Here is a 63,606-nt window from a genome sequence, read left to right on the forward strand (position 1 = left end):
TGAATTGAACTGAACTGAATTGAAGATATTTTCTTTCCATATCTACTCAATACTAAATGGTAACTAGTTACTTTAATTACTTCCTTGTTTATATCTATTCTTTTTATTGTTTATGGAATCTTATTATTTATATTTTAGATTACTTGGTTTTATTATCCAAGTCCATCATGATTTTCATGTCTCTTTATTTTATTTTATTTTTTGTATGACATTCTAGGACCTGCAACTGGGCCTTAATGATCATTCATTCTTTGTATGAAAGTCATGTTTTTTCAAATTGAAAACTTTTAGTGCCATAATTTAATATCATAAATTAGTTTGATTATCTTTCTCTTGTAGGGATTCTGTTTTACTTGGAGCTGTTTGTTGGGCTTTTTCTTTTCCTCTGGTTCTGTGTTTCCTATGGTTCTGGGTTCCATAAAATTAGTAACTTTTATTTGTTTTCCCTTGGCTTTACTGACTTTTAAGATTTGATACCAAGCTTTTGAGTACTTTGTGTGTGTGAAGTCACTCAGTTGTGTCCAACTCTTTGTGACCCCATGGACTGTAGCCTACGAGGCTCCCCCATCCATGGGATTTTCCAGGCAAGAGTACTGAAGTGGTTTGCCATGTCCTTCTCCAGAGGATCTTCCCCACCCAGGGATCAAACCTGGGTCTCCCATATTTTAGGCAGATGCTTTACCGTCTGAGCCACCAGGAAGTCACTTTGAGTACTTTGAGTGGCATCAAATCTATGTGTGATGGAATGCACAGGTGTTTCTTTTACTGAGTGCCAGTGGAATGTCAGAAAACAAGGTCTTCATTTTATACCCCATAAAAGAAGAAACCTGGTCCATTGTCTTCTGAGATGCAAAGTCTGAGGCTTTCCATGATTTAGGATTATAGAAGACCTTTCCTGCATTCTTATTTAGTTTCCACACTAACCCTCAGAGGCCAAAAAGATAAGCAAGTCCTCCCAGGACCACATAAGAAAGTTGGCACCATCTTTTTTCTACAGAGTCTAATAAATCTCAAGAGACTGAATCCTTCCTAGGCACCAGAGAGACCTGAATCTAAGCCTTTTATTTGTGAATCTTCAGGCTCTTAATGAGGTCAGTGGTACACAAATCTTTTCTTGATTGGCACCATAAGAGTTTGGAGTACATACCATCAATCCACTGCCTGGTTGCTAGCCCCAACAGTAGCTCCTTACATGGGCTTAGGTATTTGCCAGTAGGAAATGGGAAAAAAAGGCAGAATGAAAGTACATTTGAGCTGATTGAAATGCTAATTAAAACCAGTCTGAAATGAACAGTTATAGATGCATCATCCCTTTACCTTGATTTTTCTCTTAAAACTCCAATAAAATATAGAAAGTAGTTAAAGAAGGCATATAGATTCATAATAACAAAGAAAGGAAACCACAGAAATGGCCTTTGGGAAGGTAGGTAACAGATACAAAAGCTATTACTAACTTTGTAGGCACTTAGAAACTGAAGCAAAGTCAGTAGTGAGGAAACAAAAGTGAGCTGACTCTTGCGTAAGAACCCCAAAGGCTCCTGGTATTTTATCTTTCCAAGTGGAGGTATGGGTGAGTCTGAAAACTGAAAAAAATGCCCGAAAGTTGATATAAGATATGCATATTCCCTCCTATGTATTTTTCTCTCCACTTTGTAAAATGGTTACCCTCTCTTACCCATTATAACAGAAGAATGCCCAGGGAGGAGTACTGGAAGATTCATTCAACTCCAGAATAGTCAACTGGCTCAAGAAGGGGGAAAAAATTTCAAATATCAAAAATTGGGTTTCTCAGTGAATTGCTCCAGTTCATGAATGCTACTTCAGTTCATCACTTCATGGCAAATAAATGGGGAAACAATGGAATCAGTGACAGACTTTATTTCTTGGGCTCCAAAATTACCACAGATGGGGACTATAGCCATGAAATTAAAAGATGCTTGCTCCTTCGAAGAAAAGCTATGACCACCTAGACAGCATATTAAAAAGCAGAGACATTACTTTGCCGACAAAGGCCCAACTAGTCAAAGGTATGGTTTTTCTAGTTGTCATGTATGGATATGAGAGTTGGACTATAAAGAAAGCTGAGCACCTAAGATTTGATGCCCTTGAACTGTGGTGTTGCGGAAGACTCTTGCTGACAGGAGATCCAACCAGTCAATCCTAAGGAAATCAGTCCTGAATATTCACTGGAAGAACTGATGTTGAAACTCCAATACTTTGGCCACCTGATGTGAAGAGCTGACTCACTGGAAAAGACCCTGATGCTGGGAAAAATTGAAGGCAGGAGGAGAAGGGAATGACAGAGGATGAGATGGTTGGATGGTATCACTGACTCAATGGGCATGAGTTTGAGCAAGCTCCAGGAGTTGGTGATGTACAGGGAAGTATGGCATGCTGAAGTCCATGGGGTCACAAAGAGTCACACATGACTGAGCAACTGAACTGAATTGACTGATGAATGCTACCATTTAGCAAGCCCATCTCACCTACACAAGCTCTCATTAAATCAGTTTAGTACCACACACTTAACTGAGTAGAGACAACCAAGGATCATTTGGTATTTGAGGAAAGCAGCCAATATGAGGCTGAAGAAACAGAAAACACAGACAATAAGAATTTAGGGAAAGCATAAATAATGCAATGAGAACAGTTCAAAAACTCTGTAAATAAACAGACTCTCTTATATGACTGTGTTAGTCATTCAGTCACGTCCGACTCTGCATTCCCATGGACTCGCCAGGCTCCTCTGTCCATGGAATTCTCCAGGCAAAAATACAGGAGTGGGTTGCCACTTCCTTCTCCAGGGGATCTTCCTGACCTAGGGATCAAATCCAAGTCTCCTTCATTTCACACAGATTCTTTACCATTTGAGTCACCAGGGAAGACCTTATAAGGCATGGAGGTATATAAATGTAGAAAACAATTTTGTCAGTTTCTTATACAGTAAACATAAGCCATCCAAACCAGGCTTCTACTCTTTATTATCCTTCAAAAATTTCTAAAAATAGGTCTCTACAAAGACTTGTATATCTATCAGCTTTATTCATACTAGCTCCAAACTGGAAGCAACTGAAATGTTCATCTACAGATGAGTGAGTTTACATGGTATGGTGTAGTCACACTCTGGAATATTGTTCAGCCATGGAAAGAAATTCACTGCCAACGCATAGAACACAGATGAATCTCAAAAACATTGTGTTTACTGAATGAAGCCAGTCATAGAAGAAGTCACAGTCAATCATTGCATATTATTTGAAACTATTTATATAAAAACTCTTCCCTGGTGGCTCAGATGGTAAAGAATTTGCCTGCAATGTGGGAGACCAGGTTCAATCCCCAGGGTTGGGAAGATCCCCTGGAGAAAGAAATAGCAATCCACTCCAGTATTCCTGCCTGGAGAATTCCATGGATAGAGGACCCTGGCAGGCTAGAGTCTGTGGAGTCGCAAAGAGTCAGACACAACTGAGCAACTACACTGCTACTACTACATAAAACCTCTAGACTTAACAGAATAGTCTAGAATGACAAAAAGTAAAAGCTGGGGCTAAAACTAAGATAGGTGGTGAGGATAAGATGGAGGCACACAAGTTGTCTTCTTGTGGTGACAGAAATACTGTAAATCTTAATTTTAGTTGGTTGTATGGGTATATATTTTTTAAGTCCAGTCAACCATATGCTTAAGTGAGCATATTATTTTGTATTTAAATTATAACGTTGACTTGAAAGTACAATTTTTAAAACCATCAGAGAATTAAGATACAATTTTTCATCCACATATAAGAATAGAATGCCATAGAAACAGCCTTTAGAAAACAATAGCAGAAGTTCATTGAAAATAAAATAATATCAGAAACATTTTTAATGGAAAAAGATAATTTAAGAAAATTATCCATGAAATATAATAAAGGATAAAATGATGAAAAATGGGAGGAAAAAAGTCAATGAGGTTTAATATTATAAAAGTTGGAAAGATTCAGAAAAGTACACGAATACTCTCTGGGGATGGATGGAGAAAGTAATTAAAAAGAGCTGATTCTCCATAATTAAAGGTCATGAGTTTATCATCTTTGGTTTGTCTTCCTTATTTTCTCAAAAAATTTCTGTCTTTTATTTTATTTTTTGTTGAAGTATAGTTGATTTACAATGCTGTGTCAGTTTCTGGTTATACATAAATATGTTTATATACATATATATGTGTGTGTGTGTATATATATATATATATACACATGTGTATATATGCATGTATATAGATATTAAGATACTTTTCCATTATAAGTTATTACAAGATATTGAGTAGAATTCCCTGTGCTATACAGTGGTTCTTGTTGGTTATCTATTTTATATATAGTAGTGTACATATGTCAATCTTAAGTTCCAAATTTATTCTTTCCTCAGTTTCCCCTTTGGTAGCCATAAGTTTGTTTTCCATGGCTGTGAGTCTGTTTCTGTTTTGTAACTAAGTTCCTTTTGTACCATTTTTCAGATTCCATATATAGGTAATATCACATGGTATATGTCTTTGTCTGACTTACTTCACTTAGTATTATAATCTCTAGGTCCATCCATTTTGCTGCAAATGGCAATATTTTATTCTTTTTATGGCTTAGTAGTATTTCATTTTATATATATATATATATATATATATATACCATATTTTCTTTATTTATCTTTCAGTAGACATTTAGGTTGCTAATATGTCTTGACTATTGTAAATATTGCTATGAACATTGGGGTTACACATATCTTTTCAAATTATGGTTTTCTCCAGATATATGTCCAGGAGTGGGATTGCTGGATCATATGGTAGCCCTATTTTTAGTTTTTAAGGAGCTGCCATACCATTTTCCATAGTGGCTGCATCAGTTTACATTTCCACCCACAGTTAGTAGAGTTCCCTTTCTTCCACAACCTCTACAGAAAATATCTTTTATTTTCAAAGGAAATCTTTGTTTTTTCTGCTGCAACATCTCCCACTAGGTCCTTCTTACTTTTCTCCCAGCTCCAGTAGGTCTCACCTTTCATAGCTCTGCTCTCAGTCACCTCAGCTGTGCCCCTGATGCTCCCTGCTCCAGTTTCAGCTTCACCACCCAGCTCCAAGTCAGGAGTTTCATGGCTATCTTTTTCAGGAAAGATAAACAGTGGCAATGTTTTTAGAAAATCATTCTTTTCTCTATAATCTTTTTTGCCTTCTAATTATCCAGGTAGTCCTGTGTTTGTGGCTTGATTCTGATTCTGATGATAGATTTTTCCAATAGACAAACATGAAGTAACCTTTTATAAAAATAAAATTGAAACAGTTTCAGTTCAGTTCAGTCACTCAGTTGTGTCCGACTCTTTGTGACCCCATGGATTGCAGCATGCCAGGCTTCCCTGTCAACCACCAACTCCTAGAGCGTACTCAAACTCGTGTCCATCGAGTCAGTCATGCCATCCAAGCATCTCATCCTCTGTTTACTTAGATATATAGAAAAGGATAAAATTGTTACATAAGGAAATACACATTAGAAAATATGTAGCAGAACATAAGGGCTTCCCAGGTGGCACTAATAGTAAAATACCCACCTGCCAATGCAGGAGACATAAAAGAAGTGGGTTCGATCCCTGGGTTGGGAAGATCCCTTGAAGGAGGGCATGTCAACCCTCTCCAGTTATCTTGCCTGGAAAATCCCACGAACAGAGGATCCTGGCACGCTACAGTCCATAGGGTCTCAAAGAGTCAGACACGACTGAAGCAACTTAGCACAGCACTGCAGAACATAAATTGCATCTCCAATTTTATAGATACCACCATAGTGGTCTATGGTGTTTGTTGTATGATGAAGATGTAGTATTTTTCCCAAATACATGCAGTTCTTTCATCAGATGTTATAGAGACAGAGAAAATGACTCTTTGGAGGGAAACAAGTCCCTAACACATGATTCACTAACCTGATGCCTCTAATCAGAGATTTTCACACAAAGGGCTTTTACTTCATTATTTAAATATAAAATATCTCATAGCAATAAAGAAATTTCAGTGAATATGACTATCATGTTTTGAAAAAATATCTTCCTACTGCTTCATTGTTATTAACTGTCTGGGAATTAAATTGCTGGATAAAGAAGACTGCAATTCTATTATGCTGAGATAAGGAACCTTCAGTCTTATTCTTTCTCAGAAAGAAATAAATGTTTAATGCATAATCACTGACTGGGTGTTCCATGATCCTATGAAACTCATAGCGATATACTTATTTCTTATCTTATAGCAATTAAATAAAAATATTGGATAGCTATGCTCACACTATTGCTGTCTTTTTCTTCCTCTAATAGCCTGTATGTAAAATCATCCTAAAATGTCTAAAAAATGTAAGAAATGTTATTTTGGTGGCAACAGCAATCTGAATTTTCAGAGGTTTAGACCACAGTCTTTTTTCACATACTATGATGAACTTTGTTGTTGTCGTTGTTTATTCATTAAACCAAGTCTGACTCTTATGCGACCCCATGGACTATAGACCAGCAGGCTCTTCTGTCCTTGGGATTTCCCAGGGAATAACAGTGGAGTGGGTTGCCATTTCCTTCTCCAGGGGATTTTTCCAATGCAGAGATCAAACCTATGTCTCCTAAGTCTCCTGCATTGGCAGACTGATTCTCTACCATTGAGCCATCAGGAAGCCGCAGTGATGATGTTTCAAACTAAATAAGATAGACATAACTAGGCTCTGGCATAGTGACTGATCTATGGACTAGTTCTCCAGAATTTAAATCTCAGAATGGACTAACAGCCTTGAATTGAAGACAGGAGAACCCACCAGTATAGCTGATAACCCCTTCTCTGGTCTTTTTGATCCTCAAGGAAACTCTTACCTGTTCTCTTGAGACTGTGGCTTTCCTGGGGTTTCTTTGTCTTAGGATTTGAAAATTTGAGAGTTGCATAGGTCACTTCTTCAGACATTATTGAACAAAGCACAGTTCAGTCAACCGATGTGCTGTGCTATCACCTTGATCTCACAGAAGCCACTCTTAGATGGCCTGTGCATGCAGGGACTGAGCTGACTGATCTATCTTTGTAAAGACCAAACAAAAGAAGTATCAGAAAACAGAACTGTTCCCCTGAGAATTTCATAACTGCACTATTCTCACCTCTGTACATCCCTCTTATCTCACTTTTTCTAACTTCCTCCACTAAAACACCAAATTGAAGAAATGACTAAGAGAAAAATGTGGGTTTTAAATATAAACAATCTTTCATTTTTCAACTAGAGGGGAAAACATCTGTATCTCCAGACTCAACACTACCCTATGGAAATACAAATAAACATGTATTTATTTCTGCATGTATAATCAGTTCTTAGAAAGCATGTGCCTGTGAGAACTCTGTTAGAATTGCATGGAGTGCATAACCCATTGCTGACTCCCTGAAAACCACAGGTGAGTTAATTCTAATCAAAAATTTTCATTCCATTTTTACGTGATTTTTTGTGGATTGCAGATTCCTGAGAATTTAAAAGCAAAATATTAATGGATCAAAACAAAAATCAAGAAGAAAAGGATTACAATGAACTACACTAAATATTGTACCCCACCCTCCTTTTTATTTACTGTCAAGAAAGATTGGAGCATTGTGCAATGAACAGAAGATACCTACCACAGAATTTAAAAGAAGAAAGAAAAAAAGAACTGTAAGGAGTAAATTTAGAAAAGTGTTCTGAAAATTGACTCAAGGAAAAAGGAAATTGCTTTAACCTATAGAGTTTGAAACTTTTTTAAAAACAGGAGTTGGGGTGGAGACAGGGATGGGGAGGGAATATGTAGGTAGCATGAGCTTTAGTGTTTTATTTAATATTAAGTAAATTGGGAAGTCTCTAGGTCTCATTTTTCTCATTTATTAGAAACTCAACATTCAGAAAACTAAGATCATGGCATCTGGTCTCATCATTTCATGGCAAATAGATGGGGAAACAGTGGAAACAGTGGCTGACTTTATTTTTCTGGGCTCTAAAATCACTGCAGATGATGATTGCAGCCATGAAAGTAAAAGACACTTGTTCCTTGGAAGAAAAGTTATGACCAACTTACACAGCATATTCAAAAGCAGAGATATTACTTTGCCAACAAAGGTCTGTCTAGTCAAGGCTATGGTTTTTCCAGTGGTCATGTATGGATGTGAGAGTTGGACTATGAAGAAAGCTGAGCACTGCAGAATTGACGCTTTTGAACTGTGGTATTGGAGAAGACTCTTGAGAGTCCCTTGGACTGCAAGGAGATCCAACCAGTCCATCCTAAAGGAGATCAGTCCTGGGTGTTCATTGGAAGGACTGATGTTGAAGCTGAAACTCCAATACTTTGGCCACCTGATGTGAAGAGCTGACTCATTTGAAAAGACCCTGATCCTGGAAAATATTGAGGGCAGGAGGAGAAGGGGACGACAGAGGATGAGATGGTTGAATGGCATCACTGACTCAATGGACATGGGTTTGGGTGAACTCTGGAGTTGGTGATGGACAGGGAGGTCTGGCATGCTGTGGTTCATGGGGTCGCAAAGAGTTGGACACGACTTAGTGACTGAACTGAATTGAACAGATGAACCTAAAGTTTTTAACTGTTTTTCTAAATGCATATGATGTTCTTATTCTACCTCTCCTTCCAAGAGTGAATATAATGCTTCTCTGAGATCTTAAAACATACATTTGCTTTGAGCCAGTAGTCTCATTGTTTAGATGATGCAGAGATTAGACAATGATCTATGCACTTGCATGCTCATCATTTTGTCAGTTTATACATGTGAGAAATGATTAATGAGTTAAATATTGAACAAAGGAAAAGTTGACATTCTTGACCATTTAGATAATGAGATCAGAAGCCAAGTTGATGTTTTGTACCTCTCTTAACAGAAAACATGTTTAAGGAGTATGATGTCTGGGGTAGATAAAAACACTATAAAGGTAGAAGTTAAGGAATATTTCATGTGTTGTTGAGAAAGACAATATTTGCACATGTACATATATATGTAAGTGTATATATGAAAACCATGTTCTGATATGTAAACCTTGACATAAAAGGAAATCCCTAAAACTCTTACCCTGAAGCCCAGAATTTTCACTGGCTTGAATTCATTCTGGAGCAATAGGTGTTTTCACCATCCTCCTAAATGTACATTCTCAAGTATAGTCAAAGCTGTGGTTTTTTCAGTAGTCATGTATGGATGTGACAGTTGGACCATAAAAAGGCTGAGTGCTGAAGAATTAATGCTTTCAAACTGTGATGTTGGAGAAGGCTCTTGAGAGTCCCTTGGACAGCAAGGACATAAAACCAGTCAATCCTAAAGGAAATCAACCCTGAATATTCACTGGAAGGACTGATGCTGAAGCTGAAACTCCAATACTTTGGCCACCTGATCCAAAGACCCAACTCATTGGAAAAGATCCTGATGCTGGGAAAGATTGAGGGCAAGTGAAAAAGGGGGTGAAAGAGGATGAGATGGTTGGATGGCATCATTGATTCAATGGACATGAGTTTGAGCAAACTCCAGGAGATAGTGAAAGATAGAGAAGCCTGGTGTGCTGCAATCCATGGGGTCTCAAAGAGTCAGATACGACTGAGAAACTGAATAAGAACAAAGCCTACTACCTGAGAAAAACTCATTCACTATTTTAATTGACTGAAAACTTGAATAGTAGTTGATTTCCTAAATTTTCAAAGGATCAAATCTCTTCTACCAGATAAAGATATTCATCCTACTCTAATCATATCATAATAAACTTTCTCTACATAAATACAAATGCAATGTATTTAATTTTATAAGTGGGTTCTGCCGATTCCCAGGTCACTCGGCAGTAAAAAAATCCGCCTGCCAAGTAGAAGACGTGAATTTGATCCCTGGATTGGGAAGACCTCCTGGAGGAGAAAATGCCAACCCACTTCAGTAAGCTTGCCTGGGAATTCCCATGGACAGAGCAGCTACTGTCCATAGGGTTACAAAGAGTCAGGCACAACTTAGAGACTAAACAAGATCTGCCTATGTAACTTTGAAAAATGTAATAAATAGTTTTCCCTGGGCATTCAGAAACATTTGTTTATTCATCCATTTATTCTTTCCTTTATTCAACAGACTGAGTACCCACTGTATGGTAAGCAATATTCCAGACCATCTGATAGAAGCATTTATTTTCATAAGGTAGTTTACATTCTATGCTTCATGTATTTACTTGTAAATATATAGCTTATATTGATATTTTTTACAGTATCAATGGATAAGCAATATAATATAAGGTAGTGAAAAATACTAGAATAGAAATAAAGTAGGGTAGAAGAAAGTGTGACAGAGAAAGGAGAGGAGGCTTATCCCAAATAGAAGATGTATGGAAGACTTCTCTATGGGGTTGTCATTTAAAACAACCAGAGAATAGCAATGACAAAAATATTATCCTATGAAAACATGCTAATTTAATACTGTAATACCTACTAACTTTTTCAGTTTCTGAAATCTAAAAGTCAGAAGTTACTTACTCTTCAATTTCAAAGGTTTCAGTTCCTTTTAAATTTCCCCTTTCTTTTCAATTTCTTCATAATATGTTCCTCATTTTCAACTTCTGACTCCCTTGACAAATTTGACAATGAGAAGTATGTCAAATATTTGGTTTTCATCTCTCCTGAATAAGAATAACTTCATGTTCTCAGTTTCTGATCCACTGATCCAGTCCCAGAAATTTGATGCACATTGACTTCTGGGTGTGTTTCACGACCAAAAATTCTTTATCCTGATAGCCTGAATCAGATCTCCTTCATCACCAGATATACCCACAATGACTGATTCACAAACACAGTACTATCTGAAAAATAACAAGTCAGCAAAAGAAAGCAGTGACTAAAACCTGACAAATGGAATCTGGCTAACAGTGCACAATCCTCCCAGGGGCAGTAACATGTTTCAGACTGATAATTGCAACAGTTTTTACAAAATGCTAGTACAAAATGAGCTCAGAGAACTAGGAACCCTGAGAAGGAGGACAGTGAGAGAACAGGACACACCACAGAATATGCAATAAAGACAATCCAAAAATATGGAGATTATGATATTTTAAAAAATAAGGAAAGAAGAATGGGAACTAGACAATCAAGAGCAAAAGCAAATACAGGAATACCTTTTTCAAATGTGGGGCAAACACACATTTAGCATGACTGAACAATTAGTGAGACATAGTAATAGTATTCAATCTGAAATTTATGCTAAGAATGTTGTCTTTTGAATTGCTTAGTGGATAAATTTTTTATCACATTATTATTGCATAATGATTAATTTCAGTGAAGTGACTGCAAATCTTTCCCTGCATCTCAGTGAACTCCGGGAGTTGGTGATGGACAGGGAGGCCTGGCGTGCTGCGATTCATGGGGTCGCAAAGAGTCAGACATAACTGAGCGACTGAACTGAACTGAACTGAATGTGATAAATAAATGCATTTTAAAAATTCACTCTTAAAATCAACCAGTGGTAAAATCATGAAATAATTATGGCTATGGTGCATAGGCATGCTATTCATAATATTGAAATATTAGCAGGATAAAAGGAAAGGATCAAATTACAGAGATTAAGAGACAGGGGGAGGGAAGACAGAAGAAATAGGAGGAAGTGAACTATAAGGAACTACTGTATAACGTAGAGAACTCTGCTCAATGTTATTGGCAGCCTGGATGGGAGAGAAGTTTGGAGGCAAATGGATACATGTATATGTATGGCTGAGTCCCTTTGTGGACCACCTGAAACCATCACAACATTGTTATTTGGCTACACTCTAGTACAAAATTAAATGTTGTATTTTTTTTTAAGAGATACATGGCTGTGACAATAAGAAATAAAGGTTTGTATGAGGGGGTTTCCCTGGTGGCTCAGCTGGTAAAGAATCTGCCTGCAAGGCAGGAGACCCAGGTTCAATCCCTGGGTGGGGAAGATCTCCTAGAGAAGGAAATGGCTACCCACTTTAGTATTCTTGCCTGCAGAATTCCACGGACAGAGGAGCTTGGTGGGCTACAATCCATGGGGTCACAAATAGTCGGACACAACTGAGTGACTTTCACTCACATGAGGGGGTCAGGGAAAAGAATTGAGAGAGTGAATTCTTGAAAAAAAAGAATTCATTTATCAAAACAAAAGCTAGTAGACAACTTCTAAAGTTATAAATCTATATAGCATAAGACAAATATTAAAGATACAATCACCATAAAAAATATAGACAAATTATTAAACAATTGCCATTGAGGAGCAAAATAGTCTTTTGAGGGGAGATGTTTTTATTGGCTAATCAGCTGTTCTGGTCTATTTTGTTTTAAACATATTCCTTTGAAAAAATGAAAATAATAGCAATTGTGTATATTCACATCTATTGAGCAAGTTTGTCTCCATTTCATAATTTGCCTTCATTCTGACCTTGTCCCAGTAGATTTCATTGCTGTAGATTCTGCCCTCAACTTAAAATCCACTGATTAGCATATTAAACTTTCTGCAGTAATATATAGATAGAAATGAATTTTATATTTGTTTTATTCCTATATATATCAATTTAATCTCTAAGAATTAAACTTTGCAATTAAAATAATTAGTAGATATTTATAAAAACAATATAAATGTATTCATTTCAGTTCAGTTGCTCAGCTATGTCCAACTCTTTGCAACCCCATGGACTGCAGCATGCCAGGCCTCCCTGTCCATCACTAACTCCCGGAGTTTTACTCAAACTCATGTCCACTGAGTCGGTGATGCCATCCAACAATCTCATCCTCTGTTGTCCCCTTCTCCTCCTGCCCTCAATCTTTCCCATCATCAGGGTCTTTTCAGATGAGTCAATTCTTCACATCAGGTGGCCAGAGTATTGAAGTTTCAGCTTCAACATCAGTCCTTCTAATGTATACTCAGGACTGATTTCCTTTAGGATGGACTGGTTGGATCTCCTTGCAGTCCAAGGGACTCTCAAGAGTCTTCTCCAACACCACAGTTCAAAAGCATCAATTCTTCAGCACTCAGCTTTCTTTATAGTCCAACTCTCACATCCATACATGACTACTGGAAAAACCATAGCTTTGACATGACAGACCATTGTTGGCAATGTCTCTGCTTTTGAATATGCTGTCTAAGTTGGTCATAACTTTTCTTCCAAGGAACAAGTGTCTTTTAATTTCATGGCTGCAATCACCATCTTCAGTGATTTTGGAGCCCCCCAAAAATAAAGTCTGCCACTGTTTCCACTGTTTCCTCATCTATTTGCCATGAAGTGATGGGACCAGATGCCATGATCTTAGTTATCTGATTGTTGAGTTTTAAGCCAACTTTTTCACTTTCCTCTTTCACTTCATCAATAAGCTCTTTAGTTCTTCTTCCCTTTCTGCTATAAGGGTGGTGTCATCTGCATAAACTGAGGTTGATATTTCTCCTGGCAATATTGATTCCAGCTTGTGCTTCCTTCACCCCAGGGTTTCTCATGATGTACTCTGTATATAAGTTAAATAAGCAGGGTGACAATATACAGCCTTGACATACTTCTTTCCCGATTTGGAAATCGGAATAAATGTATTACTCATTTCAATAACATTTGAACACAAACATAATATTGTTTAGAAATGTTTTCTTTAAAGACACTAGTACATTCTATAATTTGTTCAGGTATGTTTACATAATACTGAGACAATTTTAAGCAGTTTATATTATTATTTGTAGATATATAAACTAAGAAAATTCTTGTTCATAAAACTAAAAAGATGAAATAAAAAGATTCATTCTAACAATGCCATTCAACTATTTGGATTTCTTCTGCATTACCTTCTAAGGTTACATAATTATTTAATGGCAAATATCACTTAATTACCCAATACGTTGATTAAATCTCCCAATTTTGGTGAAAGAATTAAAAACCATGAGAATTGCAAAAATAGTTTGCTTCCTACTTTTGTTTATAAAATAACATATCAGATACTAGATTCATTTGTAATTGTATCAGAAGCTAACTTAGAAAAGTACCCTATAATATATGACTTACTCTGTGGGAACATTGTGTTAAAAATTAACTTCTTAAAAACCATTATAATTGTAGTATAGTTAGCCCTCAGTATCCTCACCTTCAACATCCAAAAATTCAACCAAATAAGATAAAATACATTCAGAAAAAAAAAAAAAAATTCCAGGAAGTTCCAAAAAGGAACACAAATTTGCTGCATTAGCAACTGTTTACCTAACATTTACTTTGTACCAAGGATTATATGTAATCTAGAGATGAATTGGGCTTCCCTTATAGCTCATTTGGTAAAGAATCTGCCTGCAATGCAGGAGACCTGGGTTCAATTGCTGGGTAGGGAAGATCCCTGGAGAAGGAAATGGCAACCCCCTTCAGTATTCCTGCCTGGAGAATCCCGTGGACAGAGGAGCCTGGCAGGCTACAGTCCATGGGGTCGCAAGAGCTGGACATGACTTACCAACTAAAGAGAGAGAGAGAGAGAGAGAGAGAGAGCCATTTTCTCAAGTTTGGGGGGAAAGTACTGCTGCTGGTGCTGCTGCTAAGTCACTTCAGTCGTGTCCGACTCTGTGTGAACCCATAGACGGCAGCCCACCAGCCTCCCCCATCCCTGGGATTCTCCAGGAAAGAACACTGGAGTGGGGTGCCATTTCCTTCTCCAATGCATGAAAGTGAAAAGTGAAAGTGAAGTTGCTCAGTCATATCCGACTCTTAGCGACCCCATGGACTGCAGCCTACCAGGCTCCTCAATCCATGGGATTTTCCAGGCAAGAGTACTGGAGTTGGGGTGCCATTGCCTTCTCCGGGGAAAGTACTATATACTATATAAAGTTAAAAATTTATCTCTATGACAACTCTAACATATTTTTTCACTTAGAGACTACTTCTTTAACCCAATATACACATAATATATTTAAATATCAAAACCCTATTAATTTCACTGTACTCCATGAATGTGTTTTTAAAACAAAATGTTTTTATTGTATTAAGTATGTCTGTGTCAATAAAGGATAGGCACATGGTGCAATGAATTTATAAAAATATTTTTCATAATCCTGTTGGCAAAATCAGTAACCATTATCAAATCATCCAATCTGACTTACTCAGTGTCAAAAAATACCTTATTCTTAGTCATGTTAACAGCTAATACACATTTTTAAGATGCATTAAAACCACTAAAAATATATTATGAGCTACATTTATTACATCAAAACACTTAAATCACATTTAAAATAATGTAGACCTAATAAAATTAATTTATACACTTTTGTGTTATAAAGGCAAGGTAATCAATCAATATGCTATTCTCATTGCTTCTTATTTTAATCATGCAAGGCATAATGTCGATAAGATTCCAAGATATAAATGAAGTAAAGTGAAAGTCACTCAATCGTGTCCGACTCTTTGTGACCCCACGGACTATACAGTCCATAGAATTCTCCAGTCCAGAATATTGGAGTGGGTAGCCTTTCCCTTCTCCAGGGGATCTTCCCAACCCCAGGTCTCCTGCGTTGCAGGCAGATTCTTTACCAACTGAGCTCTCAGGGAAGCCCAAATATAAATGAGGTACAGTATAAAACAAAAGGCACTGCATTTTATCAAATAGTTGTGTGCATGTTTATATATATATATGTGTATACACATGCACGAATCAAGTTCATGGTCAAATTTTCCAACATATATAACGAAATAGCCAAAAAAATGTATATATTGTCCTATTGTAATCTACTTTATTAAACAACCAGCATATAATATCTCTATTAATGGAAGTTAAAAATTATTAAATACTTTATAAAATAAAATGAGGCTTGGCTATGATTGGAAAAGATAGATTATGATAGAATTTGACTCATATTTTACACAGACAAGTTATTTTTAAAAATCAAATGAAAGTTTAACCTTGAGTTTTATTAATTGACTTTAAAAATTGGCAAATGTGGAAAAAGCTTCAGTCAACAGAAAGAGAATCATTTATTACTTACCTACTAAGTTTTGGATATTCAGAGGTGATTTTCCAACTTACAACATATCCTTGAGAGAGGAATTCAGAGTAGTTAAAACATCTTGTTAACATTGATGTAGTAAAACTAAACATTTTAATGCTTAATTTTAGCTCTACTCTCTTGGAACTTTTCCTTGAGGAAATAGTGTAATTAAACACAATTTGGCATTATTCCTAACTCACCATCACGTGTCTCATTTCAGAATAGCCCACAAGTGTCAAGAGATTTCATAAATAAACAAAACTTCACTTTGCCATTTGGGCAAAAGCAAAAGTCATTCCTTGGTTACTTTCCATGTAGCAATATGTACTTTATCTTGGGGGGAAAATATGGGGCAAACAATTGCAAAAAATTGCAAAAAAAAAAATTGGCAAACAATTCCCACCAAAACACAGTATCTCAAAACTTGGGACATTCTTTCCCAAGTGAAAATGTATTAATTCACAACATGGGTATAGGATAAATTAATAAATTATTCCCCATGAATAGACCCTTTCTCTTCGACTGTCTCAAAGTACTACAGAAGTATTGTAGAAATAGAATTTGAAAGTGTCTCAGAGAACAGAATCTCCTTACATATAGTTGATTTTTACATTGGCCAGATCATTGGCTTTCTGATCCAACTTATCCCCTGCATCCTGTTCTCATTCTAGTATTTGACATATGAGAACTATTTCAACAAAATAGTTTGTTAAAGAGGCAATTCAATCAATTGCCATGCTTCATTTGAAATGAAGCACATTAATTTGACAGTATATAGTATACCTGAGCACATCTATCAACTAATTTGGCCTGATTGACATTCTATAGCACCGATGATGAATAGGCAAATGTATTGAAACATAATGAAAAACATATTGAAAAAGACAAGTTGGAAAACTTAATCTCTACCTGACTTAAAAAAACTAGCATATGTAAGACAGTGTGATGTTTTTGTCAAATAAATAATTCAGTGAAAAATACTGAAGTCCAAAATAGATTGTTATGTATGTGGTCGACTGATTATTTTCACTAAGATACGAAGGTGATTCAGTGAAGACAGCATGTTAATTTCTAAAGCTGGCTATCACTATGGGAAAAAAATGAATTTTTATCCATGCTTTGCACCATAGAAAATAGCTAACAACAACAACAAAAAAAAAAAACAGCCCCACAACAAAATCTCACAATAGGCCACAGACTTAAAGGTAAAATCTGAAATGATGAAACTTCAAAAACAACATCAAGGAGAAATCTTTACAATTTGGGGGCAAAAAATATTTTCTAGCTACAACAACAAAGTGAATTGAAAGTGTGGTTGTTCAGTCATGTCTGACTCTTTGTGAGTCCATGAACTGTAGCCCACCCGGCTCCTCTGTCCTTGGAATTCTCTAGGCAAGAATACTGGAGTGGATTGCCATTCCCTTCTCCAGGGGATCTTCCCAACCCAGGGGTCAAACACAGGTCTCCTGCAATGCAGGCAGATTCTTTACCATCTGAGCCACCAGGGAAGCCCATAACAGCAAAAACATGATCCAAAAATAACAAAATAAATAAAAAGCTAGACAATGAAAATGAAGAACTTCCACAAATCAAACACTAGGAAAAAAATATTTGCCATTCACGTAATTGATATAACATGTCTGATATTCAGACTATATCTCTCAACAGGAACTCTCAACACTAAAAATAAAGTATTACAAAATAGGCCAAAGATTGACACTGACACTATCAGAGAAGTTATACAAATGTCAAATAAGCACAAGAAAAGATAGCCAGCAAGGGACACCCCTACATAACTATTAGAATGTAAAAAAAAAAAAAAGAAAAGAAAGAAACAGAAAGACGTATATCAGTCTTGCTGAAGATACCAAACAAACAAAACTCTTTTTCCCCCAATTTTATTAGGATATAATTGACACATGGCATTGTGGAAGCTTAAGGTATACAGTATAATGATTTGACTCACATATATTATGAAATGATTAGTGCAGTAAATTTAGTTATCCATCATATCATATAGATACGAAAAAAGGAAAACAATTGCTTGTGAGGAGAACTCTTGGAATTTGCTCCATTAACAACTTTCAATTGTACCACATAGCAGTATTAACTATAGTCATTGTGTTGTACATTAGATCCTCAGGACAATAACTATATGGTATAACTGGAAGTTTTTACTTTCTGACCACCTCATTCTATATCCTCTCTTCTTGGACTCTTGATCTGGGCTTGTGGATGTATACCTATCCTGGTATCAAGTCAAAACTATTTTTATTATTGTGGCTTTAGAGTAAGTCTTGTTATTGAAGACTGTAATTTCTGCAAATATTCTTCTTTTTTAATATTATGTTGGCTATTCTAAATCTTATGCATTTCTGTATTAATCTTACTATTAGCACATCACTTTTTAAAAATCCCTCTGAAAAATTCAGGGATTGTATTGAATCTAGAGGCAAATTTAGGAAAGTTGACATCCCCCAAATATGAACTTTTCTAATCCAAGTATGTAGTTATCTCTCCACTTATTGAGGTTTTCTTTAATTTTGTCAGCAACCCCTACAGTCTTGATTTCCAGGGAAGCAGATTCTGAAGTCAAGATTAGTATGATGGAGGTTTATCAGGGACATCCTTGGTGTGTCCACTTGTGGAAAAAAACAGAAGAAAGCAGAATTGGAGAGAGGGAAGTTGGAGCTCTGAGGCTGGAATAGAGCTTCTGAGTTTTCCCCGGTTAGGCCAAGGCATCAAGGCCTTCACATCTCCACATCGCAGAAACGAGCTGTTCTGGGAAGGGAATATAACCTTGACTGAGTTCATTCCCTTCAACAGAGGCAAGGGCTCACACTTGATAGCTGGATGCTGATAGCTCTCCCAGCAGCTAGGAGAATAAGCCCTTCAGTCCTGAAGAGAAATCTGTACATCATGTCATAGGGTCCAGTACAATTTAACTTTCTTCAGCCTAGATGTATTTCTTCATGGAAATGAACCAAGTTGAGGTTAAAGGTATGTCTCTTCTCTTGGAATAAATTGTAAGTGGAAGGTGTGTGGCATTAATTCTAGCTCCCGACCCTGCAGCTGAGCTCAGAGTCACAACTGACACTCATTGTCTCTCTCTCTCCTATTTTTAAAGAAAAATTTTCAACTATTTATTTTATATTGGAGTATAGCTGATTAACAATGTTATGATAGTTTCAGGTGAACAGCAAAGGGACTTGGCTACTCTTCTCACTCTCCACACATCTGCTGATCTTAGTCACCTTCGCCTACCAGGGGTTTGAACCCATCATACCATTCTCAAGCTGAGACTGCAGAATTTGCCTTTATACCATCAAAATAGAGGATGGATTATAAATATGTCCTCAAATGGCATAACTGGATGCCAAATGTCTTTCTTTCTGTTCCCCTATGGTGTAAAAACAGCCCCGTCTTCTGTTGGACAGAGTAAATAGCTCATCCCGATTCATCTAAAGAGATGTTGTGCTCCTTGGTGGAAGCTTTTGTTCTTTACAGACAAGATTTTCTTAAACCCAGAGTTACTCTGACAGAAGGCATGCATCTCCCAAGTTAGTTACTGGAAATGATGGTAAGAAGGGTCACTCCTGCCTCTCCCTTTGGTTTCCAGACCCATGTATTCTATCTGTTGAAGACACAGTACCATATAAAGGTTATTGGTTTAAAGGATACATTACAACTTGGAAGATGGCATCATGTTGTAATATTAACTCTTGAGATGGATCTCCAACTGTGCTTTCAATGGACCTTTAGCCTTCCATTGCTCTGTCTGACTTGAAGCTGTGTGTTGATTCTGTTTTTATGTAACTAGTGGATCCCATGGTCAATCCTCCATTCCCTTATCTGAATGCTAGAGAGCATCAGACATGATGTTATGTAAGGTCCTATTCCAGTTTGTGGATATTGGTTCTGGATGAACCCTATGGACAGGACAAGAATTCCATACCCAAATATGGATCTATTCCTGTCAAAGCTCTTTCCATTGTGGAATGGGTATATATTAGCTAATTTGGCAGCAAACAGCTTGTAGTTTTCTTTGAGGCATGACAGTGGAGTCCTGGCCCTTGCTATGCTGTTATTACCAGTTTCTGGATTTACAGATCTTTAGAAGGAGATGTAACTTTAGGTGAGGTATTAGGATCACACTGCATATAATATTTACATGTAAAGATTTTCCACATTTTAATCTTTATTATTACTATGTTTTTAGATGCTATTATTAATGGTATTGCTTTTGTAAATTTTATTTTGCACTACTTATTGCTAATATATAGAAATATGATTGATGTGCATACACTGAGAATATACTATATATAATTTATCACTGAGCTTGTTAAATTAATAGTTTATAAATTATATTGGTTTATGTAAATAATTAAGTGATCTACAAATAAAATCTTATTTCTGTTATTTTTTTTATATTTTTAATCTCTTTCTTGCTTTATTTCACCTTCAGGACCTCCAATAGACAGTAGAGGTTGTTGAATAAAATAACTGATAAAGATAATTTCTATATTCTTCCAGGGTTCAAAAGAAAAACTTTCACTCTTTTACTAGAAATATGTTATGTTTAGGGGTTTCTGCTGCTGCTTTTGTTAGTTTTTTTTTTTTTTCTCTTTTTAATGTTAACATTCTTTATCAGATTAGAGATATCTTCTGCTTCTAGTTTTCTAAGAGATTTGGTGTTGAACTTTATCTAACATTTTTTCTATATCTATTTAAATGGCACTGTATTCTCTCTTTTATTTTTTTTCCCCCAAAGTAAGTAAATCAACCTGTCTTGTCCTAATTGGTCATGATGGTATTATCTTCTTTATATATTCCAAGATTTCATTTTCTTTGATTTCTGTAAAGTTTATATTTACCTTATTTCTGGAGAAGCAAGAAAAATTCGCTTCTGTTTTCTGTGTGTGCTCAGTCGTGTCTGACTTTTTGTGACCCCATGGACTACAGCCCACCAGGCTCCTCTGTCCACTGGAATTATCCAGGCAAGAATACTGGCATGGGTTGCCATTTCCTCCATCAGTTTTCTGTATTCTCACCCAAAATACTGTATTTATGTTCAGCAGTATCTGGATTGAGTGAATGAAACATAAAGTATAACTATGACGTTAGGCTCCATTTACTCAGCAAATGAAGAGAAAGAAGAAAGTTTGAAAATGTAAATTGTTAGGAGGGAGGCAGAAATGTAGTCGTACTGTATCTTTATTCTATTGGTGTGGTCAACAAGATGTATGGTCCCCAAAGTGTCCTTTAAGTGCAGGATAATGCTTGGGACAAAATAATTGCACTAACTACTTTCTTCCATCCAATACTTCACTCATTAGTATACTCTCAATCTTCACTGATTGGGCAAGCTTCTCACATATAATACTTTTAGTTTCAGTGCACTTAGTATAATAAACGGTTGTATAATGTATCCATCCACAATACATCTTATCATTTATGACGCTTGTATTTCTTGTAAACCTGAAAGAGAAAATAAAGAATTACACTTGGCGAGTCAAACATTTGAAACACAGTCCCAGAAAAACATCACTTATCCAACATATCACTGCTCCTATGGTCTGTGTTGTCTAAAATTAATTTTAATTATTATTTAGAATGGCAAGTGTCCAAGTTACTTATTTTTATGGACAGATGTGCAGTGTCACAATATGCCTGATTTCTCTCAGGCTTTTCTAGTTTCTCACAGCTGGAGTATTTGTTGTCCTTTTCTTCCAGATCTAGCACCTCCCTTCCACAGCACCTAGTATGAATAAAGTAATGCAATTCCATTAGATTCTTCAGGAAAACTGGACAAGTAATAAATTTTGAGGCTATCCTCCTCAAATATTTTTCATAATCACCAAAATCAGAAATTAACCTCATCTGTGATACTTTAAGCTCAGCATCATCTCCAAGTGACATTTCCCTCAGCCATTTTCCAGAAATTTTACAATGAAGCCCTGAATGATTGCCAGCTCCCAACATAAGATGACTGGTGAGAGACTAGAGATCAAAGATAAACTTATAAACTGAATATATTATCTTTGGGGAAAAAATCTCGCATCACCTCTTGGATTAGTAACTAATGATCATTAATAAGTAAGTTCCTCAAATAACTTTAATTTTCTATTTGAAGTAGCATAACACAGATTATACTAATCCTAGCTCATTTCCAGGAACAAATCCAAAATAACATCAAAGATTAAAAAAAAGGAATTACATATAGTGTACATACATGATACATGTAAAAGTGTATTATATACATATACTAGGATATATTTCTATTTCTATATTTTTTTGTGTGATTTGAAATAGCTACTGCGTTTTCCATCCCATTATAGTTTACTTTCCCATTAGCAATAATTATAAATAAACACAAGGAAACTCTAGCTTTTGAAACAAGATTACATCTATACTGTCCCTTTATGCTCACACTACCTTTACTTCTAGAATTTCACTCCAAATGAGACCTTTAGAATATACATCTTTCTCTCCTTTGTGCAGATCCTATCCCCTGTTCAGAGGAGGGCATGGCAACCCACTCCAGTATTCTTGCCTGAAGAATTCCCATGAATGGAGGAGCCTGGCGGGCTAGAGTCCATAGGATCATAAAGAGTTGGACAGGACTAAGCAACTAAGCATATCCCCTGTTCTGTGCTATCATTGCAGACTGACAAAGATGGAGCTGCAGTATCTTTATGACCCATATTCCTACCATACTATTTCTATCTGATGGAAAAAAACAAGCAGGACACAACAAAACAATAATCAAAACACAACCAAAGATTCTATTTGCTGCCTTGCCCAACGTCATGTATATGGAGGAATCTCGGGGTTTAGATTCAGAATGGCAGCACCCCAGCACATATGTATTGAGTTCACTTCAGCTTCATGTGTCCTCAACAAACAAATCTGTATAAATTTGTGAGATTGTAAGGGCATCCAGTGGGCTTCCCCGATGGTTCAGTGATAAAGAATCTACCTGCAATGCAGGCAACCTGGGTTCAATCCCTGAGTTGGGAAGATCCCTCGGAGTAGTGCATGGGAACCCACTCTAGTATCCTTGCCTGGGAAATCCAGGAGCCTGGTAGACTACAGTCCATGGGGTCTCAAAGAGTCAGACACAACTTAGCGACTAAACAACATCTAGCAGTTTGAGGCTGTTGTTTCTTTCTTTAGTTGAATCCTGCCTGCTTCCTAAATTTAAGGAATTATAAAACACAAATGAATTTTGGCATTCTTTTTATATACGCCTTGACCCCACCCCATTATAAGCAGAACAAATACAACATATGAGTCTACTTATACTGGCATATTTATAACCAATTTCTTAGTATGTTGTGCAACAAAATATTTTTTTATATCATGCCTATGTTCATTTTATTCTCTTTACCAGAAATGCTCTTCTAGTCAATCTCTAAATTTTTTATTCAAAAATGTCCACTTCAAATTTCAGTTATAACATAAATTTCAAAGATAAAATCATTTTTTGTTATTCTGTGTATTCTTACTGAAGCATTTACACATTTTATTCTTTTCATCTGTTGAATTAATTTGTCTCTGCATCCAATCAATGGTTAAGTAACAAAAGGAAGAATCAATCTTTCACTTGTTTTAGAATCCTAGCATTGCACAATTTTAAATACATTTTCAAGCCCAGTGAATTGTGTTGGCTTCTATAGTTTTCTTAGGTAAAAGCATTATTCACAGAAATCCTCCCTTATTTGGCTGGTAGTTGTCAAGATATTGGGAAAACATTTGCAATAATTTTCTCATTATTAAACACATCATAGAAGTCTGATGGAAAGGGTTCCTTGAGGATACAATTTCAGTAGAAGCTACAGTGCCCCTGAGAAAATTCACCTTTACTGAAACCAGCTATTAAAATTCAACAATAATAAAGACTTACCAGTGGAGGAGGATAACTGTATCCAAGTTCCTGTATCTTGGGTTATCTTTCCTGGGAGATAATCCCAACCAAAAGTTACTTAACATCAGAGATTTTATAAATTCCTATAAGAAACGGAGGTGGCTTGTTAAAATCATTGTCTCCCTTTTCTGTAAATTACCTCACAGTGTAATTTCTTACAAATTACTATGTCAAGGTGACATCTTTGACACTTTTCTACTATTTTCTATGCCATTAAAAAAAATTGAGAGGGAAGGCGCCAAGATGGCGGAGGAGTAGGACGGGGAAAACACTTTCTCCCCCACAACTTCATCAAAAGAGCATTTAAACGTCGAGTAAATTCCACAAAACAACTTCTGAATGCCAGCAGAGGACATCAGGCACCCAGAAAAGCAACCCAACTCCTCGAAAGGAGGTAGGAAAAAATATTAAAGACAATAAAAGAGACAAAAGAGGGAGGGACGGAGTTCCGTCCCGGGAAGGGAGTCTTAAAAAGAGAGAAGTTTCCAAACACCAGGAAACCTTCTCACTGCCGAACCCGTGCCGAGCTTTGGAAGCACAGAGGACAACGTAACAGGGAGAAAAAATAAATAAACAATTAAAACTCGCAGATTGCGAGCCCTACGGTAACTCCCCCAGCGGAGAAGCAGCGCAGACACCTGCATCCGCCATTAGCAAGCGGGGGCTGGGCAGGGAGGCGCGGCGCGGGCTGCATCGCTGAGAGTAAGAATCTGGCCTGAATACCCTGAGCACTATCTGAGCGAAATAATTTGGGCTAGCAAACCAGACTGTGGGATATCTACCATGCGAAAAGCCAGCCCTAACCTAAGACACCGCCAGCCCGCGCACGGAACAAAGGACTAAACAGAGGTAGCCGGCTGCAAACCTTCCCCCTCCGGTGACAGGCAGCCAGAGCCGGAAGGGGGCAATCGCAGCCCCAGAGAGACATTATCTATAAAACTGGCTTCTTTGCTAACTAAAACTTATTGGGGGTCTGGACGGTCAACATCTGCCTGAGAAGGTGCGCCGGTTTTACACCCAGATAACCAAGTGGCGGGGAGGCGATAAGTCGCAGCATTGGCGCTCGCCAAACACCTCATCACCTGAGCTGCTCGGACCTGGGAAGAGCACAAAACGCAGCCCCAACTGAGTCTGTGCCTCTGAGGACTACCCGAGTGCCTGAACCTGAGCGGCCTGGACCTGGGAGGTGCATGCAACCCAGGGCCAGCCTCGGATTGTTCCCGGCGGAACAACCTAGAGCCCGAGCAGTGTGGGCAGGGAGGCTACACGCGCCGTGAGTGGGGGCAGACCCAGTGTGGCTGAGGCACTGCGAGCGCACGCCAGTGTCATTTGTTTGCAGCATCCCTCCCTCCCTCCCCATAGCGCGACTGAACAAAGAGAAGAAATACAGCTCCACCCACCAGAACACCGACACAAGCTTCCCTAACCAGGAAACCTTGACAAGCCACCTCTACATACCCACACACAGCGAGGACACGCCACAATAAAGAGAACTCCACAAACTGCCAGAATACAGAAAGGACTCCCAAACTCAGCAATTTAAACAAGATGAAGAGACAGAGGAATACCCAGCAGATAAAGGAACAGGATAAATGCCCACCAAACCAAACAAAAGAGGAAGAGATAGGGAATCTACCTGATAAAGAATTCCAAATAATGATAGTGAAATTGATCCAAAATCTTGAAATTAAAATGGAATCACAGATAAATAGCCTGGAGACAAGGATTGAGAAGATGCAAGAAAGGTTTAACAAGGACCTAGAAGAAATAAAAAAGAGTCAATATATAATGAATAATGCAATAAATGAAATTAAAAACACTCTGGAGGCAACAAATAGTAGAATAACAGAGGCAGAAGATAGGATTAGTGAATTAGAAGATAGAATGGTAGAAATAAATGAATCAGAGAGGATAAAAGAAAAACGAATTAAAAGAAATGAGGACAATCTCAGAGACCTCCAGGACAATATTAAACGCTACAACATTCGAATCATAGGGGTTCCAGAAGAAGAAGACAAAAAGAAAGACCATGAGAAAATACTTGAGGAGATAATAGTTGAAAACTTCCCTAAAATGGGAAAGGAAATAATCACCCAAGTCCAAGAAACCCAGAGAGTCCCAAACAGGATAAACCCAAGGAGAAACACCCCAAGACACATATTAATCAAATTAACAAAGATCAAACACAAAGAACAAATATTAAAAGCAGCAAGGGAAAAACAACAAATAACACACAAGGGAATTCCCATAAGGATAACAGCTGATCTTTCAATAGATACTCTTCAAGCCAGGAGGGAATGGCAAGACATACTTAAAATGATGAAAGAAAATAACCTACAGCCCAGATTATTGTATCCAGCAAGGATCTCATTCAAGTATGAAGGAGAAATCAAAAGCTTTTCAGACAAGCAAAAGCTGAGAGAATTCTGCACCACCAAACCAGCTCTCCAACAAATACTAAAGGATATTCTCTAGACAGGAAACACAAAAATGGTGTATAAACTCGAACCCAAAACAATAAAGTAAATGGCAACGGGATCATACTTATCAGTAATTACCTTAAACGTAAATGGGTTGAATGCCCCAACCAAAAGACAAAGACTGGCTGAATGGATACAAAAACAAGACCCCTACATATGTTGTCTACAAGAGACCCACCTCAAAACAGGGGACACATACAGACTGAAAGTGAAGGGCTGGAAAAAGATTTTCCATGCAAATTGGGACCAAAAGAAAGCAGGAGTCACAATACTCGTATCAGATAAATTAGACTTTAAAACAAAGGCTGTGAAAAGAGACAAAGAAGGTCACTACATAATGATCAAAGGATCAATCCAAGAAGAAGATATAACAATTATAAATATATATCCACCCAACATGGGAGCACCGCAGTATGTAAGACAAATCCTAACAAGTATGAAAGGAGAAATTAACAATAACACAATAATAGTGGGAGACTTTAATACCCCACTCACACTTATGGATAGATCAACTAAACAGAAAATTAACAAGGAAAAAAAAAAAAAAACATGTATCTATAAAGTTCACTAAAGCAAAGCACAGTAAAATGAGGTATGGCAATAAAAGGCGTTAAATTTATCAAATAAAAAAAAAAATAAAGTGCTGAAAAATTAAAGCTGTCAATTCTGTAATAGATATTCATTGAAAGTATCTTTTGAAATGGGGGTGAAAACACCTTCAGAGAAATGAAAGCTAAGGAAGCATGCACGAGCTATAAAAAATGATAAAGTCCTTTATGAATGATGATAATATCAAAACAAAACTTGGAAATACAGGAAGGAGTAAAGAGCACTACGAACAGTCAATACATGGATAAACATTAGAAACTATTCTCTTTTCTTAATTTCTTCATGGTAAACTACCAACATTATATTGTGAAATTTTTCAGAAAAAAAAAAAAAAAAAAGAATATGGTATGACATAGTTCTGTCTTAGATATTATGCAAGTGGGATGAATACTGAAAATAACTAAAGTACCTCATGGTACATATTTTCACTTATAAATTGATTTCACTTAAAAATAAATAAATAAATGCTTTTGTTCACCCACGTAAAAAAAAAAAAAAAAAATTGAGACAGAGTGCCCCTTACTGAGAGATGTCTTTCAACATTTATATCTCAGTTACTGTATGGGGACAAAGAGATGGTTCATCGTCAAAAAACCCAAGTTAAGAGAAACATGAGTATGAGAAAAATGTAATAAGGTCAGAGAAGAATGGTTATAGACTAGAATTCAAACCCAGTTCAGAGATATGTAGCCAAAGTAATAGTTTTTTTTTTTTCTTTTCTTATATGCCAGTCATTTGGTAAGCAAATAACTATGAATGGATCATTTGAAAATAATAAGACTAGGCAGAAACTAGATTGACTTCCCCCCTTTAATAAAGAAGAAAAAGAATTCTGACAGTAAGGAAGCTGAGACTTTTGAAAAAAATATATTTTTGTTTTAAAATAAATATGGGATTACTATCTGAAAAACCACAAATGCCAATGAATGAGTAAACTCTAGAGAGTTGTTGTTGTTGTTATTGTTTATTTGCTAAGTAATGCCCTACACTTTTGCGACTCCACGGACTATAGCCCACCAGGTTCCTCTGTCCATGGAGTTCTCCAGGCAAGAATGAATACTGGAGTGGATTGCCATTTCCTACTCTAGGGGATCTTTTCCACTCAGGGGTCAAACCCACATCTACATTGGCAGGTGGAGTCTTTACTGCTGAGCCACCAGGGGAAGTCCAAAATGTGTGTGTGTGTGTGTGTGTGTGTGTGTGTGTTAGTCGCTCAGTTGTGTCCAGCTCTTTGAGACCCCATGAACTATAGCCCACCAGACTCCTCTTTCCATGGGATTCTTTATATTCTCCAAAATATAGAGATATAATTTAAATATTAGAAAAAAATAAGATAAATAAATAACTAAATCTTTCAGAGAATTCCCTTTTCCTGGGACCCAGGAACTCAGTGCAATATATCTGCTTGGCACTTGCCTTTGCCATCTCTCTTTTATTTACTTATTTGGCCCTGATGTGCCACACAACTTGTGGAATCTTAGTTCCCCAACCAAGGATTGAACCTGGGACCATAGCAGTGAAGGAGCCAAGTCTTTAAACTACTGGACCTCCAGGGGATTCCCGTTTGCCACCTAATTTTAATTCTTTTGTTCAGTTGCTCAGTCACATCTGACTCTTTGTGATCCCATGGACTGCAGCATGCCAGGCCTTCCTGTCCTTTGCTATCTCCCAGAGTTTGTTTAAACTCATGTCTATCAAGTAGGTGATGCCATCCAACCATCTCATCCTGTCTTTCCCTTCTTCTCCTGCCTTCAATCTTTCCCAGCATCAGGGTCTTTTCTAATGAGTTGGCTCTTTGCATCAGGTGGCCAAAGTATTGGAGCTTCCACCTCAGCATCAATCCTTCCAATGAATATTCAGGGTTGGTTTCCTTGAGGTTTGACTTGTTGGATCACCTTGCAGTCCAAGTGACTCTCAAGTCTTCAACACCACAGTTCGAAAGCATCATTATTCTAGCATATGTAGCCTTTTCCTCTTAGTTAAAAAAATGCAAAATGCAAAAGGGTGGAAACGGTGAACCTCCTTCTGTGTGATTTTACAGAATTGGTAAAACTCAGAAATAATTACAAATCTTCTGTTTTTAGATAAATGCTCAAACCTATGTCCTGAGAATTGATTCTAAAGTTCTAGTTTGGAAATATTCACAGACCTAAAAATTCTGGGGACTCCACATCTACCATCTGCCCATCAGCCTCTGAGAATCCACTGATGCTAAGGTGCTAAGCTAAAGTTTCACATGGCCTGTCTTGACTCGGTATCGTGATATGAGTATACTAAGTTCCGTTCACCTCATACCCCAACTAAAATAAGCCAGATTCATGTCTGGACTAATACAAATCTTCCCCAACATGTCTTCCCCCTCTATTCTATGTTGGGGAAAGTGACTTCTTCCCTTACAGGCAGAGATCCATGTGATCTTACCAACACACTTTTGCTTTTAATCGTCAACAGGCTGGCATTGTAGCCAGAACAAATCTCATCACTCTTTTGCCACGTTTCCTGACGTTGGTAGGCATGTAGAAGGTAGCATTTGTCATCATGCCACATCCACTCCTCTGGACAAGGTTTACATTTGTGCTCTGGAAGAAGAGCATACTTTCGTTTGGTTGTGTAGATATCTTCATAATTCTTATTATTCCCATTGTCCTCTCAGTTTAAAAAAATAAAGCATATTTACTTGTCTTTCTTCTTCTAACACCAAAAGTGAAGAAAATAAATCTTGTATTCCAGGCTCCCATATACAACCACAATGTGTCCGAAACATAATTTGAACACATTTGAAATTAAACACTTGGATTTCAGTCTATTTTCCAGTCTCAGGAGCCCTGATAAGCAACTAATTAATCTTCTTCTTTCACTTTGTCATTTTGTGTATTTCTACATGGCAATAAAGGCCAATCACAAGACATACTGCCTTTTCCAACTAGAGCATTTCCAGCTCTTTGACTTTTTGAATATTCGGGAGACTTCTTAAGATGACAATATGTTTTAGTTATAATAACTATAGAAACTGCTAGAGATATTAAAAGACTAATGCCTCCCAATTCCAAAGGTAAGACTAAACTTGAATTTTTTTTTTCTATTAACTCTTATCAAACATTGAGTGACATTTAGGAACAAGGTCATCTATAAAAAGGTGATATATCTTCTATTGCTCTTCTTTTTAAAAAACATAAAGAGGTGATCTGATTTCCCTGGTGGTCCAATGTTTAAGAATCCAACTTCAAATGCTGGAGACATGGGTTCAATTCCTGATCCTGGAAGATTCCATATGCCATGGAGCAGCTAAGCCCGTGCACCAACTACTGAAGCCCAGGCTCCACAATAAGAAGCCACTGCAGTGAGAAGCCTATGCACCACAACTAGAGTCTAGCCCCTGTTTGTCACAACTAGAGAAAGACTGCACACAGCAGCAAAGACTCAGTGTAGCCAAAAATCATATAGTGCTCAGATGTGCCTTATGCATGTTCAGCTGTGTCTGACTTTTTGCAACCCCATGGACTGTAGCCTGCCAGGCTCTTCTGTCCATGGGATTTTCCCCACAAGAATGCTGGAGTGGGTTGCCATTTTCTCTTCAGGGGATCTTCTCTACCCAGGGATGGAATTCACACTTCCTGCATTGCAGGTGGATTCTTTGCCACTGAACCCCACAGGAAAATAAATTAAAGAGGTGATCTATCCTTTCCTCTCTATATTCTATTGACTTCCATGCCCAAAATAGTAGTGGTAAACGTCAGAATATAGAAACTGCAGACCATCTTATTCAGTAAGTATCATCTCCTGATAATTTGGGAATTATAGTTATTTTTCTGTTTTTCTTCTAACTGCACAGAAACATCAATGGGTCTTCAATCACCCACATTTAATTCTTTCTTCCAAATAATAGTTTCCTGGGAAAGGCTGCTAGCTTTTGGTGAAGTGATCAAGTGACTCCAAGGTTTAGTTCATTGTCTAATAAATAATTCAGAAAGAAATAATGGATTACCTTTGTTTTTTGTATATAACTCACGACATAATTTGGTGGCTATTTCTTCAAGTTTGATAGAAAGGTTCCTGATTTTCTGGGAACTATTTGTGTTCTGCATGAGTTGTAGAGACAGATTTCTTTGAAGTTCTTCTTTGAAATTTTGTAGCTTATTCAATTTTTCCATGCCTGTCTTCAAAGTTTTTAAATCTGATATGTGAATGTCACATTTGAAGAAAAGAGAAATGATAAAAACAAAACAAACAAACAAACAAAAAAAAACTGCAGTCTCTCAGTACAACCATCATCTCCTTTCCGCTGAATTAAGAACATTAAATGTCTAGGGAAGCAGTTATTTCACAGAAGTAAGGGAAAGAGACTGAATACATATGACCCTATTTAGAGGACAAGAATAGAGGCGCAGATATAGAGAACAGACTTGTGGGCACACCTGGGGAAGGAAAGGGTGGGATGAATTGAGAGAGTAGCATTGAAACATATACATTCCCATATGTAAAATAAACAGGTATTTACATATAAGTGCTATATATAACATGGGGAACTCAACCGATGCTCTGTGCTAACCTAGAGGGGAGGGATGAGGCATTGGAAGGGAGGTTCAAGACGGAGGGGATATATGCATACATATAGCTGATTCACCCTGTTGTATAGCAGAAACCAACATAATATTGTAAAACAAGTATCCTCCAATTAAAAATAAAATTTTACATTTAAAAAATTTTTAATTGTAAAATTTTAGAAAGAGAGTAAGTACCATGTTGTAACTGCCTAGTTTTAAGTCCCTTTGTGGACATATCACCTATTCCAAGGCTTCGATTTAAAGAGCAAAACTCACTTCTAAGTGTTTTCCCTGGCAGTAAAAACATAGGGAATACATACATATGGCTCCAAAGACTCCCAGGCCAATCAGCAGCAGAAGGCACAGAAGAGTCAGAGCCAAGGCTCCTTGACGCCATACGTGGGAAGGAACAGGTGGGTCTGTGGGAAGCAAAATTAGTAAAGACACTTAGAACGGTGTACATTTTAATTCGGTTCATGTGTTCATTTATGTTGTCTTTATTTCTTTCCTCATAGGTCTGTGGTAAAGGAATGTGTTTTGCTAGAAACTCAAAGGCATTTAAAAATAACTTTTTAAAGGCCAAGTAAGTCAAGAAGAAGTCAAAAAACATTTTGTTAATTGTTTTGCATGCAAACTGGTTTTCAAAGCAGAAGCTTGGGATTGATAGGCTGATTCGAGAAACAAAAGCAAAAATGGGGATGAAAAACCAGTGAGAAGGTACTGACCTAAAGGGGAAAGAAAGGGCTTCCCAGGTGGCCAAATGGTAAAAACTCTGCCTGCCGAGCAGGAGATGCGTGAGGAGTCATGATTCAATCCCTGGGTTGAGACAATCCCCTGGAGAAGGAAATGGCAGCCCACTCCAGTATACTTGCCTGGGAAATACCATGGTCAGAGGAGCCTGGTGGCTACAGTCCACGGGGTCAAAAAAGAGTCAGACATGACTGAGTGACTAAACAACAACAAGGGGGAAAGGAAATCCAAAAAAGGACCATATGTATATGTATTTCTGATTCACTTTGCTTTACACCTGAAACTAACAGTGGAAGCAATTTCACTCCAATAAAAATAAATAGTAAATCTATGAAAAAGAGAAAGAAAAAGAAGTGAGAAGACCAATTAATCTGAAAAAGATATATCTTGTCTGTACAAAACTGGGGAAACTGAGCAGCAAGCGGCTAACAGCAAGGTCAATTTAAGCATTCCTTCCTCGAGTTGACAAATGTGGGGTATCAGAGAAAATAATTTCCTTTGTCTATGTTTTCCCCAGAAAATACTGAGAGTTTGGCTGTGGAACATACATGAGAAAGTGTCCCTGTAATGTCCTGGGTGTTCTCCCATCAGCCAGTTCTTAGGTCAGACTGAATAGTTTCCTCAGAATTTTTTCATGCTTTGAGCAGCAAACTTTGATTGAATATTTCTTTTTTGTTGAACTGTGAACATTTGTTGAAAAGATCATTTCCCTATTAAAAAAAAAACTCAAGAAATTATAAACTTTATATTATAAATTAATTGCTATTAAATTACTATGTGATTTCAATAATCATTACTTGTATAAATGGATACTAGATATTTCTTGAAAATATAATTCAGAGATAACATAACCTTACTATACTTCCTATACTGTACCTATGTCCTTCATATCACAGTTGGTGATACCATGATACTGTGAAATAGAGAGAGAATTGAAAATGAAATGTGAAACAATGTTTTTAGACCTTGGACAATAGTTAACAGTGAAAGGATTACATAGTCAAGATCATTTCTAAGGTCAGAAACATGACTTCAAGTGCTATTATTTTTACATGCATTTTCTAATTTATTTATATATTCAGTTAATCAATAGTTATTGAATATATCTGTACACTGGACAGTAGTCTGGATACTAACAATACAAAAGTGAGCAAGACATACCAGCCCCTGCTTTCACAGGAGACAAATTTTAATTATGAGAGGGCTGAGAGATATCTCTAACTGTTAAATGGTATGCATAGGTTTGAAACTGAGCTATATTATAAAGAGCATTTAGTTCAGAACTTATGGCCACTGGGAACGAAAAATCAGTGCAAAGAAATTGCAGATAGCAAGGACACCTAATTCAAAGACTCTAATTTGGAGAAAAGTTTTACCTGTTTGAAAAAAAACAGAAAAGATTCAGAGTGGCTAAAGAATTGTGGCCAAGGTGAGAAATGATGTTCAGTTCAGTTCAGTTGCCCAGTCGTGTCCGACTCTTTGTGACCCCATGAATCGCAGCATGCCAGGCTTCCCTGTCCATCACCAACTCCCGGAGTTCACTCAAACTCATGTCCATTGAGTCGGTGATGCTATCCAGCCATCTCATCCTCTGTCGTCCCCTTCTCCTCCTACCCCCAATCCCTCCCAGCATCAGAGTCTTTTCCAATGAGTCAACTCTTCGCATGAGATGGCCAAAGTACTGGAGTTTCAGCTGTAGCATCATTCCTTCCAAAGAACACCCAGGACTGATCTCCTTTAGATTGGACTGGTTGGATCTCCTTGCAGTCCAAGGGACTCTCAAGAGTCTTCTCCAACACCACAGTTCAAAAGCATCAGTTCTTCAGCACTCAGCTTTCTTCACAGTCCAACTCTCACATCCATACATGACCATTGGAAAAACCATAGCCTTGACTAGACGGACCTTTGTTGGCAAAGTAATGTCTCTGCTTTTGAATATACTGTCTAGGTTGGTCATAACTTTCCTTCCAAGGAGTAAGCATCTTTTAATTTCATGGCTGCAGTCACCATCTGCAGTGATTTTGGAGCCCCCCAAAATAAAGCCTGACACTGTTTCCAAGAGAAATGATATTAGAAGTGGTCAAAGGAGAAGTCAGGAGACAGATTAGAGCAGAGATGTGACTGTCACAATGGGTCAGGGATGAGGTCATCCATGACTGAAACAAGGATAATCCGCATGGAACACTGAGAGCAGAAACCTAGTAGAGTTAGATGAGAAGAGAGAGAGGGATAACTAGGAGTCTGTGACCAAAGACAATGGGTTCAACAAGTTGAGTTGTGGAAGGAGATGAAGAAATGGAGGGAAAATGGAGAGACTTAAGTGGTCAAGTGAGGATTATTTTTTGTTAAAATAGGGGTAGTATATGGCAACCCACTCCAGTACTCTTGTCTGGACAATCCCATGGACAGAGGAGCCAGGTGGGCTACAGTTCAGGGGTTGCAAAGAGTTGGAGACAGCTTAGTGACTAAACTACCATGGCCACCAAAAAGTATGTCGCTGTACCAGAAAGGGGTAATGAACTAAAGGAAGGAGAGAGAATAATAAAGCAAGAGAGAAAGTTGAAAATTGTTGAAGAAATGTGTTTGAGAAGGATACTTGGATTGAAATTTAGAACCAAATGAAAAGATTTGGTTTTTGATGAGTGAAACAGGATATTGTAAATATCATCTAGAAGTGAAACAGAGAGTATGAGTCAAAATAAAGCAGAATAGAAATTTTTGTAGTAGAAAGAAAAGGGATAGAATGAAATAGAAGCAAAGCTTGTCAAATGAAATGGACATCCCCAGTGGGTTAGCGATAAAGAATCTGCTTGCAATGCAGGAGACACAGGAGATATGGGTTCAACTCCTGGGTCAGGAAGATTCCCTGGAGAAGGAAATGGCAACCCACTCCACTCTTCTTACCTGGGAAAATCCCATGAACAGAGGAGCCTGGTGGGTTACAGCCCATAGAGTTGCACAGAGGCTACAAAGTTGGACAATACTGAACACACATATAAATATATTGGCAAATGAGAGTAAGCTGGGTTTGAGAGTTTGTGCGTTTTTATGTGGCAATGTTCAGCTGCTCAGATGGGGCACAAAGTGGGTAGATATTTAAGAACTGGAATTTTTCAAGGAAAAAGCACAGGGAGGGAGCATATGAGACTAAGGGATAGATGTTAAATAATACAAAGTTTATATTATACAGTATAAACTTTAAGCTGAATAATGAGAAAATTAGACAAAATTGAGAAAGCCAACAAGACATGGATTCAAGATTTTTTTGGAGTCAAAGAATTTCTGAAGTGGAAATTTAGAATAAGGACAATTAGTAGGACAGAAAATGAGATAGAATGTGATGAGATATGTTAAGAGCAATTATGGTATATTAAGTTCATGATATGTTCCATTCCTCTCAAACCATATAAAAGGAGAAATACCAACAAGGAAGTTGGCAGAAAGTATTGTAAAATCCTTAACTTCCTGTCCTTAAAAAAAAAAAAGTTTGTATTAGAGGAAAAGGCCACAGAATTAAGGTGTTATCCCTTCTCAGGATTTACAATGCTAATGATAAATGGACCCAAGATTCAACAATGAAAATGCTGTTCACAATAAAGTTAGAACTTCAAAGAATGCTACATTTTGGGGAGAGGGAGAACACTTAAAGACTATATGAGAATTTTTCTATTGGTTCTGTCTCCTAATTTCACTGCTTCTACCAACTTTTCATGTTATCCATATCTATTGTTTAATTTATGCACACTGATTTTAAGTTTGCATATTCTGGGACAGATTTCATCCAAAAGACAAAAAGCCAGGAGGTAGAAGCTACATACAATTGGAGAAATACATAATTGTGAATAAGATGGAAATTACAGTATAGGAAGTAAACACAAGTAGTCCATTTATCTCATAAATAAATTAGGATTAAAAAATATCAAACTTCCTGGCACAGGATGGATTTGAATGTGTCTCTTCTGATATTTCTTTATCTCTTTTCTTCCTTTAATACTTGATGTATCCTTTCATTTAATTTAACCCCTTCTATTATTTTACTAAATTGGGAAAAGATCTCCAAAAGAAGTAGAAACAATTTTAGAGATTAATATAGGCTCAGTTTGGTAAAAAAAAAAAAATTCAAATGAAATCCTCTAAAGTTCCTCTCTGTCTCTCTCTCTGTCTCTCTGGTATCTTGTGCCCCAAACACACAAACATACACACTAGCATTTATTTAGAAAAAGAAGGTACAAAGCCTTGACTTTCTTGGACAGCACATGTTCATTGTTCCATAGTTTCCTTTCATGGGGGAAAAATGTTTCACAATCCAGTCATATGAAAATATTATCCTATCATAATTATCTTGATTATGATATGAAAAAAAAAAAAAAACCCAGAAAATTTGTAAAAGATTAAGTGTCCAGTACCTTGATCATTGCCTTAAAAAAACTTTACAGTCATTTTGTATGGACATTTTTGGTAGTTTGGATAAAATTAAGATGCTTAATTAAAAATTCAAATAGAGAAATCATTGCCAATTCACTAACATCCAAGCGGAACCTACTCTTAACGCTTCTGCCACTTTGTACACCCTGACCACCTTACAACACATCTATAGCTCAAAATCTTACCTTCTTTCTCAAATTTGTCAAACTTCTGGATATTTTCTGTCTGACTGGAGTCCTGGAATTTTAGATCTGCATAAGTAACTTCTTCAGACATTGATGTTATGCAAAGAAAGCCCAACAAACTGGGAAAAAGGAGAGGACAAAGTAATAGAGTTGGATAATAAACAGCTGTGATTTCGATCTCTGTTTATAAGCCAAAGTTTAAACATATCTTTAAACTTCTGTTTTTTAAATCCACAGTACCAGTCACTCACAGCTCCGGAAATGAGCTGCTATACGTGACCTCAGAGAAGAACAGAGAGCATTTTTCTTCCTCTTGTCTCTTCCCTTTCTCATTTCTCTGAATCTACGGACCACAGAAAGTGTTTTTTAAAATTGTGTTTGGGTATTATTAGTATTGTGCAAAGGGGCACAAATTAACATGGTGCAAATATAACATGGAGTTTCTTGGAGAAAATCTCTCAAGGAAAAAAAATAACAGAAAGGACACGGCCCTCAAACTCTCACTAGTGTACAGCAGTGACTTGGCATAGATATTCTGTATGTGTCTTGGCAGAGGTCTTGATAGAGAGATTTGCTTAGCTGGGAGATCACACATGCACAGAGAGAGGGAGAGCAAAGCCCCACCCCAGGACTTCCCTGGTAGTCCAGTGGTTAAGAATCCACCTTCCAACACAGGGGACATGGGTTCAATACCTGGTTGGAGAACTAAAATCCCACATTCGTTTGGTTGCCAAAGTCATGTCTGACTCTTTTGCAACCCCACAAACTGTAGCCTGCCAAGCTCCTCTGTCCATGGGAATTTTCCAGGCAGGAATATTGAAGTGGATTGCCATTTCTTCCTCCAGGGGCTCTAACCTGCGTCTCCTGTATTGCAGGTGGATTCTTTACCATTGAGCCACCCATTCCACATGCTGCAGAACAGTTAAGCCCATGCACCACAACTACTGAACCTGCATGCTCTGGAGCCATGCACCACAACTAGAGAGAAGCCCACATGCCATAACTAGATAGTCCGTGCACTGCCAGGAAAGATCCTGCATGATATAATGAAGATCCCATGTCAGGTGACTGAGAGCCCATACAAATAGATAAATAATTTTTTTTTAAAAGGAAAGCCTCACCTCTACACCCTGATACACAGGTACAGGATAGCCTAAAAGGGCCAAGGAACACCTAGTTTCTCTAAAAACAAAAAATATACTAAGGGATCTAGAAGAAAACCATACCAGGGAGTATGCATATTGATGGCTAGGGTCAGTATACCGAAAGTCCCAGAAATAGCTTTGCAGGTCAGGAGATTAGCACACATTGGATCCTTGCCAAAAGGTCCATGAGACATCTGGTCCATGCAAAAAGTTTCTTGACATTTTCCTCCTATCCGAAATGTCCATGACCATATTTGTGCTGTGCTGTGCTTAGTCATGTCCAACTCTTTGTGACCCCATGTGTAGTGCACCAGGCTCCTTTGTCCTTGGGGAGTCTCCAGACAAGAACACTGGAGTGGGTTTCCATGCCCTCCTCCAGGGGATCTTCCTAACCCAGGGATCAAACCCAGGTCTCCCATATTGTGGGTGGATCCTTTACCAGGAAAGCCCATGAATACTGGAGTGGGTAGACTATCTCTTCTCCAGAGGAACTTCTGGACCCAGGAATGGAACTGAGGTCTCTTGCACTGCAAATGGATTCTTTACCAGCTGAGCTACTCAAAAAGCCCATGAACATATTTTGTTCATGCCAAATGGTTTTCAGATCAGATCAGATCAAATCAGTCACTCAGTCATGTCCGACTCTTTGCGACCCCATGAATCGCAGCACGCCAGGCCTCCCTGTCCAACACCAACTCCCAGAGTTCACTGAGACTCATGTCCATCAAGACAGTGATGCCATCCAGCCATCTCATCCTCTGTCGTCCCCTTCTCTTCCTGCCCCCAATCCCTCCAGCATGAGAGTCTTTTCCAATGAGTCAACTCTTCGCATGAGGTGGCCAAAGTACTGGAGTTTCAGCTCCAGCATCATTCCTTCCAAAGAAATCCCAGGGCTGATCTCCTTCAGAATGGACTGGCCGGACCTCCTTGCAGTCCAAGGGACTCTCAAGGGTCTTCTCCAACACCACAGTTGAAAAGCATCAATTCTTCGGTACTCAGCCTTCTTCACAGTCCAACTCTCACATCCATACATGACCACAGGAAAAACCATAGCCTTGACTAGACGAACCTTTGTTGGCAAAGTAATGTCTCTGCTTTTGAATATGCTATCTAGGTTGGTCATAACTTTCCTTCCAAGGAGTAAGCGTCTTTTAATTTCATGGCTGCAGTCACCATCTGCAGTGATTTTGGAGCCCGGAAAAATAAAGTCTGACACTGTTTCCACTGTTTCCCTATCTATTTCCCATGAAGTGAGGGGACTGGATGCCATGATCTTCGTTTTCTGAATGTTGAGCTTTAAGCCAACTTTTTCACTCTCCACTTTCACTTTCATCAAGAGGCTTTTGAGTTCCTCTTCACTTTCTGCCATAAGGGTGGTGTCATCTGCATATCTGAGGTTATTGATATTTCTGAAATTGAAGAAAGTAGGGAAAACCACTAGACTATTGATATTTCTGAAATTGAAGAAAGTAGGGAAAACCACTAGACCATTCAGGTATGACCTAAATCAAATCCCTTATGATTATACAGTGGAAGTGAGAAATAGATTTAAGGGCCTAGATCTGATAGATAGAGTGCCTGATGAACTATGGAATGAGGTTCGTGACATTGTACAGGAGACAGGGATCAAGACCATCCCCATGGAAAAGAAATGCAAAAAAGCCAAATGGCTGTCTGGGGAGGCCTTACAAATAGCTGTGAAAAGAAGAGAAGTGAAAAGCAAAGGAGAAAAGGAAAGATATAAACATCTGAATGCAGAGTTCCAAAGAATAGCAAGAAGAGATAAGAAAGCCTTCCTCAGGGATCAATGCAAACAAATAGAGGAAAACAACAGAATGGGAAAGACTAGAGACCTCTTCAAGAAAATCAGGGATACCAAAGGAATATTTCATGCAAAGATGGGCTCGATAAAGGACAGAAATGGTATGGACCTAACAGAAGCAGAAGATATTAAGAAGAGATGGCAAGAATAAACACAAGAACTGGACAAAAAAGATCTTCACGACCCAGATAATCGCAATGGTGTGATCACTGACCTAGAGCCAGACATCCTGGAATGTGAAGTCAAATGGGCCTTAGAAAGCATCACTACAAACAAAGCTAGTGGAGGTGATAGAATTCCAGTTGAGCTATTCCAAATCCTGAAAGATGATGCTGTGAAAGTGCTGCACTCAATATGCCAGCAAATTTGGAAAACTCAGCAGTGGCCACAGGACTGGAAAAGGTCAGTTTTCATTCCAATCCCAAAGGCTATGCCAAAGAATGCTCAAACTACCACACAATTGCACTCATCTCACATGCTAGTAAAGTAATGCTCAAAATTCTCTAAGCCAGGCTTCAGCAATACGTGAACCGTGAACTTCCAGATGTTCAAGCTGGTTTTAGAAAAGGCAGAGGAACCAGAGATCAAATTGCCAACATTCTCTGGATCATCAAAAAAGCGAGAGAGTTCCAGAAAAACATCGATTTCTGCTTTATTGACTATGCCAAAGCCTTTGACTGTGTGCATCACAATAAACTGTGGAAAATTCTGAAAGAGATGGGAATACCAGACCACCTGACCTGCCTCTTGAGAAACCTATATGCAGGTCAGGAAGCAACAGTTAGAACTGGACATGGAACAACAGACTGGTTCCAAATAGGAAAAGGAGTACGTCAAGGCTGTATATTGTCACCCTGTTTATTTAACTTATAGTCAGAGTACATCATGAGAAACACTGGACTGAAAGAAATGGTTTTAGACAAGACCAAATATGACCAGGTATCAAAGACCTTTCAGTATGACCAAGTATCAAAGACCTTTCAGTATGGGTCTTATGGATGTTTTGGACAGGACCAAATGCCTGGTAAGGGGGAATTCTGCCAGCCAATCTATTCCAATTGTACATTCTGGAAATGGAAATAACCACAGAATAGATTTTGGGGAAACACTGGGCCCACAGTGAGATGGACCTAAACTGAAACTCCACTGATCACCTAACCTCCCTAAGCTCCTACTCTGTCTGGTGGGTCACAATGATGTTATGGGTCTCCTGGAATTAGTATAGGTTCAGAGCCAGAGACTAGTATTTTCTGAAAGGTCTGATTATTTCCTTTTCTGAAATGCATGATTATGCTAGTAAAAGGGGAATTTGTGCTTATGTCCTCACCATTTTAGGATCTGTCAGAAGCTCTGGTTTCCTGAGTGCAAACTCAGGCAACACGGTGAGAATCTCATAAAATTTTAAGCTATGTCTGCTCCTCTGGATTTCTTATGCCAGGAGCCCAGCAGGAAAGAAAATGAGTCACAGTCCTAACAGGACTCATTAATCCTGGTTATCAGGAGAATGTAGGGCTGTTGCCTAAGGCTGGAAGTGAAGCATGTATTTGACTCCAAGCTGATCCACTAGATATCTCTTGATAGTCCCCTGTTAAGTTTTGACAGAAAATAGGTAAGTTCAGTAGAAATGGGGTATTATATACAGGGGCTTAAACCCCTTAGTGATGAGTACCTTGGTCACCCTACCAGGTGAAATGTCTGGTCTAGTTCAAGGTGTTGTCAAGGGTCATGGAACTAGAATTGTAGTGGGATAGGAAGGTGATGAATATTAGTTGCCGTTTCAGGACAGGCTGCAACGATTGGGAGTGTAGTTTGTCCCACTAATTTTTTGTGAGTTTCATCAAGAAAAGAGACTGGATAGGACACTGGAGGGGCTGGTAAAGGAAAGTCACATACTAATCAAGCAAATCAAGCAGTGAGTACAGCAAGTACTCTGGTTTGCTACCAAGATTCTCCCATCAGGACTGATGTACTTCCCAAGCTACTGAGAAGGTTAGCAACTGAATTCTATGCTGAGTCTTTTTCTGGGAATTGCTGTCTGCCAAAGTGAGTCACCCTTCTCAGGGACAGCCTACATCAAATGAATGGACAAGGTAACAGGTGTGGGGTATAAAGATTCAGCCTTCTGGCTTCCAGAGATGCAAATTTGAAGGACCAGCTTAGCTCCAGAGTTCCTTATAGGATTGCTACTGCTGCTAAGTCGCTTCAGTCATTGTCTGACTCTGTGCAACCCCATAGACGGAAACCCACCAGGCTCCCCCGTCCCTGGGATTCTTCAGGCAAGAACACTGAAGTTGGTTGCCATTTCCTTCTCCAATGCATGAAAGTGAAAAGTGAAAGTGAAGTCGCTCATTCATGTCCAACTCTTCGCGACCCCATGGACTGCAGCCTACCAGGCTCCTCCGTCCATGGGATTTTCCAGGCAAGAGTACTGGAGTAGGGTGCCATTGCCTTCTCCTCCCTATAGGATTCAATTCAGTTCAGTTCAGTCGCTCAGTCGTGTCTGACTCTTTGAGACCCCACGGATCGCAGCACACCAGGCCTCCCTGTCCAACACCAACTCCCGGAGTTCACTCAGACTCACGTCCATCGAGTCAGTGATGCCATCCAGCCATCTCATCCTCTGTCGTCCCCTTTTCCTCCTGCCCCCAATCCCTCCCAGCATCAGAGTCTTTTCCAATGAGTCAACTCTTTGCATGAGGTGGCCAAAGTACTGGAGTTTCAGCTTTAGCATCATTCCTTCCAAAGAAATCCCAGGGCTGATCTCCTTCAGAATGGATTGGCTGGACCTCCTTGAGTCCAAGGGACTCTCAAGTCTTCTCCAACACCACAGTTCAAAAGCATCAATTCTTCGGCGCTCAGCCTTCTTCACAGTCCAACTCTCACATCCATACACGACCACAGGAAAAACCACAGCCCTGACTAGCCAGACCTTTGTTGGCAAAGTAATGTCTCTGCTTTTTAATATGCTGTCTAGGTGGGTCATAACTTTCCTTCCAAGGAGTAAATGTCTTTTAATCTCATGGCTGCAGTCACCATCTGCAGTGATTTTGGAGCCCAAAAAAATAAAGTCTGACACTGTTTCCACTGTTTCCCTATCTATTTGCCATGAAGTGATGGAACCAGATGCCATGATCTTCGTTTTCTGAATGTTGAGCTTTAAGCCAACATTTTCACTCTCCTCTTTCACCTTCATCAGCTGAGGCCTAATCCTCAACTGTGTTGTATGGATGAACTTTTACCTTTATCCAGTGTTGCTTGTCTTACCCTCTAAGTGCTTATTCTCAAGAACATATAGCATTAAATTTTCTACATAGAAATCTCAGAATTTTAGAGACTATTTGCTGAGGAATCCTACATATTAAAAAAAAAAAAAGCTAAAGTGATTATTTTCTGGATTCATTTTATATTTTTAAAGGAATAAAAACATGTTGTCATATATGACTCTAGTTGCTTCTTTTTTTACTTAACTCCTACTGTATTCACTTACTTATTCATTATCCAGCCAGTCAATCAATGAGCATGCTCTAATCACAGAAATGGTAGTTGTTGTTGTTCAGTCGCTCAGTCATGTCCAACTCTTTGCAACCCCATGGACTATAGCATACCAAGCTCCTCTGTCCTTCACTGTTTCCCAGAGTTTGCACAAATTCATGTTCACTGAGTCAGTGATGCTATCTAACCATCTTATCCTCTGCTGTCCACTTCTCCTTTTGCCTTTATCTTTTAAGATTACACAATAAATTACATATTTGTGGTTTTTAGTCTGACACGTAAGGAGTCTAGACATGATCATGCCCATTCACACAACAAGTTTAAGAAAAAAAAAAAACTAAAAGTAAGCAACCCTTCTTATATCCATCAGAGAACCGCGGTCACAGGGCAAATCACCATACCATAAAATTGAAGAGACGGATAAGTAGAATCATAGCTTCCTGGAGCAGAGGCCCAAGAGTAGAAAAATACATAAGAGTTGCTACCAGAGCAGGAAAACCTAGACTGTAATTGACAAAATTATGGGAAAAAATGTTAAAGAAAAGTTCTGTAAAGATAATGACAGCTCATCCAAACAAGATCAATGAATAGACTGCTGCTACTGCTGCTGCTAAGTCGCTTCAATCGTGTCCGACTCTGTGCGACCCCGTAGACGGCATCTCACCAGGCTGCCCTGTCCCTGGGATTCTCCAGGTAAGAATGGGGAAGGAAATAATCACTCAACTCCAAGAAACCCAGACAGTCCCAAACAGGATAAACCCAAGGCGAAACACCCCAAGACACATATTAATCAAATTAACAAAGATCAAACACAAAGAACAAATATTAAAAGCAGCAAGGGAAAAACAACAAATAACACATAAGGGAATTCCCATAAGGATAACAGCTGATCTTTCAATAGAAACTCTCCAAGCCAGGAGAGAATGGCAAGACATACTTAAAGTGATGAAAGAAAATAACCTACAGCCCAGATTATTGTACCCAGCAAGGATCTCACTCAAATATGAAGGAGAAATCAAAAGCTTTACAGACAAGCAAAAGCTGAGAGAATTCAGCACCACCAAACCAGCTTTCCAACAAATACTAAAGGATATTCTCTAGACAGGAAACACAAAAACGGTGTATAAATTTGAACCCAAAACAATAAAGTAAATGGCAACAGGATCATAGTTATTAATAATTACCTTAAATGTAAATGGGTTGAATGCCCCAACCAAAAGACAAAGACTGGCTGAATGGATCCAAAAACAAGACCCCTACATATGTTGTCTACAAGAGACCCACCTCAAAACAGGGGACACATACAGACTGAAAGTGAAGGGCTGGAAAAAGATTTTCCATGCAAATAGGGACCAAAAGAAAGCAGGAGTAGCAATACTCATATCAGATAAAATAGACTTTAAAACAAAGGCTGTGAAAAGAGACAAAGAAGGTCACTACATAATGATCAAAGGATCAATCCAAGAAGAAGATATAACAATTATAAATATATATGCACCCAACATAGGAGCACCGCAATGTGTAAGACAAATCCTAACAAGTATGAAAGGAGAAATTAACAATAACACAATAATAGTGGGAGACTTTAATACCCACTCACACCTATGGATAGATCAACTAAACAGAAAATTAACAAGGAAACACAAACTTTAAACAATATAATAGACCAGTTAGACCTAATTGATATCTAATAGGACATTTCATCCCAAAACAATGAATTTCACCTTTTTCTCAAGCGCATACGGAACCTTCTCCAGGATAGATCACATCCTGGGCCATAAATCTAGCCTTGGTAAATTCAGAAAAATTGAAATCATTCCAAGCATCTTTTCTGAGCACAATGCAGTAAGATTAGATCTCAATTACAGGAGAAAAACTATTAAAAATTCCAACATATGGAGGCTGAAAAACACGCTGCTAAATAACCAACAAATCACAGAAGAAATCAAAAAAGAAATCAAATTTGCATAGAAATGAAAGAAAATGAAAACACAACAACCCAAAACCTGTGGGACACTGTAAAAGCAGTCCTAAGGGGAAAGTTCATAGCAATACAGGCATACCTCAAGAAACAAGAAATAAGTCAAATAAATAATCTAACTGTACACCTAAAGCAACTAGAAAAGGAAGAAATGAAGAACCCCAGGGTTAGTAGAAGGAAAGAAATCTTAAAAATTAGGGCAGAAATAAATGCAAAAGAAACAAAAGAGACCATAGCAAAAATCAACAAAGCCAAAAGCTGGTTCTTTGAAAGGATAAATAAAATTGACAAACCATTAGCCAGACTCATCAAGAAACAAAGGGAGAAACATCAAATCAATAAAATTAGAAATGAAAATGGAGAGATCACAACAGACAACACAGAAATACGAAGGATCATAAGAGACTACTATCAGCAATTATATGGCAATAAAATGGACAATGTGGAAGAAATGGACAAGTTCTTAGAAAAGTACAACTTTCCAAAACTGGACCAGGAAGAAATAGAAAATCTTAACAGACCAATCACAAGCACGGAAATTGAAACTGTAATAAAAAATCTTCCAGCAAACAAAAGCCCAGGTCCAAACGGCTTAACAGCTGAATTCTACCAAAAATTTAGAGAAGAACTAACACCTAATCTACTCAAACTGTTCCAGAAAATTGCAGAGGAAGGTAAACTTCCAAACTCATTCTATGAGGCCACCCTCACCCTAATCCCAAAACCTGACAAAGACGCCACAAAAAAAGAAAACTACAGGCCAATATCACTGATGAACATAGATGCAAAAATCCTTAACAAAATTCTAGCAAACAGAATCCAACAACACATTAAAAAGATCATACACCATGACCAAGTGGGCTTTATCCCAGGGATGCAAGGATTCTTCAATATCCACAAATCAATCAATGTAATACACCACATTAACAAATTGAAAAATAAAAACCATATGATTATCTCAATAAATGCAGAGAAAGCCTTTGACAAAATTCAACATCCATTTATGATAAAAACTCTCCAGAAAGCAGGAATAGAAGGAATATACCTCAACATAATAAAAGCTATATATGACAAACCCACAGCAAACATTATCCTCAATGGTGAAAAAGTGGAAGCATTTCTCCTAAAGTCAGGAACAAGACAAGGGTGCCCACTTTCACCACTACTATTCAACATAGTTTTGGAAGTTTTGGCTACAGCAGTCAGAGCAGAAAAAGAAATAAAAGGAATCCAAATTGGAAAAGAAGAAGTAAAACTCTCACTGTTGGCGGATGACATGATCCTCTTCATAGAAAACCCTAAAGACTCCACCAGAAAATTACTAGAACTAATCAATGAATATAGTAAAGTTGCAGTATATAAAATCAACACACAGAAATCCCTTGCATTCCTATACACTAATAATGAGAAAATAGAAAGATAAATTAAGGAAACAATTCCATTCACCATTGCAACAAAAAGAATAAAATACTTAGGAATATATCTACCTAAAGAAACTAAAGACCTATATAGAGAAAACTATAAAACACTGGTGAAAGAAATCAAAGAGGACACTAATAGATGGAGAAATATACCATGTCAGTGAAAATGAGTATACTACCCAAAGCAGTTTATAGATTCAATGCAATCCCTATCAAGCTACCAACAGTATTCTTCACAGAGCTACAACAAATAATTTCATAATTTGTATGGAAATACAAAAAACCTCGAATAGCCAAAGCTATCTTGAGAAAGAAGAATGGAACTGGAGGAATCAACCTGCCTGACTTCAGGCTCTACTACAAAGCCACAGTCATCAAGACAGTATAGTACTGGCACAAAGACAGAAATATAGATCAATGGAACAAAATAGAAAGCCCAGAGATAAATCCACACAGGTATGGACACCTTATCTTTGACAAAGGAGGCAAGAATATACAATGGATTAAAGACAATCTCTTTAACAAGTGGTGATGGGAAAACTGGTCAATCACTTGTAAAACAATGAAACTAGAGCACTTTCTAACACCATACACAAAAATAAACTCAAAATGGATTAAAGATCTAAACGTAAGACCAGAAACTATAAAACTCCTAGAGAAAAACATAGGCAAAACACTCACCGACATACATCACAGTAGGATCCTCTATGACCCACCTCCCAGAATATTGGAAATAAAAGCAAAAATAAATAAATGAGACCTAATTAAACTTAAAAGCTTCTGCACAACAAAGGAAACTATTAGCAAGGTGAAAAGACAGCCTTCAGAATGGGAGAAAATAATAGCAAATGAAGCAACTGACAAACAACTAATCTCAAAAATATACAAGCAACTCCTACACCTCAATTCCAGAAAAATAAATGACCCAGTCAAAAAGTGGGCCAAAGAACTAAATAGACATTTCTCCAAAGAACACATACAGATGGCTAACAAACACATGAAAAGATGCTCAACATCACTCATTATCAGAGAAATGCAAATCAAAACCACTATGAGGTACCATTTCAGGCCAGTCAGAATGGCTGCGATCCAAAAGTCTACAAGCAATAAATGCTGGAGAGGGTGTGGAGAAAAGGGAACCCTCTTACACTGTTGGTGGGAATGCATACTAGTACAGTATGGAGAACAGTGTGGAGATTCCTTAAAAAACTGGAAATAGAACTGCCTTATGATCCAGCAATCCCACTGCTGGGCATACACACTGAGGAAACCAGAATTGAAAGAGACACGTGTACCCCAATGTTCATCGCAGCACTGTTTATAATAGCCAGGACATGGAAGCAACCTAGATGCCCATCAGCAGATGAATGGATAAGAAAGCAGTGGTACATATACACAATGGAGTATTACTCAGCCATTAAAAAGAATACATTTGAATCAGTTCTAATGAGATGGATGAAACTGGAACCTATTATACAGAGTGAAGTAAGCCAGAAAGAAAAACACCAATACAGTATACTAACGCATATATATGGAATTTAGAAAGATGGAAACAATAACCCTGTGTACGAGACAGCAAAAGAGACACCAATGTATAGATCAGTCTTACGGACTCTGTGGGAGAGGGAGAGGGTGGGGAGATTTGGGAAAATAGCATTGAAACATGTATAATATCATGTATGAAACGAGTCGCCAGTCCAGGTTCGATGCACGGTACTGGATGCTTGGGGCTGGTGCACAGGGACGACCCAGAGGGAGGGGAGGGGAGGGAGGAGGGTGGAGGGTTCAGGATGGGGAACGCGGGTATACCTGTGGTGGATTCATTTCGATATTTGGCAAAACTAATACAATATTGTAAAGTTTAAAAATAAAATTATAAAAAAAAAAAAAGAAAGCAGTGGTACATATACACAATGGAGTATTACTCAGCCATTAAAAAGAATACATTTGAATCAGTTCTAATGAGGTGGATGAAACTGGAGCCTATTATACAGAGTGAAGTAAGCCAGAAAGAAAAACACCAATACAGTATAGTAACGCATATATATGGAATTTAGAAAGATGGTAACAATAACCCTGTATACGAGACAGCAAAAGAGACACTGATGTATAGAACAGTCTTTTGGACTCTGTGGGAGAGGGAGAGGGTGGGATGATTTGGGAGAATGGCATTGAAACATGTATAATATCATATATGAAACGAGTCGCCAGTCCAGGTTCGATGCATAATACTAGATGCTTGGGGCTGGTGCACTGGGAAGACCCAGAGGGATGGTATGGGGAGGGAGGAGGGAGGAGGGTTCAGGATGGGGAACACATGTATACCTGTGGCAGATTCATTTTGATATATGGCAAAACCAATACAATATTGTAAAGTTAAATAAAATTAAATTAAAAAAAAGTTCCAAACCCTTGGCCAAAACCACTAAGGCCTACCATGATCTATCCCCTCTCACCTTCTTCCTGAGGCTCAACTGTTTATGCTGGTGGCAACCCTGTACCCACACTGCAGACTCACAGATCTGTGCCTTTGCGAGTCACATCACCTGGGACGATGATGCTCTCCCCACCCTTGCCCACCTGGAAGAGTCCTGTTCACTTTTCAAATGCATACTAGGCAGCATTTCCTCCTCCTCTACTGTCCTCTTCCCACCTCCTTTCTCCTGCTCATTCGACAGTACTTCTTTTAACTACTCTCTTTCCACCCAAAGCCCTTTCTTTATCACTCCCTGATTTTTTTACTTTTCTCATTTTTAAGGTTTAATTATAGACAGTAAATTGCGCCCCTTCTAGTCTATAGTCTGTGAATTTTGACAAATTCTGTGTCTGTTTTTGTAACTATAACCAGTTCCTTAACCAAAGAAATCAAGCCCTCCACCCACTCCCAGCCCAGGCAGCCACAGATTTGTTTTCTGTTCTGTAATTATGCCTTTTCCCATGTAAATGGAATTATTCAGTATGTAGCCACTTAGCAGAATGCATTTTAGACATATTCAGATTGTTTCTTGTGTCAATATCAGATCCTTTAAAATTGCTGAATAGTATTCCTTTGTGTGAATGTACCACAGCCTGCTTATCCATTCCCAGTTGAAAGATATTCTGGTTGTTTCTTGTTTTGGATGATTATGAATAAAGCAACTACGTACCTTTTCATATTAAAAAAAAAAAAAAAAAGAACACTGGAGTGGGTTGCCATTTCCTTCTCCAATGCATGAAAGTGAAAAGTGAAAGTGAAGTCGCTCAGTCATGTCCGACTCTTAGCGACCCCATGGACTGCAGCCTACCAGGCTCCTCTGTCCATGAGATTTTCCAGGCAAGAGTACTGGAGTGGGGCGCCATTGCCTTCTCCAGTGAATAGACTAAGTTATGTCAAACATTTTCCAAAAAACAATTTCTACATGGGATACTTCCTTCACTGAGTTGTTGTTATTTAGTTGCTGAGTTGTGTCTGACTCTTCTGCAACCCCATGGACTGTAGCCCATCAGGCTCCTCTGTCTATGGATTTTCGCAGGCAAAAATACTGAAGCGGATTACCATTGCCATCTCCAGGGGATCTTGCAGACCCAGGGATCAAACCCGCATCTCCTGTGTTGGCAGACAGGTTCTTTACCGCTAGTGCCACCCAGGAGGCCCTAGGGTTATTGTGAGAAACAAATAAATCAATAAATGTAAAGTTCTAAGGGGACTCTCCACATAAATCTGGTGTGAAGACAGGTTTGGAAATCATGTAATTATTCAATGAGGAAAGAGTTATCCAAAATAAATACAAAATTGGGCTCTCCCAAGGCAGTGTGTGTGTGTGTGTGTGTGTGTGTGTGTGTGCGTGTAATAGCTCCCAGGAGTTCTAACCAGGGCAGGAGAAAAAGATATAGTAGACAGAGAGAGAGAGACTGGTTGAGATTCTTGAGACACACTGTGTCTCATATGCCAAGCTATCATAAAAAGCAATGAGGGATAAACTATTCTGACACAAGAAGCTAATATATCCTCAAGAAAACCTCTGGATTTACTCCTACGCTGTAGAGGCTGCCAGGGATAACATGATGATAGCAGGCCAGCAGGGAGAGGACTATGAGCAATAGAATCTGATCAAATTTCAGAGTCACTCCAAGGTCAGAAACAAAAATAGTAATTTTTAGTGAATATGAAAGAGAGTCCACGAAATAAAAATTAAAAGACACAAGATTTCAAGGAAAAGAACTGTAACCTCTTTTTGCAAACAAACTAGCCAACAAAGATATCAAAATTATTAATAGCAGATATTTCTCTGGAGAGGAACAATAGAAGAAACTAGCTTTCCCATGAGAATAAAGAAAAAGCCAGTGTATGGAGGTCAAGTGCAGAGTTTTTGACCTTCAATGAATAATTTTATCTTTCTGGGAATGACAGTGACAGTAGGCTACTTTTAAAAAGAAATGATAAAGTTGCTTTTTAAATCTGTGTATATGAGACTTCCATTTCAGTCTTATATGAGAATTAGTAAACCTGTTTACTTGAACTATGAGGCAAGACTACTGGAGTGGATTGCCATTTCCTTCTCCAGGGAATCTTTCCGACCCAGGGATCGAACCTCTGTCTCCTGCATTGGCAGCTGGATTCTTTACCACTGAGCCACCTAGGAAGCCCATCCCTTCTCCAGGATCCCCCAGATTTCTACATGAATCAGCAACTGTCACAACAGGGTTTCCTGGACCTTGTTCCACTGCTGTGGCCTGTCTCAGTTCTGGCTGTTAAATATTTACACATCGCCCCTGTTCACTTGGGCATATTTAACAACAAAGCAAGAAAAGTCTGTTATTTGAAAGAAAGGAAATTGAGTGAAATGAGTCTGAGATTGAAGATGGTCATAGAACAGCCGTTCCTGTAGGTTTCCAGTGACCTTGAGATGAAATAACAAGAACATCAGATCAGAAGGCATCAGACAATGACATGTAATGTGTTCTGTGTAGCAAGTTTATTTGCCTGTTGCCTGATGGTTTAAATATACAGACAGTCACTATTTAATCTGTTTTTTTTTTTCCCTTTAATAGTAAAGCTCTTTCCTTCCTCATATCACCTTAATCATAAGTCCCTTACATCTTGGAGGAAGCATATTAATCCAAGTCTTCAGTCTTCACTAATGCAGCTGTCTTCTCGCAAATCCAAGAAATTTCAGCACTGCAGCGGGATATATAAATATTCCCATTTTGAAAATAGGCACATCCCTTGGATTCATTGATCTGAGCATATTCATAAGCACTAAATCTGAAAAAGAATCAATTTTAAATTAATTACAAATATCACCTTTGAATCGACCACAATTCATTGTTTTCAGCTTCCCTGACAATGAAACTCATGCGTGTGAATGTTGAAGGACTTCTGTGGCCAGCAACCATAAAAATCCCTAAAGCTTGCATATTTGAGTTTTTAAAAATTTCCAATTACTCATGATCTCAGATAGAATTATTTAAGAAGTAAGCTTAAATCAGGAGTTGAGAATTTCTATTTTCTCCATAACATGATAGAAACTACCCCATGCAGATTATACATTAAAAGAACTAGAATTCCTTTACTCTGGAACTTTCTGAAGAAAAACAGAAAAATACAATCACATTCTGTATAAAAATACGTTACATTTTACTATGTACAAATATCATTTTGTATATATTTATACATACGTGGGGAGTGAAAAGAGAATAAAACAGGGGTTAGAGGAAATGAATGACAACATAGATGTAGTTCTGATATTGGTTCCTAGTTCTTCTGCTAAAGAATTGATGATAATTCTTAAGTAATGACATCAGAAAATGATGATCATGTCTAAATCTTCCATGTGCCCTGGACTGCTTTTATTCAAATGATCTGTACTACACTATAATATTCTTTTCTCACTTCAAGGCTTAGCTCACTAAATCTTACTTGCGATGTGTACACTTTTGTTTACTCTATGATAATTTTTTAATCTATAAAATGGGAATATAACAGTGCTTTTATCATAGGGATAATAATAGTTTTAACATCATAAGTATTACTTGTGTTTGTTAAATAGAGAAATAAGCTTAAACTAATAGATGGAATTCAGTGTCCTGCCATGAATTTATCTCACACATGAAATGAAGTCCTCCTCATTTCCATCTCTATTAATGAAGCTCTCTTCTTGTTGGAGGTTGTACTTTTTTGTATCTAGATGTATAATTCTTATAATTCACATTTATTTTCTTTACATTCCATTTTTAATATCTTTTGCTTGTTTCTTTCCCCAATAATTAGAGACTTACAAGGATGGAGAGGGTCTAGAGCTATCCTCCCAAAGCCAACTTCTGCCAGATGGGTCCCAAGATAGTCCCAACCAGAAGAAAGGAAACTTGGGTAATGGTTGTGACCTCAGAAAATCCTGAAAGAGAAAACAGGAAAAAGTTCTGTGAGGGGCACATTCCTGTTTGCTGAAGTAAGAGAGATGGGACCATTCATCGAATTCATGTGAAAAGTGAAAGTGAAAGTTGCTCAGTCATGTCCCTCTTTGAGACCCTCAGTTGTGTCCGACTCTTTTGTGACCTGGAATTCTCCAGGCCAGATACTGGAGTGGGTTGCCATTCCATTCTCCAGGGAATCTTCCCAACCCAGGAATCAACTGGGGGTCTCCTGCATTGCAGGCATATTCCTTACCAGCTGAGCTACCAGGGAAGCCCAATTCTTACTCAAAATGCACTGAATTCCTACCATGTGATTCAGAAATTCTATTTACTTTCAAATACATGAATAATTTCTCTAACCAGGGAAGGAGATTCAACCTGACCTTTTCTTCTAGGCTGTCTATCTTCACCAGCGTGGAGTTCTTGTCCATGCAGTTTTTTCTACTGTTAGGCCAGGTTTTTTCCTCATTTACTGCAAAATAATAGCAGCTGGTTTGGTACCATTTCCAGGTCTTAGGACAAGGATTGCATTTGTGGTCTGAAAAAGAAATTACACCCAGTAGCATAAACTCAACAACTTTGGAGAGACCAGGACCTGGAAAATAAATCATTCAAATTGACAATAGGGCTTCAAAACCAGCAACCCTAAAAACAAACCGCTTTAGGAGCCCCTGGAAATAAAGTCATCCAATATTATGTGTTGGGACAATGGTAACTGAAATACTCTTTTCAGGGCTCAGTCTTCTGGCCCCAGAAATACCAGTTATATTTTTTAATTCCTTATAACAACAAGATCACCTAAAAATAGTTCATAAAATGAGGAGCTGAAATATCCAGATTAATATCATCCCAAGATGTTTCCCAAATTCACCTCCATGTTTAAAAAAAAAGAGAAAAACTTTTTATCTTCCCTGGTCTTCTGTAAATTTATGGCAGCATCATTAGAAGTCATTGGTAACACCCTCTCGTATTCTGATGTGCTGCACATCATCAATCTAAACCAGAGCAACAGATTTGATCTGACTGGTCAGCAAATCCTGATTACCTGAAGTATGAATGATTAGCTCTTGGCAGAGTTTGATGGCCATTTGTCCCTGCCTCTTCAATAGACTGGAGATTTGTGATTTGAGAAATTCCTCCTCCACAGGAAAGTTCCTGTACTTGCTCAGCTGCTGGGATAAGTTGTCCTGCTGTTGGTGGATGATTTTCTGGAGTTGAGTCAGTTTGTCTGAATCTGAGTTAATTTCGCTGGACATCTGCAAAACTCCAAGACAGAAGACAAACTCATATATATCCTTCCATTCTTTATGACAGCTGTAGATAATTCTCTTAACACAGAAACATTGCTTAGGTTTAATATTTATTAGTAGTCTCTAATCAGGTATCACGGAAAAAACACAACTGATGCCTTTTTATTTCAACTCTCTCCGACATACATCACAGCAGGATCCTCTATGACCCACCTCCCAGAATATTGGAAATAAAAGCAAAAATAAACAAATGGGACCTAATTAACCTTAAAAGCTTCTGCACATCAAAGGAAACTATTAGCAAGGTGAAAAGACAGCCTTCAGAATGGGAGAAAATAATAGCAAATGAAGCAACCGACAAACAACTAATCTCAGAAATATACAAGCAACTCCTACAGCTCAACTCCAGAAAAATAAACGACCCAATCAAAAAATGGGCCAAAGAACTAAATAGACATTTCTCCAAAGAAGACATACAGATGGCTAACAAACACATGAAAAGATGCTCAACATCACTCATTATCAGAGAAATGCAAATCAAAACCACTATGAGGTACCATTTCACACCAGTCAGAATGGCTGCGATCCAAAAGTCTACAAGCAATAAATGCTGGAGAGGGTGTGGAGAAAAGGGAACCCTCTTACACTGTTGGTGGGAATGCAAACTAGTACAGCCACTATGGAGAACAGTGTGGAGATTTCTTAAAAAACTGGAAATAGAACTGCCTTATGATCCAGCAACCCCACTGTTGGGCATACACACTGAAGAAACCAGAAGGGAAAGAGACACATGTACCCCAATGTTCATCGCAGCACTGTTTATAATAGCCAAGACATGGAAGCAACCTAGATGTCCATCAGCAGATGAATGGATAAGCAAGCTGTGGTACGTATACACAATGGAGTATTACTCAGCCATTAAAAAGAATACATTTGAATCAGTTCTAATGAGGTGGATGAAACTGGAGCCTATTATACAGAGTGAAGTAAGCCAGAAGGAAAAACATAAATACAGTATACTAATGCATATATATGGAATTTAGAAAGATGGTAACAATAACCCGGTGTACGAGACAGCAAAAGAGACACTGGTGTATAGAACAGTCTTATGGACTCTGTGGGAGAGGGAGAGGGTGGGAAGATTTGGGAGAATGGCAATGAAACATGTAAAATATCATGTAGGAAACGAGTTGCCAGTCCAGGTTCGATGCACGATGCTGGATGCTTGGGGCTGGTGTACTGGGACGTCCCAGAGGGATGGTATGGGGAGGGAGGAGGGAGGAGGGTTCAGGATGGGGAACACATGTATACCTGTGGCGGATTCATTTTGATATTTGGCAAAACTAATACAATTATGTAAAGTTTAAAAATAAAATAAAATTAGAAAAAAAAAAGAAAAAAGAATAGAAAAATAAAAATTGTCTTCATAGTCTAGTTTGTCAAGAGAAAACCATGTATTCAGGGCAAAATCCTCATAACAATGAAGTACATAATGTTCAGGTTTATCTTGGAGGCATAGAGAATGAGAGATAGCTGAGGTGGCAGAAAGTATTAAAGGGTTTATGATGCTAGCACCCATCATATTAATATAATCCAATCTAAATTTATATAGTTTACAGCTATATTTCCTAACCCCTTGCCCTGAGTTTGATGCAAGCACACTTACACATAATTCCTAAGGTCACCAGCCCAATCAGCAGCATCACACAAAGAGTTAGCAGACCCAGGGCAGCCTGACGCCATATAGAGGATGGAGCTGGATACCCTGAAAAAAGCCAACACAAAGATTAGCAAACAGAACTGCCTTGTGGTTGTTACACATTGAGTTGTTTACTTCTCCTACTTAACAACCATCCAGATATTAAAATTTCTCTCTTGCTTCTTCAAATCCTCTATCTCCAAAATATCTAAAATGATACAAAACAAGGGCCCTGCCACAGTTCTCCATTTTTTTTTCTCCACCATCCTCCGTTGCTTTAAGAGTCTCCTAATTTTCAGGCTTTTGTTTTACATCACCACACATATTTCTTCTTCAAGATGACTGAATTCATGAATGAGATATTGTGGAAAATCCTCTGATGATCTCGACAATGGAAGAAACCCTTAGAACTGCAAACCTCCACAAGGCAGGTGTTTTGTGAATTCTGCCTATATCTACTATGTGTACTATTTTTCACCTAGTAGATAATGAATTGATACTGAACGAGAGAATGAGTGAATATACAAGATAACCTACCAACAGCAGAACAGACCACAAAGCCAGAGGATAACTCTTCAAAATGTAATATCTTACCTATATATATGTATGTATACATATATGTATATGTATGTATATATATTATATATATATAGTTTTTATACTTACCTCACCTTCCTATTCCTTAATTCTGGATCCAGGGGCATCTAGCTTAGTGTCTCAGATAGATGAAGGCAATCTCCAGGTGCCCTGACATATGCACCATATTCACCACTCCCTTTTTCTCAAGTATTAGATTTTTTTAACAACAAAACATAAATGCATAACCACTTTTATTAGACACATGAAAAATCTATCCTATCATCTTTTTGTATCTCATCCCCAAAACCGCACATACACATATATACACATACATGCTTAAAATGAAAACAAAGCTAAAAAGCAGGAGAATGTTGTAGATGACTCAGGACAACAAACTGTCCTAAACCATCAGCAGATTCCTGAATGTAAAGGATGTAGTCTGATTCATTAAATTGGATTCCTGATCACAGAAACAGCTATTTCTTTCCATTTGGTACGAGAGAATGAGCAGAGGATAAGAACTGAGTCTCAACTCTACCACGTAACAATTGCATGAATTTGGTTAAGTCATTTAATGTTTTTCAGCTCAGTTTTGTCACTAATACTTCAGAGAAAGTACTACTATTGTTCCATGTCTTTCATAATTTTAGTTTGATGAAAGCATGATATCGTGTATATAAAATACTATACACATATCAACATTGATTCAGCATGACTAATTATACTGGGAATTTCAACTTCCCTTTGAAAATTTGTAAGTACTTATAAGACAGAAGCAAGCTCTTGTCTATTTTTACCTCACTCATCCTCCAGTTTATCTTTTCAGATAAAGTTCAGATAACTCTACAAAAAAAAAAAAAAAAAAAATCCCTCTGACTTCTCTAGTTTAGAAGTTTCCAAACTGGATTGTAAAAGGATATTTCCCTTGGCATCTCTCACGAGGTATAAACATCAAGGACTACATTTATAAAAAGAAATCTCAGTCCCCAAACTCAATCTCTGGCATCTTCAGCTGAAATAATTCACTATAACACAGAGCTTGGTGACACACAGCAATATTTCCCAATTTTAAAAAGTCCTGGAAGCCACATATTTCCTCCTCAATGTAAAGCACACCACTCTACCAAAAATTTCTCCAACTTTGCCTCCATTTTGAAAATTTCAAAGCAGACTTCTCAAACAGCATCAATGTCAAAGCCAGCACCTCAGGGTATCTAACATGTGTCCATCCCCCAAGATCACATCTTGCCATCTCTGAACCCTTACCTCTTTTTCTTAGGTTGTTTCTATCCTGATTATTTCCTGCTGCAACAGAATCCTGAAACGTGAGTGTCGCATAGGTCACGTCTTCAGACATTGTAGAAGAAAGCTCTGCTCTTTGGGTAATTAATGTTTCAATATCATCAGACCCGGGAACACAATGTTCTTTGCAAGGCTGGGAGTTCTTATGTCCACACCCAACTGACACAAGACACATCCCACCATCCCCCCATCAGGACGGAATGAAGACCAGTTTTTCTGCAGAAAAAGTGAGACAAAGCAACTGTTGCCTTTAGCAATCAAAATACTATAGATCTCAACTCACTGCTCCTTCAGCATTGTTTCTTGCTGAAACAAAGAAGGGATACTTGGAAGTGGAGCAGGGATGATGGCTTTGTGGGGAAGTTCCCATGATTCTCAGCACAGAGCCTGGGGACTGAATGTTTCCATTTCAGGCTTCTCTGAGTGTCTTAATAATGACACAGGTTGTCCTCTTCACTTGTGTCTAAGGTCAGCTAATCCTGTGAATCTGATTTACTTGCTCTTTAAAAAAATATATTTTGGAAGTGCTTTGTGCATGTGAGATCTTAGTTCCCTGACCAGGAATTGAATCCATGTCCCCCTGCAGTAGAACTGCAGAGTCTTGACCACTAAACCATCAGTGAAGTCCTGGATCTTGGTTTACCCTCACTCATATGGGATATCAAGGAGACACACATAAGACAGCAAGAGCTCTGTAGTTACACATACCAAGACAGGAAGAGCTGTACAGTTGAAAACCACTCATATATGGCTGCTGATTAAAGAAAAAAAAAATGTTGGTGAGAGACAGACCGACAGCTGGTGTTGGCAATAGGCTCAGAGGAAAAATGAACAGCTATTGAAATGGGACATTATATGGGAGTTTCCTTCCTACATGACTATGTTCTTAACAGAATAATGCTCCTTTATATAATAGCTAACACTTAGAACAAGATTTTTAAAATGATTGCTTGATGCTTAGGAGAGTGAAAAAAGCAGGCAGGTTAGGGACAGAATGAGGCTGGCCCATGGGAAAATGCTTTTGTTTCTGTTTTTAATGTGTTTGCTTGCTTGGATTTTAGCCCAACGGCAGCCCACAGTCATTGTTGAGGGACAGGTGAAATTCCTATAGAAAACGTGGTCTTCTAGGTACAAAAAATCAGAAGATAGAGTTTGGGGAAACCACAGGGATGGGTAGTGCTGGATATTCATAAGGAACACTGATAATGGGGAAATGGTCAGTGTGTTTTTATGCCTCTCGAGGGTTTCTCTTTCAGCTACAATTTACTTAACATTTCATTAAAAAAAAATTGATGAAATAACCAACCTATATCTTTTCTTAGGCCTAAAAATGCTCTGAAAAAGTGTTTCCAATAAAACTGAAATAAACCAACTGCACAAAAACTGAAGTTAATCCACAGCTGGGACTATAGGTTTCAGCAATACCCCAATGAGCAATAAAGAGCTGACAATTTATATAGAAAGCATTCTGGCTGTTTTTTGGGGGTGAATATGAGAAAAAATAGCACACCACATGTGTGATTTGTCATTTAGTAGCAACAATCATCAGATTTAACAGTTCTTAGAGGACTGTGTATTTCCAATCCCATCAAACTTTTTAAAACATTCTCATTTATACAAGAAAGTAAATTGTTGTTAAGAACCTGTGGTAGGCAGAAGAAAAGCCCCCAAAAGATGTCTGCATTCTAGTCCTCAGAACCTTTAAATAGGGTAGTTTACATGGCAAAAGGGACATTTCAAATGTGATTAAGATAACGAATTTTTGAGAGAGGAAATTATCCTGTATTATCTGGGTGGTCCTAAATTTTAACTATTTATTTTGTATTGGGGAATAGCCGATTGGGCTTCCCTGGTGGCTCAGACAGTCTGCCTGCAATGCAAGAGACCCATGTTCAATTCCTGGGTTAGGAAGATGCCCTGGAGAAGGGAATGGCAACCCACTCCAGTCCAGCCTGCAGAATTCCGAACCCCCCACCCGCCCAGTGGCTCAGCAGTAAATAATCTGTCTGCAATGCAGGAGCCTCAGGAAACATGGGTTCAATCCATATATCTGTAAGATCCCTTGGAGGAGGGCATGGCAATCCACTCCAGTGTTCTTACCTGGAGAATCCCATGGACAGAGAACTCTGGTGGGCCACAGTCCATAGGGTCACAAAGACTCGGATATGACTGAAGCAACTTAGCATGCATGCATAGCCAAATAACAATGCTGTGATAGTTTCAGGTGGACATTGAAGGGACTCAACCATACATATATATACACTATCCATTCTCCCCTAAACTCTCCTCCCATCCAGTCTGCCATATAACATTGGGCAGAGTTCCATGTGCTACACAGTAGGTCCCTGTTGGTTATCCATTTTGAATATAGTAGTGTATACAGGCAACTATAAGTTCATTCTCTGTGAATTTCTTTCTGTTTAGTAAGTAAGTTTACTTGTATCATTTCTTTTCAGACTCTGCATATAAGGATGCCACATGATATTTCTCCTTCTCTGCCTGACTTACTTCGCTCAGTATAACAATGTCTAGGTCCAACTACGTTGCTGAAAATAGCATTATTTCATTCTGAGAGAAAGGATTATGCTGTAAAAGTACTGTACTCAGTATGTCAGAAAATTTGGAAAACTTAGCAGTAACCACAGGACTGGAAAAGGTCAGTTTTCATTCCAGTCCCAAGGAAAGGCAATGCCAAAGAATGCTCAAACTACCACACAATTGCACTCATTTCACACGCTAGTAAAGTAATGCTCAAAATTCTCCAAGGCAGGCTTCAGCAATATGTGAACCATGAACTTCCAGATGTTCAAGCTGGTTTTAGAAAAGGCAGAGGAACCAGAGATCAAATTGCCAACATTCTCTGGATCATCAAAAAAGCGAGAGAGTTCCAGAAAAACATTGATTTCTGCTTTATTGACTATGCCAAAACCTTTGACTGTGTGGATCACAATAAACTGTGGAAAATTCTTCAAGAGATGGGAATACCAGACCACCTGATCTGCCTCCTGAGAAACCTGTATACAGGTCAGGAAGCAACAGTTAGAACTGGACGCAGAACAGCATACTGGTTCCAAATAGGAAAAGGAGTACGTCAAGGCTGTATATTGTCACCCTGCTTATTTAACTCATATGCAGAGTACATCATGAGAAACGCTGGGCTGGAAGAAGCACAAGCTGGAATCAAGATTGCCAGGAGAAACATCAATAACTTCAGATATGCAGATGACACCACGCTTATGGCAGAAAATGAAGAAGAACTAAAGAACCTCTTGATGAAAGTGAAAGAGGAGAGTGAAAAAGTTGGCTTAAAACTCAACATTCAGAAAACTAAGATCATGGCAAGATGGGGAAACAGTGGAAACAGTGGCTGACTTTATTTTTCTGGTCTCCAAAATCACTGCAGATGGTGAGTGCAGCCATGAAATTAAAAGATGCTTAGTCCTTGGAAGGAAAGTTATGACCCACCTAGATAGCATATTAAAAAGCAGAGACATTACTTTGCCAACAAAACTTCGTCTAGTCAAGGCTATTGTTTTTCCAGTAATCATGTATGGATGTGAGAGTTGGACTATAAAGAAAACTGAGCACCAAAGAATTGATGCTTTTGAACTGTAGTGTTGGAGAAGACTCTTGAGAGTCCCTTGGACTGCACAGAGATCCAACCAGTCTATCCTAAAGGAAATCAGTCCTGAATATTCATTGGAAGGACTGATGTTGAAGCTGAAACTCCAATAGTTTGGCCACCTGATGCAAAGAGCTGAGTCATTTGAAAAGACCCTGATGCTGGGAAAGATTGAGGGCAGGAGGAGAAGGGGACGACAGAGGATGAGATGGTTGGATGGCATCACTGACTCAATGGACATGGGTTTGGGTAAACTCTGGGAATTGGTGATGAACAGGGAGGCCTGGCTTGCTGCGGTTCATGGGGTCACAAAGAGTCGGACACGACTGAGCAACTGAACTGAACTGAAAATTCCATTATATAAATGTACCACATCTTCTTTAACCATTCCTCTGCTGATAGACATTTAGGTTGCTTCCATGTCTTGACTACTGTAAACAGTGCTGCAATGAACATTGGAGTGCATGGATCCTTTCAGATCATGTTTTTTTTTGTTTTTTTTTTTTTTCTGGATACATGCTCAGGAGTAGCATTGCAGAGTTATATGATAGCTCTGTTTTAGTTTTCTAAGGAACCTCCATACTGTTCTCCATACTGGCTGCATCAGTTTGCATTCTGAGTGCTCCCAATTTAATCCTAGGAAAGTGGGGAACCATTCCTAGATGTGATCAGAGAGACGTGAGACCCAAAGAAGGGTCAGAGAGATATAACGTTTCTGGGTGAATACACAGAAAAGGGGCCAGGTGCCAAGGAATACAAAGAAGCTTAGAAGCTAAAGGATAAAAACTCGAGGAAATGGATTCTTCCCACAGAACATTCAGAAGGAGCGCAGTTCAGCCTTGACTTTACCGAGATCGGGGTTGGCATTCTAACCTACAGAACTGTGAGACGATAAACTTGTATTGTTTAAGCTGTTGTTTCTGTGTAATTTGGTAAAGCAACAAACACAAAACTCTACAGATATTTGGAGACTATACATGAGGAAGGAAACAAAGAAATCATTTCTAAAGGCTTCCTTTGGGGTATTAGGTAACTGTACTCAGGAAGAGAATGTGGGTTAGGTTTTTGTTTTCACATGACTGGGGAAGTGGTTTGAAAGGTCTCAAGGTTCACCTCTGTGTGAAGATTAGCTTAGTCAAATGTCTCCAGAATGAACGGCAACCACTTTAGGGGCATGAATTAATATCCAACAAGCTGCAGAAATGCAACAAATTATTATTCAGTAACACTTTGGCATGATCTCTAAATACATAAATGTACATATATTTCTTGTTTATTTTTTTTCAAACTTATGCAGTGCTCAGTCCAAAGCAAGCTAACAAACTAAAAGACATGAAAGTGAAAGAAAGTGAAGTCGCTCAGTCGTGTCCGACCGTAGCCTACCAGGCTTCTCCGTCCATGGGATTCTCCAGGCAAGAATACTGGAGTGGGTTACCATTTCCTTCTCCAGGGGATCGTCCCGACCCAGGGATCGAACCATAGTCTCCCTCATTGGAGGCAGACACTCTAACCTCTGAGCCACCAGGGAAACGTGGGGCAGCTCTAAATCTCACTGTCAAGAATGTGGAAATGAATAATAAATCTACATTCATGTTCTGTTCTAGGTAAATTAGGTGAAGGCACAGACCATTAGTATGAGCAAAAGTTAAATCAAACAAGTAATTACAAAAATGAGAACTTGAGCATTGCCTGATAGTCCCATGGTTAAAACTTGGAACTTTCATTGCCGTGGACCTGGGTTCCATCTTTGGTTGGGGAACTGAAATCCTGGGAAATAAAATTCTGCAAGCTGCATTGCCATAAATAAATAAATAATAATAAATAAATATTAGCTGACCAATTAAAAAAAGGGAGAACTCAAGGTTGTTTTTCTTTGTTTTGGAATTTCATTAAATTTTGCAAAGATGGAGTTCTTGTTTTCATTTCCCCAATTCTTTCATTTGCCTTAAAGTTCCCTTAAAAACTAATTAATTTTTTACTATCTTACATGAAACAATACTTTGGTAAAACAAA

At 38.2% G+C, this 63,606-nt stretch overlaps 3 protein-coding genes across 4 annotated transcripts in view; all 3 read right to left on the reverse strand.

Moving 5' to 3' along the window:
• Positions 1-7,163, reverse strand: part of LOC113892449 — a 20,434-nt gene extending 13,271 nt beyond the window's left edge. The window contains exons 1-2 of the mRNA XM_027541289.1: positions 6,850-7,163; positions 5,016-5,117 (exon numbers count right to left, since the gene is read on the reverse strand). Coding sequence (XP_027397090.1) covers positions 5,016-5,117; positions 6,850-6,937 — 190 coding nt within the window. The 5' untranslated portion in view covers positions 6,938-7,163. The remainder of the gene's footprint in view (positions 1-5,015; positions 5,118-6,849) is intronic.
• Positions 7,164-17,849: 10,686 nt separating this feature from the next.
• Positions 17,850-37,103, reverse strand: CLEC12A (C-type lectin domain family 12 member A). Of its 2 annotated transcripts, none has more exons than XM_027541291.1 (6): positions 36,888-37,103; positions 31,848-31,946; positions 30,969-31,136; positions 29,405-29,562; positions 23,874-23,977; positions 17,850-21,445 (listed from the first exon to the last, which is right to left on the reverse strand). In XM_027541291.1, the coding sequence occupies exons 1-6, from the start codon at positions 36,976-36,978 to the stop codon at positions 21,271-21,273; spliced, it is 795 nt and encodes a 264-aa protein (XP_027397092.1). In that variant the 5' UTR covers positions 36,979-37,103; the 3' UTR covers positions 17,850-21,270. The 2 variants fall into 2 exon arrangements, with proteins under 2 accessions (XP_027397092.1, XP_027397091.1); XM_027541290.1 differs by having other exon boundaries at positions 30,969-31,157.
• A 14,581-nt stretch (positions 37,104-51,684) lies between these two features.
• Positions 51,685-58,229, reverse strand: CLEC12B (C-type lectin domain family 12 member B). The gene is made up of 6 exons (XM_027543527.1): positions 57,936-58,229; positions 56,058-56,156; positions 54,187-54,405; positions 53,525-53,679; positions 53,007-53,122; positions 51,685-51,993 (listed from the first exon to the last, which is right to left on the reverse strand). Exons 1-6 carry the CDS (start codon positions 58,144-58,146, stop codon positions 51,843-51,845), a joined length of 951 nt encoding a protein of 316 aa, XP_027399328.1. The 5' UTR covers positions 58,147-58,229; the 3' UTR covers positions 51,685-51,842.
• Positions 58,230-63,606: the final 5,377 nt, after the last annotated feature.

This window comes from Bos indicus x Bos taurus, chromosome 5, assembly GCF_003369695.1.
Source record: "Bos indicus x Bos taurus breed Angus x Brahman F1 hybrid chromosome 5, Bos_hybrid_MaternalHap_v2.0, whole genome shotgun sequence".
Classification (NCBI taxonomy): domain Eukaryota; kingdom Metazoa; phylum Chordata; class Mammalia; order Artiodactyla; family Bovidae; genus Bos; species Bos indicus x Bos taurus.

What these genes read in the sequence shown, in the direction of transcription:
- CLEC12B (XM_027543527.1), bottom strand. Translation starts at nt 58,146, where the DNA reads ATGTGTCTTGTGTCAGTTGGGTGTGGACATAAGAACTCCCAGCCTTGC. An exon ending in GGTGACCTTAGGAATTATGT is followed by an intron (nt 54,406 to 56,057) that starts GTAAGTGTGCTT and finishes TCTGTCTTGGAG; the next exon opens with TTTTGCAGATGTCCAGCGAA. An exon ending in TAGACAGCCTAGAAGAAAAG is followed by an intron (nt 53,123 to 53,524) that starts GTCAGGTTGAAT and finishes TTTCTCTTTCAG; the next exon opens with GATTTTCTGAGGTCACAACC.
- CLEC12A (XM_027541290.1), bottom strand. Translation starts at nt 36,978, where the DNA reads ATGTCTGAAGAAGTTACTTATGCAGATCTAAAATTCCAGGACTCCAGT. An exon ending in TGACAAATTTGAGAAAGAAG is followed by an intron (nt 31,947 to 36,887) that starts GTAAGATTTTGA and finishes TGCTTCCCACAG; the next exon opens with ACCCACCTGTTCCTTCCCAC. An exon ending in TTAAAAGCAAAAGTGTGTTG is followed by an intron (nt 23,978 to 29,404) that starts GTAAGATCACAT and finishes CGTTTCTTATAG; the next exon opens with GAATTTATAAAATCTCTGAT.